Here is a 72,089-nt window from a genome sequence, read left to right on the forward strand (position 1 = left end):
CTCAGATCAGGGACCTATGCACCCTTCTGCACAGTTTTGAAATGGCGACGAAGATGTTTAGTGCTGACGATGCCATTATCAGCATGACTATTCCGGTGATATACATGCTGGAGCACATGTTAAACAGAATTCGGAGTCAGGTGGTGGCACAAGAGGAGGTGGAGGAAGTAGAGGAGGAGGAGTTGTATGCGGAAGGGCTAACATCTGCAAGGTCCAGACGGTCGGCAGCACCAAGGCGGCAGGCATGTGAGGGTGTGGGAGATGGTTTTACCAGGGCGCATGGTAGCAGCCAAACTAGTGAGGAAGGTGCAGGAGCCCAGGAAGAAGTGGAGGGAGACCTTGATCACATTTCTGTTGTGCGAGGTTGGGGGGAGAGGACAGAGGAAGGAAGCATGATTGTTACCTCGCCACCAACACAACAGGGACTTGGTGCTCCTGTATGCGCAACACACATGAGTGCCTTCTTGCTGCACTACCTGCAACATGACCCTCAAATTGTGAGAATTAGAAATAATCCTGACTACTGGGTTGCCACACTGTTAGATCCCCGGTACAAAAGTAAATTTGCAGAAATTATTCCTGCCATAGAAAGGGATGCATGCATGCAGGAGTATCAGCAGAGACTGTTGCAGAATCTTACATGTGCTTTTCCACAAAACACCAGTGGTGCACGTAGTGAATCTCACAGTTCCAACTTGCCAACCGTGGGACCGTCAAGTGTTCAGCACTCAAACCATAACAGAACCACAGTATCTGCTGGTAACATCAATTTTGAGCAATCATTTCACACCTTTTTTAGCACATCCTTTGCAAGGCCACAGGAGACAAGAAGTCTGACACATAGTCAATGCCTAGAGACGATGGTACAGGAGTATCTCCAAGTAAACATTGAAGCCATGACTGTGTCACTGGACCCTTGCTCTTTTTGGGCTTCCAATCTGGATAAATGGCCGGAGCTAGCCACTTACGCCTTGGAGATCTTGTCATGCCCCGCAGCCAGCGTTCCGTCTGAACGTGTGTTCAGCGCTGCTGGTGGTGTGCTGACAGATAAGCGCACGCGGCTCTCCACTGATAATGTAGACAGACTCACGTTCATAAAGATGAACAAATCATGGATCCGAAACGACTTTTCTACCCCTGTGTCATCCTGGGGAGAGTAAAAGATGGATGATTGGTTAAAATCACCCTACCAACCGTTTTAAGCTTTCAAATTACTAATCATGTTTATCTGTATCTTGGCTGGAAAATAATTTGGGCTTTGTAGCAGTGTGCAGCACTGATTCTATTAGGCCATCTATAATAAGCTCCACCAGATTTAAAATTACTAATCATGTTTAGCTGTATCTTGGCTGGAAAATAATTAGGGCTTTGTAGCAGTGTGCAGCACTGATCCTATTAGGCTATCTATACTAAGCTCCACCAGATTTAAAATTAATAATAATTTTTAGCTGCATCTAGCCCGGAAAATAATTTTGGGGCTCCGAGATGCGCAAGACACATAAGTGCCTTCTTGCTGCACTACCTGCAACATGACCCTCATATTGTCAGAATTCGAAGTAATCATGACTACTGGGTTGCCACACTCTTAGATCCCCCAAACTTTTCGATCAACCTTTTCATTTTAATAAAGACCAAAAAAATGGTCATTTTTGAAATTATAAGCATTAGCAGGTTATTAGAAACTGAAATCAAACAGTTTTCAACTCAAAACTTTATTCTAGGTGATGTTACATTTTCACATAGGACCCCTTGTTCGAAAGGAGCTTCTGAACTCTCTCGTCCATTGAATTTGTCAGGTTTTGGATGGTTTCTGCTTCAATTGTTTTGCATGAGGACAGAATACCCTCCCAGAGCTGTTGCTTAGATGTGAACTGCCTCCCGCCATCATAGACACTCCTTTTGATGATGCTCCAGAGGTTCTGAATGGGGTAGAGGTCAGGGAAGCATGGGGGTCACACCATAAGTTTGTCCCCTTTTATGCCCATATCAGCCAGAGATGCAGATGTTTTATGTGCAGCATGAGATGGTGCATTATCATGCAAAAAAATGATCTTGCTGTGAAATACACAGTTCTTCTTCTTGAACCATGGCAGGAAGTGCTGTTTGAGAAAATCCACATACATTATGGAGTTCATCTTTAGCGCCTTCAGGGATCCTAAAGGGGCCGACAATCTCTCTCCCCATGATTCCAGCCCAAAACATTACTCCACCTCCTCCTTGTTGGCGCTGTAGCCGTGTTTGCGTGGGGTGTCCATCAACCAGCCATCCTCCACTCCATCCATCTGGACCATCGAGCGCTGCACGGTACTCATCCGTGAACAAAACAGTTTTGAAATCAGTCTTCATGTAATGTTTGGCCCACTGGAGCCGTTTCTGCTTGTGTGAAGTGGATAGAGGAGGTCGACAGGATGGCGTATGCACAGCTGCAAACCTCTGAAGGACCCTGCATCTTGTTGTTCGGGGGACGTTGGAGGCACCAGCAGCTTCAAAAACTTGTCTGCTGCTATGACAAGGCTTTTTGCCGCTGCTCTTTTAACCTGACGTAATTGCCTGTAGGAAAGAGCCCTCAATTTGCCCTTATCAGCACGCACACGTGTTTACTGTGCATCAGCTACATACTTCTTGATTGCCAAGACACTTCATCCTGATCATCGCACAATGTTGATTGTAGTCATGCCTTGACCTAAACACTCCACAATTTGTTGCTTCTCAGCAGCCGAAACATCCTTTTTCTTTCCCATTTTGGCAGAAAATGTAGGCTGCTTAATAATGTGAGACAGCCTTCTTAAGTAGTCTTGCCTTTCATTGGACACACCTGCCAAACTAATTAGCACAGGTGTCTGCAATTGCTTACAGTGATATAAAGAGCCCTGACACACATCACCATCAATGAGTTTAACTGACAAACAAACAAATTCTTCCCTTATCACTCCTAAACACTTTTTGCATAATAATTTGGAACACAGTGTACATGTGCTTTTCCACAAAACACCAGTGGTTCACGTAGTGAATCTTACAGTTCTAACTTGCCAACCGTGGTCTGTATGGAGTTGTTCAATAAAGGGCCCAAAATTAAGATAACATAGATGGGAGAGGTCTCCATGAATAGGAATTCCTAAGTATTTGATACCCTGTGAGGGCCAGGCAAAGGGAAAGTTGGACTGGATGGAATCCTATATGGATTTGGGGAGGGAGACATCGAGGGCCTCAGACTTCGCTGCATTGATTTTAAAATTTGACCATGTAACAAAGTGATCTATTTCAGCCATAACAGCATGGATGGATATATGTGATTGAGTGATATATACTAGGACATCATCAGCAAATAGAGAGCACTTGTACTCGGTGCCTCCCACCTCAATTCACCTAATATTGGGGTTATGGCGAATTGATGAGAGCAGGGGCTCCGTCACTAGGATGTATAAGAGAGGGGACAGAGAACATCCCTGCCTTGTCCCATTGGTGATTGTGAAAGGTGATGAAAATGTTCTGACGCGCCCCCTGGGCCTTGGGACACCCGGAGCCAGACCCTTTTTGGTGGATGCTGGTGGTTGTAGTCTCCGTGGCGGCGACCCGGTTCCGTGGCTCAGGGCGGTCAAACCAGTGGCGGAACTATTTATGTGGTTTTGATGTTTAAATGTCCGACTACGCCAACCGTGGATTGCGGTCAGAGTGAACCGCCGCTCCAGGGCAGACCGCTGAGGCTGGTGTTGTGGGTGCAGCAGAGCGTAGCATAACTCCCCACGGGAGGAGTATAGCCTCAGGGCAGTGTATGCGGAGGATGGGGGTGATGGTGCAGGGCAGCAGCAGTAACGACACGGAGTCAGTGATGCAGTCCAGGGTCTTTACTCACAGTTCTTATTATCCAGACCACGTCTGCAGGTAACGGCTGCCCACGTCGTACTGTGCTCACCAGGTGAGGGGCTCAGACAACTCCCAGATAACTTTGGAGCGCTTCACAGGACCCCCTTTGTGTGTCCTTTGTCTGGCCTTTCTTACAAACCCTTCTGTCCGGCTGCCTCGGGCCTCCTCTTGGTAAACTTGGCGCCAGTTTCCCTGACCCTATGTGGTGCCTTCCTAGCGGGTGTAGCTAGGGGCTGCGCCACATAAAATGTCACAGCCTCCTGTTTCTAGCTGAGGGTCGTTTCCTGCCTCCACTATTTTCGGGGACCGGTCTCCCCCTTTGGCCTGACCCCTCCACGCAGGTGGATTCGGGCGTGCGGTGGCGACTCGCCCGTCCGCACCCCTGGGATCCCTTCGTTCCTCGTTCCTGGAGCCTTCTCCGCTCCTCTTCCTTCCTTCTCCCTCTTCCAGGCCTGGGCCTCTGTTACTAGGCCCGCCTCCGGAGCAGAGCTCATGCAGAGCCCCTGCTCCCTGCCACTTCTGCTCAGACTTCTCTGCACTGAACTAAGATGGTGCCCACCTTTATATTCCCTTCTCAATGCACCCAGGAACTGCTTCCTCCCTGCTCCTGCACTACAGGGTTCCCCTTCCTCAGTGTTCCCTCCCCCCACTCCAGCCAGGGACAGGGACTGTCGTGCCCATCTCAGGGGCATATTGGTCGCCCTGCCCCATGGCAATGTGGTGTAATGCATGCAGGTGTCGGGTCCTGATCCACACTCCATCCTTACCTGAGAGTGAGATATCACACCTCTGGGTGAGGTGCAATACCTCTGTAGCAACCGAGCCCTCAGGGTGCTACAGTTCCATTTATCTTCAGCCTAGGTGACGTATTGCGATACAGGGCCGTGATTTTGGCTATAAAAGGGTCCCCTAGACCCCTACCCCAAGCTTTTTAAGACAATCATATATGGCGTGCCAGGAGACTCTATGGAATGCTTTCTCAGCATCCAACGAGAGTATCTAATTACAAATTTTTAACTGCATCTAGCCCAGGAAATACTTTGTGCCTAGTAGCAGTGTCTGCTAGTCAGCGGATTATCCCGGCTGTTAAGCAAGCTACACCACCTGTAGCTTTGACACTTAATTTTTTCAAAGGAAATGCTTCAGGACCACGGGATACTCAGTGAAGAGCATCAGGAGGCACCCCAAGGCATAGGGGCTGGGATTGGCAGTAGGATGCCTTGTGGTGGACAGCCGAGCTCGATCCTTATAAAAGCTTTTTAACTGCAACAGCTTTAGTGGACGCTACTGGAGCTGGAATTACGCGGCTGCTGGCATGAGACTTGCCCTCCAATAGATCCTTGTAAATGGATTTAAAGTGTATTCATTCAAATTAGAGAGACAATTTAAATTAAAAAGCTTAGAGCTGCCTCCACCACAGGGGGGCTCGCTCGACCCACCAGCGGACAGGCACCAGTATTGGGAGAGGGGGGCTGGCCGTCAGGGTTCACCGCGGCTCTGGCACAAACCCGGCGACACGGAGGTGGCACGGGCAGGAGCGGACTGAACGTGTCGGCTTCTCACTTTTTGGATTTTAGAAGGGCATGACATGCCTATATCTGTGTCTCCCCCTCCTTTTACTCCTCCACCTCTTTTCTTTTCGCATGACTATATGAACTTGTCACTTTTCCATGTGTTAGTTGTGTCTTCAGAGCAGTTTGTCAGCTTTTGGACACCTTTGAAGGTGTTTTCTATGTGTTTCTATGTGTTTTTGTTTGCCTGCCATTGGTTTTAACGGTGTTCGAAGGTGTTCGACGAACAGTTCGACGAACAGTTCGGCGAACACACGGGTGTTCGACGAACCGAACCGAACTCGAACACTACGGGGGTGGCTCAACACTACTGCTCACCCGCATATTACAAGAAAGAGGAGAAAACTAACTTCCACATTTAAATATCAAACTTAAATATCGTATTTTTCGAACTATAAGACAAACTTTTTTCCTTTCTCACCTTTTCTTGCCCTACAACGCCCTACAACGCCCTTTATCCCCCTACAACGCACTTTCTCGCCCTACAACGCCCTTTCTCAACCTTTCTCGCCCTTTCTCACCCTACAACGCACTTTCTCGCCCTTTCTCCCCCTACAACGCCCTTTCTCGCCCTACAACGCCCTTTCTCGCCCTTTCTCACCCTACAACGCCCTTTCTCGCCCTACAACGCCCTTTCTCGCCCTACAACACCCTACAATGCCCTTTCTCACCCTATCTCGCCCTACAATGCCCTACAATGCCCTTTCTTGCCCTACAATGCCCTACAACGCCCTACAACGCCCTTTCTCGCCCTACAACGCCCTTTCTCGCCCTTTCTCGCCCTACAATGCCCTTTCTCGCCCTTTCTCACCCTACAACGCCCTACAATGCCCTCCAATGCCCTTTCTCTCCCTACAATGCCCTTTCTCACCCTTTCTCACCCTACAATGACTTTTATCGCCCTACAACGCCCTTTCTCACCCTACAACGCCCTGCAACACCCTTTCTCACCCTTTCTCGCCCTTTCTTGCCCTTTCTCACCCTACAACGCCCTACAATGCCCTACAACGCCCTTTCTCACCCTACAACACCCTTTCTCGCCCTACAACACCCTTTCTCACCCTACAATGCCCTACAATGCCGTTTCTCGCCCTACAACGCCCTTTCTCACCCTTTCTCGCCCTACAACGCCCTACAAAGCCCTTTCTCGCCCTACAACACCCTTTCTCGCCTTTTCTCGCCCTACAATGCCCTTTCTCGCCCTGCAACGCCCTTTCTCGCCCTACAACACCCTACAACGCCCTTTTACATAGTTACATATAGTTACATAGTTTATAAGGCCGAAAAAAGACAAGCGTCCATCCAGTTCAGCCTATTTCTTGTGCACTGCAGCTATTCCGCAGCGTTGATCCAGGGGAAGGCAACAAAAAACCATGAGGTATAGGCCAATTTACATCACTGAGGAAAAATTCACTTCCCGACACCAATCTGGCAGTAAGATTAAATCCCTGGATTAATTAACTAAGCATAAGATGTAATTTTATTGTTCTCAAGAAAGGCGTCCAGGCCTCTCTTGAACTCTTTAAGTGAGTTGGACATCACCACTTCCTGTCCCAGAGAGTTCCAGAGTCTCACGGCTCTGACCGTAAAGAATCCCCTTCTATGCTGGTGCAGGAACCTCCTTTCCTCCAGACGCATAGTGTGCCCCCTCATCTTTGTCACCATCCTTGGTATAAACAGGTCATGGGAGAGATCTCTGTACTGCCCCTGATGTATTTATACATGTTTATGAGGTCTCCCCTAAGCCTTCTCTTTTCCAATGTAAATAGGCCTAATTTTGACAACCTCTCTGGGTATTCTAGTCCCTCCATTCCCTTTATTATCTTAGTCGCCCTCCTTTGTACCCTCTCTAGCTCCAATATGTCTTTCCTGAGCACCGGAGCCCAGAACTGTGCACAATATTCTAAGTGCGGCCTTACCAGCGCTTTATACAGAGGAAGAACAATGTTCTCATCATATGCCCCTATTCCTCTTCTGATGCACGCCCTTTCTCGCCCTACAATGCCCTTTCTCGCCCTTTCTCGCCCCACAATGCCCTATAACGCCCTTTCTCGCCCTACAACGCCCTTTCTCGCCCTGCAATGCCCTACAACGCCATTTCTCGCCCTACAATGCCCTACAACGCCCTACAAAGCCCTACAATGCCCTTTCTTGCCCTGCAACGCCCTTTCTCGCCGTACAGCGCCCTTTCTCGCCCTACAGCGCCCTTTCTCGCCCTACAATGCCCTACATCGCCCTTTCTCACCCTACAACGCCCTTTCTCGCCCTTTCTCACCCTACAACGCCCTTTCTCGCCCTACAACACCCTACAACGCCCTTTCTCACCCTACAACGCCCTACAATGCCCTTTCTTGCCCTACAACGCCCTTTCTCGCCGTACAACGCCCTTTCTCGCCCTTTCTCGCCCTACAACGCCCTTTCTCGCCCTACAGCGCCCTTTCTCGCCCTACAACGCCCTTTCTCGCCCTACAACGCCCTTTCTCGCCCTTTCTCGCCCTTTCTCGTCCTACAGCGCCCTACAACGCCCTTTCTCGCCCTACAACGCCCTACAATGCCCTTTTTATATATATATATGTATATATATACAGTATATACTGTGCTGGGGGGAGCAGTTGCGGCGGAAGTGTGGGGCACAGGAGGAAGCAGCCACCTGCTGCAGACTACACTGTCCCCGCTGCTAAAGAAAATTAATATTCACTTCTCCCTATGCCCATAGGCGTGGGGAGCACTAAATATTCATGCTCCTTAATAGCGGCACACAGTGTATCAGCAGCGCGGCTCCTGCTGCTGCCGGGCGATCGCGTGTGCCCGCTATTAAAGGGCATGAATATTCATCCCCTCTCCATGCCCATGGGAGTGGGGAGGGGGTGAATATTCATGCCCTTTAATAGCAGGTACATGTGATTGCCCGGCAGCAGCAGGAGCCGCGCTGCAACTACGCTGTGTGCTGGCTATTAAGGAGCATGAAGTCACTGTTCCCCGCGCACACAGTCCCGGTGGGAGCAGTGACTTCCGGCAGCTGATCTCTCCTTGTGAGCCGTGCATGGCAGTGACGTCATGCGCGGCTCACATGTAGAGATCAGTGCGGGCAGACAGGATGCAGCGCTGGAGGAGAGAGAAGAAACGTGAGTAGGAGTGTTTATTTTTTTATCTGCAGCCTGATGGGGATTAGGGGGACCATGCATACTAGGATAAAGATGAGGGGGCCATACATACCAGGGTAAGGATGAGGGGTGCCATGCATGCCAGGATAAGGATGAGAGGGCAATGCATACCAGGTTAAGGATGAAGGGTGCCATGCATATCAGGATAAGGATGAGGGGTGCCATGCATACCAGGATAGGAATGAGGGGTGCCATGCATACCAGGATAAAGATAAGGGGTGCCATGCATACCAGGATAGGGACGATGGGTGCCATGCATACCAGGATAAGGATGAGGGGGCCATGCATATCAGGATAAGGATGAGGGGTGCCATGCATACCAGGATAGGGATGAGGGGTGCCATGCATACCAGGATAGGGATGAGGGGTGCCATGCATATCAGGATAGGGATGAGGGGTGCCATGCATACCAGGATAGGGATGAGGGGTGCCATGCATATCAGGATAGGGATGAGGGGTGCCATGCATACTAGTATAAGGATGAGAGGTGCCATGCATACCAGGATAAGGATGAGGGGTGGCATACTTACTAGGATAAGGATGAGGGGTGCCATGCATACCAGGATAAGGATGCGGGGTACCATGCATATCAGGATGGAGGGAGGGGTGCCATGCATATCTGGATTTGAATGGGAGGCTCGTACAATAGGAATATCTACCAGGATGGGGGATATTATCAGAATTGGGGGACATTACCCCTATTCCAGTGTCAGCAGCAAACTCGCTTCCCCACATTTTTTGCTTACATTTTTTTTTCTATTTTCCTCCTCTAAAACCTAGGTGCGTCTTATGGTCCGGTGCATTTTTAGTCTGAAAAATACGGTACTTTAATAGAGGTTCAGTAATTGGGAGAGGAGTATACACACATACAGAAAGGAGCACACATTCCATAATAACAGTGTCAATCATGCTATATGTATATAATAGGGAGTAGCACAGAAAGTCTATGCACAATGGCAGACCCAGCAATGTGATCTCAATCTATTCCAATGGCAGTATGCTGCGCTCTATATGAAATTGTGACCCATAACATCAGTACATGGGTAAACATAGTTGAACAGTTCAGTACCTGGATACAGTGCAATATGGACTCCCTCTGGAATGGCATCCATGTTATGGGTCACACTGTTATACAGAACGCAGCATACTGCCATTGGGACATACCTTCTGCATGCTTTATTTATTGCCATATTGACTCATCTCTTTGCAATAGCACTTCTCACAGTATGTACCTGTACTGGGAATGGTAAACACCTTTGGGTAATTAGAGTAATTTCTATATGTCCTCAATTATTTTTTATAATAAATTATTGAGGATTGTCCCACCTTGATAATAGATTATTAAATTAATTTCATATTTAGGGACAGCTCAGGGGACAGTCTTTTAGGAGAGGGTGGCACCATTGTCATATTTTTTAGGGTGCTAACCTTCGTGGACAGGCAGGGAAGAAATTAAAGGGGTATTCCCATCTCCAAGATCCTATCCCAATATGTAGTAGGTGTACTGATAATAATATTAGCAAATATCTCCAATTAGGAATATAGTATAGTTTTTTTGATTCAATATGCCGCTTTCCTCATGTGCAGGCATTGCAGGACCTTAGGTATCCATGGTTATGACCACTAGCAACTAGCTAACTACAGTTGCTTCTCACTAAATTAGAATATCATCAAAACGTTAATTTATTTCAGTTCTTCAATACAAAAACTGAAACTCATATATTATATAGAGTCATTGCAGAGTGATCTATTTCAAGTGTTTATTTCTGTTAATGTTGATGATTATGGCTTACAGCCAATGAAAATACAAGTCATTATCTCAGTAAATTAGAATACTTGATAACAATAGCTTGAAAAATGTTTTTAAAATCCAAAATGTTGGCCTACTGAAATGTATGTTCAGTAAATGCACTCAATACTTGCTCGAGGCTTCTTTTGCATAAATTACTGCATCAATGCGGCGTGGCATGGAGGCGATCAGCCTGTGGCACTGCTCAGGTGTTATGGAAGCCCAGGTTGCTTTGATAGCAGCCTTCAGCTCATCTGCATTGTTGGGTCTGGTGTCTCTCATCTTCCTCTTGAAAATACCCCATAGCTTCTCTATAGGGTTAAGGTCAAACTAGTGGTTTGTTGCTTTTAAACCAGGTATTGGTACTTTTGGCAGTGTGGACAGGTGACAAGTCCTGCTGGAGAATGAAATTTCAATCTCCAAAAAGCATGAAATGCCCTAAAATTTCCTGCAATACAGCTGCACTGACTTTGGTCTTGATAAAACACAGTTGACCTACACCAGAGGATGACATGGCTCCCAAACCATCACTGATTGTGGAAACTTCACGCTAGACCTCAAGCAGCTTGGATTGTGTGCCTCTCCACTCTTCCTACAGACTCTGGGACCTTGATTTTCAAATGAAAATTGGAACTCTGGGACCTTGTGGAGTGTGTCAATGACTGCCTTCTGGACATCTGTGAAGTCAGCAGTCTTCCCCATGATTGTGGAGCCTACTGACACAGACTAAGGGACCTTTTAAATGCTTAGGAAGCCTTTGCAGGTGTTTTTTGTTAATTATTTTAATTTACTGAGATAATGACTTTTGTGTTTTCATTGGCTGTAAGCCATAATCATCAACGTTAACAGAAATAAACACTTGAAATAGATCACTCTGTTTGTAATGACTCTATGTAGTTTACAAGTTTCACTTTTTGTATTGAAGAACTGAAATAAATTAACTTTTTGATGATATTCTAATTTAGTGAGATGCACCTGTAGTTGTCACTATATCAGTGGTCGTAACTACAGATACCTAAGATGCTGCAATGCCTGCAGTACACCTACTACATATTGGAATAGGATCTTGGAGATGGGAATGCCCCTTTAAGAGTAACTGCAAGCCCCAATTCTTCCCCCTAAAATACATGTAGACCTAATGCAGTTTAATTCCTTCTTCTGTGCCTTGACATACTTTTTTTGGCGTTTCAGATAGGATAACTATAAACATATACAAGGTGTAGTTCCTTTAAAAATTAATGATTAAAAAAGAATTTGAATTTTAGCATGATTCTTTGGGTTTAGTTGTGTTTCACTGTGACCCCCTATAGTTTCCATATATATGCTCTTTTTGGTTTCCTTTGCTGGAAGACATACAGCAACCATAATAGAAAGGACTATAAAAACATTTTTTATTAATAACTATTAAAATATCAAAAAGCTTGAAACGCGTAAGCTTAGTGTGTTTATTTATATTTTTTACCTTTTGATAGTTATTCATAAATAATGTTTTAATAGTCCTTTCCATTGCGGTTGCTGGATGTCTTCCTGCCTTCTACCTGATCATTTATTCCTCGAGTATCTTATTGGGACATTGCAATCATTCTTAACTAGTTGATGTGTCATCCTTTTGAACCTCTGGATGTGGCTGTTTTGAAATTTCTCTCTTCGAAGACTCTATTTTTGGTTACAGTCACATCAGAGAGGAGAATCAGCGACATTCAAGCTCTTTCATGCCAAGAACCCTAAAGATTATGGGAGATTGTAATCCTGAGAACCATGCTGGGATTTCTATCTAAGGTCTCCTGTACACTTAACATCCATCAAGAAATTGCTTTAACTATGTTTCCTTTAGACAATGAGAATGATCTTTTACATCTACTTGACATCAATCGATCCTTTCTTACCTAACTTATTCGAATGCGTTATTCCTTCAATATCAAGTAATAAATAAAAGTGTCAAGGCTAGCAAAACCTCTCTCTCTCTAATTGGATAAAATCCATTATCAAATTCTGTTATAACACTCATGGTCTGGATTCCCTTTACAGGTTAAGGCCCATTTTTTAGGTTCCAAACAAATTACAATAAAGGAATATAAAATCCAGCATAAGGATATAAAACACTCTCTCTTTATTTCCAATTTAGTACTTAAAATAGTTAAAATTCATCACTTTTTCACATAGTCACTTTTAGGCTACGGTCACACTATCAGTATTTGGTCAGTATTTCACATCAGTATTTGTAAGCAAAACTAGTGTTGGGTAGAAAATACAGAAGTGGTGACGTGTTTCTATTATACTTTCTCTCTGATTGTTCCTCACCCGTTTTTGGCTTACAAATACTGATACAAAATACTGACCACATACTGATAGTGTGACCGTAGCCTTACTTGGATGCTCTGCATGAAAGATATTAAAGGTCCACCTCTTTAATATAATAATCTAATTAAAAAGTTCTTCCCGATCCCTCTGTTCTCTCTAGCAGCTCTATTTGTTTTATTTTTTTTTACTTCAGGTTTGGTGACATTTCGTTTGAGAATATTCTGTTTTCTGGGATGCTCAAACAAGACGTCATCAGGGGCAGAGACTGTGGTCACTGAACCGAAGTGTCAACAGTGACATACATTTCAGGGGCTAGGCTAGTCCCTGCTCTATTGAGCTTATGTCGGTGGTGATTTCCAACCTAAGCTCAGTACAAGCTCCTTTGTCACAGTGCAATATTCTTTTCAATGCACAGTGACAGTGCGCTCCCTTACTGGCTTTAATGAGAAGTGACAGGGCATCATGGTGGCTCAGTGATTAGCACTGCTGCTTTGCAGCGCTGGGGTCCAGGGTTCAAATCCCACCAAGGACAACATTTGCAAGGAGTTTGTATGTTCTCTCCATGTTTGTGTGGGTTTTCTCTGGGTTCTCCTGTTTCCTCCCACACTCCAAACACATACTGATAGGGAATTTAAATTGTGGGCCCCATTGGTGATAATGATGATAATGTCTGTAAAATGCTGTGGAAAACAATGGTGCTATTTAAGCAATGCCTAATGAATACATAAGTGACAATCCAGCAACAAAGAACACTGTCAGTGTGCACTATAAGGAGTGAATAGGGAGAACAGAGACCAACCCTTCCCCTAAAAAAGTGACTCTGTTTCCGGGGCGGGAATTATCTCTGCTTTTCCTGCCTATTTTGAACTGTGGATCTATGTTATCAACTGTGTATAGGGGTTTTATTGTCATTGTAATCTTGCCTGTTATGATAATGAAAATCCTGAAAACTCTTCCTGGCGGGACCGGAGTCTGAAAATGCCCCAGTGGCCAGTGTAAAAATTGCAACATTTTTAATTTTGCTTTTTAATATAGATTGTTATATAAAAAAATATTGCCAAAAGTTAAAAAAAATTGTCTTAACATAAAAATCTGATTTAAACAATAGGTCATTTTCTTTAAATACATTCTGTGGTAGATCGCTCACTCGGCTGCACACGGAGGTAGACACAAGTACGTCGTCTCTTTAAATCTTTGATTTGTTTATTATAATATAGCATAAACCAACCTTCAGTCCATGAAAATAAACACAGCCCGCTGGACAAAACAGGAAAACAACGCAAAAATGGTAACATAAAGAACACAGTTCTTGTAGTAGCAGGGATTCACCTGCTAGGAGTTCACCAACTCCCCATGGTTCAGGAACAAACACAAGCTCCCTTCTTGAGCTTACTTCTCCAGACATTGAACTCCCAATGCTTCAGCTGGCCAAGTATTTAAATTCCCCCCAGAAAACACCCTGAGGTGGAGATATGGTGAATGACCTCCCAGCCTTCACAATGGTCATTCACAAAAACCACTCCCTTTTACAAATGGACTTAACCCTGCTCAGCAAATAACATGCAGGTGGAAACTTAATGGTTTTAGTTCACTAAGGCTAACAGCCTCAGGGAAATATATCTCCCCTCCAGCACCTTACCAGAGACTTTGTCACATGTCCCCCTCCCCTGCCCAAAGCAGGGGTTTTGGCACCTTCACTAGCTATACGGGGAAGTCTGGACAGGACATCTGCGTTTCCATGCAGTTTCCCGTGCCTGTGCTCTACATGAAAATGAAAGTCTTGGAGTGCTAGAAACCACCTAGCAAATCCCTTGACAAATCCCCGGGCCTGGATGGGATACACCCGCGAGTACTGCAGGAATTTAGTAAAGTCATAGATAGACCATTATTTTTAATCTTTAAAGATTCCATAATAACAGTGTCTGTACCACAGGACTGGCGTATAGCAAATGTGGTGCCAATATTCAAAAAGGGGACAAAAACTGAACTTGGAAATTATAGACCAGTAAGCTTAACCTCTACTGTGGGCAGGGTTGGACTGGGGTGCCTAGGGCCCACCAGGGGATCTGACTCTAGGGGCCCACACTACAGCCCACCATAAACTGTTTTATTACTTGTTATGTTTTTCAATAATGTACTATAATTACATGATTGGCCGCGCTGTGGAGCACCAAGCGGCAGGACTTTGTTCGAACAGTGATTTCGTACTGCCAGAGTCCCTTTAATAGTAACTTGTCACCTTGAAAAATGCTATTTATCTGCATACATATGGGTAATCGGCAGGTAAATAGGGTTTAAATTACGTTTCATTCTCCCTGCCGCCACTCGCTTCCTATTATAGGGTCAGTGCAAGGAGGGAGACATTACAGTCACCGCTAAGTACAAAAATAATAATAAAAATGTGCTGCAATAACGTCTGGCACCTTGATTGTGACATCTTCCATGGAGCCCAAACTCAGGCTGAGCTTCACTGAATGACTAACATGGCAGTAACACATGGCAACTAGTGATGAGTGAACGTGGTCGGATAAGGTGTTATCCCAACATGCTCGGGTGTTATCCGAGTATCTTGCAGTGCTCTGCTAATAGTCCCTGCGGTAGCATGATTTGTGGTGGTAGACAGACGCAACACATGCAGGAATTGCCTGTTTGATAGGTAATCCCTGCAAGTGTTGCTTCTGTCTACCGCCGCAAAACATGCTACCCCAGGGACTGGATCATATTAGCAGAGCACTACAAGATACTCGGATAAAAATCCAAGCATGCTGAGATAACACCTTATCCGACCACGCTCACTCAGCACTACTGGCAACGCATCAGCAACCTGCAACTGCATCACAGGGGGCTGAAGGGAGCCGGTGACTTCATGCACTGGCCATCATGCTATCTAAATGCCGATGTCAGTGATTGACAAGGGCATTTAAATACTCAAAACAGCAGCAATCAAAGCAAACTCTGATCACTGCTGTTACAGGGAGATGCCAGCTATGTAACACAGCCAACATCTGCCCAGTATGGAGAAGGCTCAGCTCCTGAACCCGCTCCATACAAGCACATCCCTATGGTGACAGTTATGTCAGGGTTAGCAAATTTCACTTGTCTGTTCCCAAATGTTGAAAGACAAATGGAATTCCCTAACACTTGTTAAAGAGTCCTAATAGATTTAGTAAATGTGCGCCGAGCATATGAATGTTATTACACACCACAATGCACCATTACATACACGCATCTTGCAAACATATATACAAAATTACATACGTGTGGCACCCCGGCGGGTCCAGTTGCCACAGAGGTACTGCATCTCACCCAGAGGTCATAGAATCATAGAATGGTAGAGTTGGAATGGACCTCCTGGGTCATCTGGTCCAACCCCCTGCTCAAAGCAGGATTCGCTAAATCATCTCAGACAGATGTCTGTCCAGCCTCTGTTTGAAGACGTCTATTGAAGGAGAACTCACCACCTCTCGTGGCAGCCTGTTCCCCTCATTGATCACCCTAACTGTCAAAAAGTATTTTCTAATATCTAATCTGTGTCTCCTCCCATTCAGTTTCATCCCATTGCTTCTAGTCTTTCCTTGTGCAAATGAGAATAAAGATGATCCTTCTACAATGTGATAGGCTTTGAGATATTTGTAGACAGCTATTAAGTCTCCTCTCAGTCTTCTTTTTTGCAAGCTAAACATTCCCAAATCCTGTAACCGTTCCTCATAGGACACCATTCTGGTCGCTCTTCTCTGAACTTGCTCCAGTTTGTTTGTCTTTTTAAAAATGTGGTGCCTAAAACTGGACACAGTATTCCAGATGAGGTCTGACCAAAGAAGAGTAAAGTGCAATAATGACTTCACGTGATCTAGACTGTATGCTTCTGTTAATACATCCCAGAATTGTATTTGCCTTTTATGCTGCTGCATCACATTGTTGACTCATGTTCAGTCTATGATCTATTAGTATGCCTATGTCTTTTTCACATGTACTGTTGCTTAGCTCTATTCCTCCCATTCTGTATATGCTTTTTTTCATTTTTATTGCCCAGATGTAGTAATTTGCATTTTTCCCTGTTAAAAACATTCTGTTAGTTGCTTCCCACTGCTCCAGTTTATTTAGGTCTCTTTGAAGCCTCTCTCTCTCTTCTCTAGTGTTAGCTATCCCTCCTAGCTTTGTGTCATCAACAAATTTAATCAGTTTACCCTCAATTCCTTCATCTAAATCATTGATAAAGATGTTGAACAATACAGGTCCCAGGACAGATCCCTGTGGTACTCCACTGGAGACATTCATCCAACTGGATGTGAAGCCATTTACGACCACTCTTTGAGTCCGATCACTAAGCCAGTTATGAATCCATCTAACAGTTGCCTTGTCCATTCCATACTTGGTCATTTTCTCAATAAGGATGGTGTGAGATACTTTGTCAAATGCTTTTCTGAAGTCAAGATATACTATATCTACAGCATTTCTCTGATCCACCCAGTCAGTGATTCTGTCATAGACGGAAATTAAGTTTGTCTGACATGACTTGTTAGTTACAAACCCATGCTGACTCTGGTTAATCACTTCATTCTTATCCAGGTACTTACATACATGTTGTTTAATAATTTGTTCAAAGATCTTTCCTGATATAGAAGTCAGACTCAGCGGGCTATAGTTCCCTGGGTCCACCTTCTTCCCCTTTTTGAAGATAGGAACAACATTTGCTCTTCTGGGACTTTTACTTTTCTCTAAGAATTTTGAAAGATTATGGAGAATGGTTTTAAAATTACTTCTACGATCTCCTTCAGTACTCTGGGGTGTAATTCATCTGGACCTGGAGACTTGAACTCATTTATGTTAGCTAAATATTCCCTCACAGTCTTTCTGTTTACAGATAACCTGGATTCTTCTATTCCTTTAATAGGACAGTGAAGATCAGTTGATGTTACATTTTCTTTCTGAGGGAAAACTGATGCAAAATAGGAATTAAAAAGTTCGGCCTTCTCAACATCCTTTCTTACCATTTCACCATTTTCATCCTGTAAAAATCCTATAGCATCTTTGACTTTTCTTTTAATTTTGACATACCCCCAAAATCCTTTTTTATTGCTTTTGACATTTCTTGCAAGCCTTAATTCATTGTCAGCTTTAGCTAACCTGATATGTGCCCTACAGGTTCTGCAGACTGCATTATAATCTTCTTTAGATATGCCTCCCTCTTTCCATTTGATAACCATTTCTTTCTTTTTAGCATGTGTTTAAGTTCTGTGTTCATCCATCCTGGTTTCCTTAAATGCTTCCCATTCTTCCTACTTTTTGGGATTGTTAACGATTGTGCTTTGAGAATCTCATTTTTAAAAATTTCCCATCCTTCCTGGACATTTTAGCCCTTAAGGACATCCAGCTATTGGATCCCTCCTATTCTCTTTCTGAGTCGCTTAAAATCTGCCTTTCTGAAATCTAACCTTGAAGTTTGAGTCTTCACATGTCTTCCTCCTCTAGTTATCCAAAATTCTATAATAGCACGATCGCTGCCTCCTAGGGTCCCAGCCACTTTTACCTCCTCAACCATTTCCTCCTTGTTTATAAGGATTAGATCCAAAGTAGCAGATCCCCTTGTTTTCTCCCCTACTTGTTTTACTCCCACTCTCAGGTAAGGAGGGAGTACTACCTGGGACCCACCCACCTACATCCAACACTACACCACTCCAGACCAGCAGGCGGGGAAAGATGCACTTGTTCACTGCTGAGCCCTGTCCTTGGCTGGAAGGGGGGGAACCAAGAGAGGGGGAACCATGTAGTGGGTGTGGGTAGAGGAAGAAGCTCAGTGGAGCATAGACAGAAAGGGTATAAAAGACAGAGAGAAACATCTAGAAGGGTCCAGTCCAGTCCAGTCCTGCTCAGGAGAGCAGTGCAGAAGGGTCCATGCTCCTGGCTCCAGTGCTTGGAGCAGGAGTTCAGTAGAGTGAGGGGAGTCGGGTCTAGAGAGAGAGGCCCAGGAGGAGAGTGAGGAGAGGAGAGACAAGCAGCGAGGAGGGCTCCAGGAAGACAGAAGGGATCCCAGGGGCACGGCGAGTGCAGAGGCCACCTGTGCGCCCAAATTCACGCTAACATGGAGGGATCAGGCCGCAGAAGGGAACCGGCCCCAAAACTATTGGAGAACAACCAGGCTCAGCTAGCCAACCGGAGGCTGCAGCATTTTCAAGGTGTTGCAGCCAAAATCCATAATTACATCACCAAAAAGGTGGCAGTATAGCGTCCAGGGGACTGAGAGCACGTCGCCCGACAAGGCCCGAGGCCACTGGCTTGGGACACTAATTGTGAGGTGCAGGGCAGGAGGGTGAGAGCCAGCGCAGTGAGACGACCGGGAAAGGTACATAGAACGGGGTCCCGTTTAAGTGCTCCTGAGGTACCTGAGAGATTGCTGGATCCCTACCCCAGAAGACACAGGACAACGTGGGCAGTTACACACCGGTAACTGTAACCTGGAGTCTTGAACAACTGTGAGTAAAACCTGAAGACTGCACCCCACTGTGTCCTTGAATAATTGCTGCGCCATCACCTGCCCTGCACTACACTGCACCGACATCTACCTCCTCATAAAATCATAATGTACTGCCCTGGAGCTTAGCTCTACCTGTGGAGAGCTGAACCAACTCTGCTGCCTCACCATCAGCTCCAGTGGATCTGCACCGCAGCGGCGGCCCCATATAGCCACATACCACAGGTGGTATCAAGAACATTATCTCTAAAAACTTTATTCCCCTTTTACTTTCCCTTTAATTGACCGCCCTGGGTCACGGACCAGGTCACTGCCACCGTGACATCCCCAGCACCGACCAGCCCAGCTACCGAGTACCCCACGGCCCAGGGGGTGCGTCATACGCAAACACGCAGACACGCACAAACACATCAGTACATGAATACATCATCTGAACCATCATCAATTGTAATGTCAGGTCAGCCCCATATATCTTTGTATCGCATGAACCTACCACTCCCAGTATGTAATTAACAAGAGTTGTTGTTACCAGTCATCATTACTGTGGACCATACAGGAAACACAGTACTGATGAGACACAGGCAGTATCACAAATGAACATTTACATCCAGGTACCTTACCTGAGATGTCTTCTCTGATTAGAGTCGTTCTCTTTCTTTTCGTCTCCATCTTGTCCAGACCCCTTGAGGACTTTTCTCATCCACAGCTCGTCTCTGCAGACTTCCATCTTCTCCGGTCTTCTGCAGCACATCCCAGCATGATATCCTTAAAGATAGCAGTGTCATTATAATGCTCCAGAATAAAAATATCTGGCCTACAATGAGCCCATGAATAAACTTAACTCTTACAATGCTCCCTGCACAAAATATGACATACATGCTACCCCTCTTATGGTACATGCCCTCCACACAGCCCCCTCCTTTCCATACTGGGTCTTCTCTTCACACTGTCCTCTAATATGGTGTCCCCCCTATACTGCCCAGTCTCTATACTGTGCTCCTTCATCACACTCCCCCTCCTAAGCATACTTTTCCCTCCTTGCTGTCCCTCACACTGTTCCCCCCATACTGCCACATCTCTATACCTTCCCCCACACTACCTAGTCTCTGTGATGTGTCACCTCACACTTTTCTCCCTCCATACTGTCTCCTCACACCATTCCCCCACTCTCCATACTGTTTCCTTATACACCCCTTTTCCCCATTCTTTTCCCGCACCCATTCCCACCCCTCCTCTAGTTCACCATACTCTTTCTTCACACATCTCTCCATTCTGTCTCCTAAAATTTCTCTCCCATCTCTCCCCAAATATACTAAATCTTCAGAAGACCACACAGACATGCACAGAGACACACATGAAAACAAACGCACACACAGACATATACTAAGGGCTCTTTCACAAGTCAGTACGTGCGGTGACAGTTTCCACACGTACCAGAGACACTGACACACGTAGACTCATTCAAATGAATGGGTCTGTGCATGTCAGTGTATTTCCACTTTCCACAGACCATGTGTCCGTGGGCAAGACACGCTGACATGTCTGTTTTTTACCTGCTGCACAGGTCACAAAATGTCCCTCACACTGATGACGGTTAGTGCTCTTCCCAAGAGCCGGGTGCTGAACACTGCTCTCATCATAGTTCCCTGCCGGCGCTGCAGTCAGCAGCAGCGTCAATGATGAGAGTAGTAGTCTACTCCCTCCGTGTCCAACTGTAAAAATAAAAATTAAATAAAAAAATCCTTATACTCACCTCTTCTAAGTGTCCCCCACTGTAATCCGTGCAAGTGCTCATGCTGAGGAGAATGACTCCTGCAGCGAGCGGGCCTCGGAGCTGCCTTCAGTGAATGACAGGACACCGCTTGTTGAGCACAGCTCTGGGGCCCACTGGCTGCAGGAGTCATTCTCCTCGGCGTGAGCGCTCGCACGCATTACAGTGGGGGACACTTAGAAGAGGTGAGTATTAGGATTTTTTAATCTTATTTTTACAGTTGAACACAGCAGTAGACTACTACTCTCATCATTGACCCTGCTGCTGCTGCTGATCACAGCTACAGATAAGTGGCTATCATAGTGAAATTTGGGATAAATTGCCGATAATACCCCACAATTCCCAGAAAGGCACAAACTTGCTTCTTGGAGTTTGGTTGCAACCATTTTGCAACCATTTTTGGATAGCCTCCACCTTCTTTACTTGCAGCTTTATTTTCCCCCTTCCGACAATGTAGCCCAAGTATTTTGTCTCTTCCTTCCTGATGGCGCACTTCTTTGGGTTTATCGTAAGCTCTGCTTTCCTTAGCGCATACAGTACCGACTGGACCTTCTGTAAATGACTTCCCCTATTCGGGCTGAATATTACGATGTCATCCAGGTAAGCTGCAGCCTACTTCTTATGAGAGGCAAGGATCCGGTCCATGGCCCTCTGGAAGGTAGTTGGGGCTCCCTGCAGACAGAACGGCATACTGGTGTACTGAAAGCACCCGATAGGAGTAGAGAAGGCTGTCTTCTTCTTGGCACTTGGGGACAAGAGAATCTGCCAGCACCCTTTCATTAGGTCCAGTGTGGTGATATATCTGGCTGTCCTGCGAGACAGTGCAGGAAACACAGGCTCTGATCACAGTAATTGCATTACTGCGATCAGAGCGCTGTGGCAGGTGACCCTGCAGTAAATAGCTTACCACGGGTCATAGGCGCCGGCTGATGGTACTACTATCACCATCAGCCGCCTCCTGCCATAGGAAACAGCGGGCACAGGTGCCGCTGGATGGGAGCAGTACTCTCCCATCCGCCAGCATGTATGCTCTGCTGAGTGTAAAAAAGAAATGTTAAAATTAATAAAAAAATAATAAAATAAAAATAAAACACATTATACTCACCTACACCTTGTCCCCGATGTTTTCCGTACCTGCAAAAAATAAAAAAACACCATATACTCACCTTACAGCTAATCCCCAAAGCCCTTGATCACCTGTAATAAAAGTAAAATAATAAACCAACCTCATCCTTACCTTTCGGAAGCAGTCCAAATAACGTGTGTCCCACGAAGATACCTTGAACAGAGCGGCCACACTGTATGTGACTGCTCTCTTCATTCGCCGGCAATACACTGACTAAGTGTATTGCCAGCAAATGAGACTGCACATGTGCAGTGAGTATTCTCCCATGCATTAATGGGGTTAATAATGGGGGCGTCTTATAGACGCCTCTCTATTACTAATCTGGGCTTGATGTTAGCTGGCATTATAAGCTGACATCAACCCCAATCCTATAACCCCACTGCCACTGCTACAAGGCAGAGGGCAGAGAGAAGCCATGTGCCAGAATTGGCGCATCATATGGATGTGCCATTTCTGGGGCGCCTTAGGACTCCTATTTCTAGCCTCAGAGGGGGCCAATATTCATGGCCACTTCCTAGGCTATTAATATCAGCCCCCAGCTGTCTGCATAGCCTTTGCTAGCTGTTAAAATAGGGGGACCCACATCATTTTTTTTTGTTAGCCAGTAAAGGCTATGTATACAGCTGGGGACTGATATTAGTAGCCTGAGAAGCTCCATGGGTGTCACCCCCTTCTTAAGCTAAAAACATCTGCCCCAGCTGTCTGCTTTCCCTCTGCTGGTTTATAAAATTACGGGGGATCCCACGCCATTTTTTTCCCAGAAATGTACTAATTTTTTAATAAATTACATGAACAGTAAGGTACACACACAAAGCACTGATTATACAGTATATATCACAAATCTATATCTATCTGTATACCTATCTATTATCTATCTGTTATTTATATATCTAGCTATCCATATATCTATCTATCTATCTATCTATCTATCTATCTATCTATCTATCTATCTATCTATTATCTATCCATATATCTATAGATATATTGATATATAGATAGATAACAGATCGATAGATAAATACAGTACAGACCAAAAGTTTGGACACACCTGATCATTTAAAGATTTTTCTGCATTTTCATGACTATGGAAAGATAGATAGTTAGATATATAGAAAGATAATAGATCGATAGATGCATATTTGGATAGATACAGGTTAGTGTTGAGCGAGCACTAAAATGCTCGGGTGCTCGAAGCTCGGGCCGAGCTCACTGTGATACTCGGGTGCTCGACCCGAGCAACGAGCCCAATGTTAGTCTATGGGAGACCCAAACATTTTTGCGGCGGCTCCCCCGGCAGTCTGTAGAAAGCCTAAAAAATGCCCAAAACGATAGTGACAGTGCTCAAATGACATGGGGACAGCATGGGGATCGCTCCTGGAAGCATTTCTGACCCCCAGGTCACTGCTGTCAACAACGTGGTCAGAGGTATTAAGCCACTTTTACAGGCTCACAATAAAACGTTCAAAAATGAAAGTGAAAGTGCTTTCCTGTGAAATATGTTTACCCCTTAACGACCATGGGTCTTTCTGTTTTTGTGTTTTCCTTTTTTGCTCCCCTTCTTCCCAGAGCCAGAACTTTTTTAATTTTCGTTCAATATGGCCATGTGAGGGCTTATTTTTTGCGGGACGAGTTGTACTTTTAAACACCATCACTGGTTTTACCATATCGTGTGCTGGAAAATGGGAAAAAAATTTGCAGTGAAACTGCAAAAAAAATGCAATTCCACAGTTGTTTTTTGGGTCCTTTTCTTACCACGTTCACAGATTGCTAAAACTGACCTGCCATCATTATTTTCCAGGTCGTTATGAGTTCATAGACACCAAACATGTATAGGTTCTTTTTTATTTAAGTGGTGAAAAAAAAATCCAAAGCTTGCTAAAAAAAACAAAAAAAATGATGCCATTTTCTGAGACCCTTAGCTTCTCCATTTTTCGGGATCTGGGGCCAGGTGAGGGCTTATTTTTTGCGTGCCGGGCTGACGTTTTTATTGATACCATTTTGGGGTAGATCCGATGTTTTGATCGCCCGTTATTGCATTTTACTGCAAAGTTGTTGCGACCAAAAAAACTTAATTCTGGCGTTTAAATTTTTTTTCTCGTTACGCCGTTTACTGATTGTATTAATTCTTCTTTTATATTGATAGATCGGGCGATTCTGAACGCGGCGATACCAAATATGTGTATGTGGTTTTTTTTATATATATATATATTTTATTTTGAATGGGGCGAAAGGGGGGTGACTTAAACTTTTATATATTTTTTATTTTTTTAATTTTTTTTAATTTTTTTAAACCTTTTTTTTTACACTTTCTGCTTGCTTCTATAGTCTCCAGAGGAGACTAGAAGCAGCAGTTGTCTGATTGCTTCTACTGCATACAGCCGCGGGTGGATTGCGATTCCAATAATCAGCTGACATGTGCTCGCTTCAGTGCGGGCTCACAGCCGGAGCCCCCGCTGAACCGGCCTTCCCGACCTGGTGCGTACTATTACTGACCAGGTCGGAAAGGGGTTAAGGAACATCCTTTCCAGGGTAAAGACTTGTGTATAAGGTAAAATATATAACCAAAAACAAAAATACTCCTCCACACCTTGGGCTATGTTCACAAGTAGCATTTTTTATGCGTTTTTGCACGTTTGTATTGCTTTCAACCGTGACAAATGCATTCACCGGGAAATGTCATTTTAACATTTTACAACCTTATCCGGCCATGTGCTGTGTGACACATGCATACAGTGCTAAAAAGACATGGGGACAGCATGGGGAAGACCCTTGGAAGCATCTCTGACACCCAGGTCACTGCCTAAAAGTGTGCCCATCAGAAGTGATCCTTGCCGCATCAGAAGATGCAGACTTGCAACTATCCCCGTGCAAGTCCTTGTCCCAGGGCAGTGTTCAATTGTACCTCCCCCATAACTTGCAATACAAGCGCAAGTATGCAGCCTGCCACCCACCCATCCCCAGGCTGCAATACCATACTGCTAGCTTGCTTGCACTTGAAATTGGGCCTTTTAGGCATGTGGAGGTGGAATCTGGCCACCACGTCATGGCTGCGTCGGTAGCCTGGTATTGATACTCAGTCCCCAGCCGCCCGGCGGCCGGGTGTCCACGCTTGGTCCCCAGCCGCCAGGGGGCGGCCGGGTGTCCATACTCAGTCCCCAGCCGCCCCGCGGCCGGGTGCCCACACACAGTCCCCAGCCGCGTGGGGGTGGCCGGGTGTCCATAAACGGTCCACAGCCGCCCCTATTTGTCCCGGTGCGCCTTATACACAAGCGCGCATACCAAAACATTACCTCTGCCCTCCCCAGTGCATTTAGTGGGAAGGACAGCCTAACCACAAACACGTGGACAAGTGAATGTGGCCAGTAATGGTCCATCTCACTGACGCCTTCACACTGGGTTAATATTGTGGAAGCCGGGACACCGTTGGACACTGGGATGCAACACGTCCTCCAGACATAGAGGATTGCGGGTCCTTGGTCAATCAGGCTTCAACACAAAGTTCAGAAGGTAGACAGCAGCAGTGGTCGGCCTCCTACACAGCGAGTAAATTATTCATGATCATGAGGCCATCCACCTCCTTAGCTTTCTGTTCCTTGGAATGCAAGCGCATGTATGTAGTAGCAGCTAGGCCTGAGGTGGTCAGCGTTTTGGCGCATATTCTACCTCCTTCAAGGATTGCTGGATGTTTTCCTGCTACTATCCCAGTTCTATGACTCCCGTTAAAACAAAGCTTCAGGTGATGAATGATGGATGAGGTGGTGGCAAAGGAGAAAGAGCAGGAGGAACAGGGACCATTCACATCAATATCAGGCCAGCCAACCACACATGTCTTGTAGGATATGTTTCTGTACCAAAAGGAGCGGTTCAGCTACACAGTTATAAGGCATACAGTGAATGCAATGCCTACAAAAAATTTCGAGCCACTCCAATGCCCCTTGGAAGTGACATGGAGGTCAGAGGGCCTTAACTAAACCGTTTTTTCCATTTATAGCAACTGGGTCTCCTGTACACTGTTGGCCTAAGCAGGGAATGGAAGGCTTTCCAAAAATTATTAGGCACTGCAATGCCCCTTGAAACAGACGTGGATTACAGCGTATTAAAAACCTTCTACCCATTATTGGGGAGTGGGTCTCCCTTAGTGTTCGCCTATGCATTGAAAAGCAAAAGCTGACAAAAATTAGGAGGAAATGCAATGCTCGTTGCAAGAGTCGTGGAGGTTAGAGGTAATTAAAAACAACATGTCAATGCCCCTTGGAAGAGCTGTGGAGTTCAGAGTGGTTTAACAAGACGGTTTTAATGCCCCTTAGAAGAGACGTGGAGTTCAGAGTGGTTTAACAAGACAGTTTTAATGCCCCTTGGAAGAGATGTGGAGGTCACAGTAGCTTAACAAGATGGTTTTAATGCCACTTGGAAGAGACGTGGAGTTCAGATTGGTTTAACAAGACAGTTTTAATGCCCCTTGGAAGAGTGGTGGAGGTTACAGTGGAATAAAAAGACAATATCAATGCCCCGTGGAAGAGACGTGGAGGTCACAGTAGCTTAACAAGACGGTTTTAATGTCCCTTGGAAGAGTGGTGGAGGTCGCAGTGGAATAAAAAGACAATATCAATGCCCCTTGGAAGAGTGGTGGAGGTTACAGTAGAATAAAAAGACAATATCAACGCCCTGTGGAAGAGACGTGGAGGTCACAGTAGCTTAACAAGACGCTTTTAATGCCCCTTGGAAGAGTGGAGGAGGTCGCAGTGGAATAAAAAGACAATATTAACGACCCTTGGAAGAGACGTGGAGGTCACAGTAGCTTAACAAGACGATTTTAATGCCCCTTACAAGAGCCATGTAGTACAGCATATTAAAAACATTATTCCCATTATTGGGGAGTGGGTCTCCCATAGTCTTTGCCTATGCCTTCCAAGCAAAAGCTGCCAAAAATTAGGAAGGGGGAACGTGCAATGTCCCTTACAAGAGCCATGCAGTACAGCATATTAAAAACATTATTCCCATTATTGGGGAGTGGGTCTCCCATAGTCTTTGCCTATGCCTTCCAAGCAAAAGCTGCCAAAAATTAGGACAGAGGAACTTGCAATGCTGGCAACATGGACCATGGTCACCCTGGTGGTATAGTGGTTGTGAAGGCTGAGGATAAGGAGAAGAGCAAAAAACAGCCGAAATGAGGAACCGTATACCCATGTGTGGGTGTGAAGCGATGCATGGGAATACACCTCCCGAAATAACACAGTGGATTTGACTTTATGTTACTCTGCTGTCATTTGGTGGTGATGAGAAGTCTGGCCCAATCCAGCCCTTGTTCATTTTGATAAGGGTCAGCTTGTCAGCATTGTCAGTTGACAGGCGAGTGCGCTTATCAGTTATAATTCCCCCAGCGGCACTAAAAACACGCTCTGATAACACGCTAGCGGCAGGGCAGGCCAGGACCTCCAAGGCATACAGAGTGAGTTCATTCCAAGTGTCCAGCTTGGATACCCAATAATTAAAAGGCACAGAGGAATTACGGAGGACGCTGGTACTCCCTCACCATCTTTTGAAACTTTCCACTCCTTGTGAGAGTACCCTGCGCCTCAGGGCCTGTAAGCTGGGCAGGTCTCAGAAAACTGTGCAAGAACATTGACAGTGTTCCCCTGCCTCTGCTGGATTGGAGTTGCGTCTCTCTCGCCTGTATGCCTTAGTTGGGCAGCGAACTGTGACCTCTGCTGCTCCCGTGTTCAGATGGGAATTTTTTTAATAGTTCTGCAGCAAGGGCCTTCTGGTACTGCCCCATTTTTGTAGACCTCTCCAACTCAGGAATCAGAGAGTGAAAGTTCTCCTTGTAGAGGGGGTCTAAAAGTGTCATCAACCAGTAATGACTGTCACCCAACATTTTGACAACGCGAGGGTCACGGTTAAGGCAGCGTAACATAAAGTCAGCCATGGGTGCCAGACTGGTAACGGGCAAGACTTCCGTGTCCTCACCAAGATGACGACTGATAGTGTTGAGCGATCACTAAAATGCTCGGGTGCTCGAAGCTCGGGCCGAGCTTACCGTGATACTCGGGTGCTCGACCCGAGCAACAAGCCCAATGTTAGTCTATGAGAGACCAGAGCATTTTTGTGGCAGCACCCCCGGCAGTCTGTAGAAAGCCTAAATAGTGCCCAAAACGATAGTGACAGTGCTCAAAAGACATGGGGGCAGCATGGGGATCGCCCCTGGAAGCATTTCTGACCCCCAGGTCACTGCTGTCAACAACGTGGTCAGAAGTATTAAGCCACTTTTGCGGGCTCACAATAAAATGTTCAAAAACTAAACTGAAACGGTTTTCCTGTGAAATATGGTAAGGAATTTCCTTTCCAGGGTAAAAACTTGTGTATAAGTTAAAATAAATAACCAAAAACAAAAAACACCTCTACACCTTGGGCTATGTTCACAAGTAGCATTTTTCATGCGTTTTTGCACTTTTGTATTGCTTTCAACCGTGACAAATGCGTTCACCGGGAAATGTCATTTTAACATTTTACAACCTTATCTGGCCATGTGCTGTGTGACACATGCATACAGTGCTGAAAAGAGAAGGGATCAGCATGGGGAAGACCCCTGGAAGCATCTCTGACCCCCAGGTCACTGTCTAAAAGTGTGCCCATCAGAAGTGATCCTTGCCGCATCAGAAGATGCAGACTTGCAACTATCCCCGTGCAAGTCCTTGTCCCAGGGCAGTGTTCAATTGTACCTCCCCCATTCCTTGCAATGCAAGCGAAAATATGCAGCCAACCACCCACCCACCCGCAGGCTGCAATACCATACTGCTAGCTTTCACTTGAAATGGGGCCTTTTAGTTTGGAGGAGGCCGAAGCTGGCCACTACCTCATGGCCGCTTCGGCAGCAAGGTATCCATACTCTGTCCCCAGCCGCCCGGCGGCCGGGAGTCCACGCTCGGTCCCCAGCCGCCACGTGGCGGCCAGGTGTCCATACCTGGTCCCCAGCCGCCCTGATTTCTCCTGTCACCTTCCCCCACACTTTTCTTAGCCGGGCCTGCTTTAGGGCAGCATTGGACGAGCCCACCAGAGAACCAGACTCCTCCGGTGGGCCCTGGCTTCTCCATCAGGGGAGTTGAGAGTGCCTAAGTGAGGAGCATGATGATGATGATAGAAGTTAGCATCTGCTTTGTTTTCTTGGAATGCAAGCGCATGTATGTAGTAGCGGCTAGGCCTGAGGTGGTCCGCGTTTTGGCGCATATCCTACCTCCTTCAAGGATTGCTGGATGTTTTCCTGCTACTATCCCAGTTCTATGACTCCCGTTAAAACAAAGCTTCAGGTGATAAATGATGGATGAGGTGGTGGCAAAGGAGAAAGAGCAGGAGGAACAGGGACCATTCACATCAATATCAGGCCAGTCAACCAGATATGTCTTGTAGGATATGTTTCTGTAACAAAAGGAGCGGTTCGGCTACACAGTTATAGGGCATACAGTGAGTGCAATGCCTACCAAAAATTTCGAGCCACTCCAATGCCCCTTGGAAATGACATGGAGGTCGAAGGGCGTTAACTAAACCTTTTTTTCGATTTATAGCAACTGGGTCTCCCGTGCACTGTTGGCCTAAGCAGTGAATGGAAGGCTTTCTAAAAATTATGAGGAACTGCAATGCCCCTTACAAGAGCCATGTGTGGCACCCCAGGAATCTGGTCACCACAGTAATAGAGATATTACGTCGGAGAGCAAGTGGGAGGTTTCCTGGTCAGGATCCCTTAAACATTCAACATCCTCCTGCACCAGTCCTGGGAGGGGAGAATTCTGCCCTTATAAACTGGATCTGGGGCGGGGTTGAGTGAGTCAGAGAACAGTCAGAGTCAGAGTGAGAGCAAGGGAAAGTAACAGCAAGGAGCTCTGTAGGAGCTAGGAGCTAAAGACCAGGGGCTGGAAGCTGAGCAGAGCTCGCCCTGGCAGAAGACAATAGGAACCGGACACAGGAGTCCGAAGCTGTGAGGACTTATATATCCAGCAGCAGAAACCAGCCGGCAGGGGATTTCAGGTCCTCTGGCCATAGAAGCCCGGAGGCTCAGTCACAAGCAAGGGACCAGCACCGCCGTCGTAGAGCGGAGGCTAACAGAAGGCCCCAAGTCACAATCCATACGGGTGAGCACTACACGGTACACTCAGGGACGTGGGCTACTTCTACCCGCTTACAGCAAGGTGGCCAGGAAGAGTGCAGACAGACGGGGAGGCCTACAACTCCACCTGGCCAGGGGGACTCCTGCTTACTCACAGACTGACCAGGCCTCTTATGCTAGCCAGTACTCCCGGGAGGGTCTACCTTATAATCATCAGTAAAGACCCTGAACTGCACTGCAAAGACTCTGAGTCGTTCCTGCTGCGCTCGTGCACCATCACCCCCATCATCCACACTCACTGCCCTGAGGCTATACTCCTCCTGAGTTATCCCATTCTATGCTGCGCACACAACACCAGCCTCAGCGGTCAGCCTCGCAGCGGTGGTACTCCCTGACCGCAATCCACGGGTGGCGCAGTCGGACAATTAACCTCAAAACCTAAGAAAGACTGCCACTGGTTTGACCAGCCTGAGCCACGGGACGGGGTCACCGCCACGGAGACTACAGACCCCAGAGACCGGCACCGGGTATCCCACACACGTGTACACACGGCCCAGGGGGCGCGTCACATGCAGTACAGCATATTACAAACATAAGTCCCATTATTGGGGAGTAGGTGTCCCATAGTATTTGCTTATGCCTTGCAAGCAAAAGCTGCCAAAAATTAGGACGGAGCAACTTGCAATGCCCCTTACAAGAGCCATGCAGTACAGCATATTACAAACATAAGTCCCATTATTGGGGAGTGGGTGTCCCATAGTATTTGCTTATGCCTTGCAAGCAAAAGCTGCCAAAAATTAGGACGGAGCAACTTGCAATGCCCCTTACAAGAGCCATGCAGTACAGCATATTACAAACATAAGTCCCATTATTGGGGAGTGGGTGTCCCATAGTATTTGCTTATGCCTTGCAAGCAAAACTTGCCAAAAATTAGGACGGAGCAACTTGCAATGCCCCTTACAAGAGCTATGCAGTACAGCATATTACAAACATAAGTCCCATTATTGGGGAGTGGGTGTACCATGATATTTGCTTATGCTTTCCCAGCAAAAGCTGCCAAAATTAGGACGGAGCAACTTGCAATTCCCCTTACAAGAGCCATGCAGTACAGCATATTACAAACATAAGTCCCATTATTTGGGAGTGGGTCTCCCATAGTATTTGCTTATGCTTTCCCAGCAAAAGCTGCCAAAAATTAGGACGGAGCAACTTCAATGCCCCTTACAAGAGCCATGCAGTACAGCATACTACAAACATAAGTCCCATTATTGGGGAGTGGGTGTCCCATAGTATTTGCTTATGCCTTGCAAGCAAAAGCTGCCAAAAATTAGGACGGAGCAACTTGAAATGCCCCTTACAAGAGCCATGCAGTACAGCATATTACAAACATAAGTCCCATTATTGGGGAGTGGGTGTCCCATAGTATTTGCTTATGCCTTGCAAGCAAAAGCTGCCAAAAATTAGGACAGAGCAACTTGAAATGCCCCTTACAAGAGCCATGCAGTACAGCATATTACAAACATAAGTCCCATTATTGGGGAGTGGGTGTCCCATGGTATTTGCTTATGCTTTCCCAGCAAAAGCTGCCAAAAATTAGGACGGAGGAACTTGCAATGCTGGCACCCTGGTGCTATAGTGGTGGTGGAGGCTGAGGATAAGGGGAAGAAGATTAAACAGCCGAAACGAGGAAGAGTATACCCATGTGTGGGTGTGAAGCGGTGCATGTGAATACACCTCCCGAAATAACACAGTGGATTTGACTTTATGTTACTCTGCTGTCATTTGGTGGTGATGAGAAGTCTGGCCCAATCCAGCCCTTGTTCATTTTGATAAGGGTCAGCTTGTCAGCATTGTCAGTTGACAGGCGAGTGCGCTTATCAGTTATAATTCCCCCAGCGGCACTAAAAACACGCTCCGATAACACGCTAGCGGCAGGGCAGGCCAGGACCTCCAAGGCGTACAGAGCGAGTTCATTCCAAGTGTCCAGCTTGGATACCCAATAATTAAAAGGCACAGAGGAATCACGGAGGATGCTGGTACGATCTGCAAGGTACTCCCTCACCATCTTTTGAAACTTTCCACTCCTTGTGAGAGTACCCCGCGCCTCAGGGCCTGTAAGCTGGGCGGGTGTCAGAAAACTGTCCCAGAACGTTGACAGTGTTCCCCTGCCTCTGCTGGATTGGAGTTGCATCTCTCTCGCCTGTACGCCTTGGTTGGGCAATGAACTGTGACCTCTGCCGCTAGCGTGTTCAGATGGGAATTTTTTTAAGAGTTCTGCAGCAAGGGCCTTCTGGTATTGCCCCATTTTTGTAGACCTCTCCACCTCAGGAATAAGAGAGTGAAAGTTCTCCTTGTAGCGGGGGTCTACAAGTGTCACCAACCAGTAATGACTGTCACCCAACATTTTGACAACGCGAGGGTCACGGTTAAGGCAGCGTAACATAAAGTCAGCCATGCGTGCCAGACTGGTAACGGGCAAGATTTCCGTGTCCTCACCAAGATGACGACTGACCATGCTCTCCTCCTCCTCCTCCTCTTCCTCCTCCCCCCTGTCCTCAGGCCACCCACGCTGAACCGACGGTATGACACTTGTACAGGTACTACCGTCTACAACGCATGATAGCAGCTCCTGTTCTTCCTCCTCCTCCTCTCCCTCATTGTCCCCCAATGCACGTTGGGATGAGATGAGGCTGGGCTGTGTGTAATCGCCCGCTACGGCTTCTTGATCCATCTCATCATACTCTGGCTGCAATGCCTCCTCTTTAATTCTCTGCAGAGAGCGTTGCAAAAGACAGACAAGTGGGATCCTGACACTAATGATGGCGTCATCGCCACTCACCATCTTGGTGGCCTCCTCAAAGTTTGTCAGGATGGTACATATGTCAGACATCCAGGTCCACTCCTGAGGTCTTATGTGTGGAGTCTGACCTGAATATCGACGGCCTTGTTGCAGCTGGTACTCCACAACTGCTCTCTTCTGCTCACAAATCCTTTGCAACATGTGGAGGGTAGAGTTCCAACGTGTGGGGACATCACACACCAGTCGGTGTGCCGGAATCTGCAAACGCTGCTGCAACACAGCAAGGGCGGCGGAAGCTGTAGCCGACTTGCGAAAATGAGCTGACAGGCGGCGTACTTTCACGAGCAGATCTGGCAACTCGGGGTACGATTTAAGAAACCGCTGAACCACGAGGTTAAGCACATGAGCCAGGCATGGTACGTGTGTGATCTCACCTCGCCTCAGAGCCGCCACCAGGTTACGGCCATTGTCACACACGACCATGCCGGGATGTAGGTTCAGCGGTCTCAGCCACAGATCTGCCTGCTCTTTCACAGCTGTCCACAACTCACAAGCAGTGTGAGGTTTATCACCTAAGCTTATGAGTTTCAGCACAGCCTGTTGCCGCTTGGCGGAGGCAGTACTGCAATGCTTCCAGCTTGTAACTGATGTTGTGATATCTGAGATGGAGGCTGAACATGAGGAGGAGGAGGAGGATGCGCAGGAGCTGTACACTGTGGGGGCAACTCTGACTGACATAGGGCCCGCAATCCTCGGTGTGGGGAGGATGTGTTCCGCCCCAAGGTCCGACTGGGTCCTGGCTTCCACTATGTTTACCCAGTGTGCTGTCAGAGAGATGTACCGTCCCTGGCCACAAGCACTTGTCCACGTGTCCGTTGTCAGGTGGACTCTCCCAGTAACTGCGTTGTTGAGGGCACGGCAGATGCTTTGGGACACGTGCTTGTGTAGTGCGGGGATGGCAAACCGGGCAAAATAGTGTCGGCTGGGGACCGAGTACCGAGGGACGGCCACCACCATAAGATTGCGGAAGGATTCCGTCTCCACCAGCCTAAAAGGCAGCATTTCCAATGCAAGCAGTCGTGAAATGTGCGAATTTAGGACTGAGGCCTGTGGGGCGTTAGCTGCGAATTTCCGCTTTCGTTCAAAGGTCTGGGATATGGTCAATTGAACGCTGCGGTGGGACGTGGATGTGGACGTTGATGCTGTTTCTTGAGAAACTGCCATAACAAGTGAAGACTGAGAGGAGGGGGCATCTTTACATGCAGTATGGACAGGGGATTGCCTTGCACACACAACAGGGGGTTCTATTGCACGCACAACAGTGGAAGAAGAAGTGGTGACACCTGCTGACACTGGTCGTGGACCCTGGGTTTCGCCCCACAAAGTCGGGTGCTTTGCTGCCATGTGCCTGATCATGCTGGTGGTGGTCAGGCTGGTAGTTTTGTCACCCCTGCTGATGCTGGCATGGCAGATGGAACATATGGCCTTTTTGGGTTATCAGCAGAGTCTTTAAAAAAATTCCAGACTCTGGAAGACCTACCGCTTGTACTGGCAACGTCCCTCGTGTTGGTGTTACGGGGAACGGTTGCCTGCCTTCTGTCTGCGGCCACCACACTGCTTCTTCCTGCCTGTTGGGGTACTCTGCCTCCCTCCCCCTGTGTGCTGCTGGCCTCACTCTGCATGTCCTCCTTCCACGTTGGGTAAGTTACTAGATCATCCACCAACTCCTCCTCTTCCACTTGCGCACCACGATCCTCCTCCTCACTTCCTGGCAATTGTGTCTCGTCATCGTCCACCTCTTGTGACAGATTGCCAACGTCGACTTCCTGTGGCCGTGGCTGTTCAAATATTTGGGCATCGCAACATGGGATCTCCTCTTCCACCACTTCAAGCGTATCAGGCGAGGGGCCCAAATATGGAAATGGACCAGTGAACAGCTCTTCAGAGTGTCCAAGTGTGGGATCACTTGCTGTCTGACGACACTCGGCATGGTGGGAGGAAGGAGCATCAGGGTGAGGAGGAGTATGCGGTCGAGACTCACGGCTACTAAGAGTTGACCGTGTGGAAGACAGACCGGAGGTGGTGGTGCCCAGGTAACTGGAAATATTGCCTGCTATCCAATTAATAACCTGTTCACACTGATCAGTTCTCAATACTGGTGTTGTTCTGTGCTTCCCTAGTAATTCGGTCAAGAAGTGGGAGCGAGAAGATGTGGCTGTTGGCTGTGGCACATTTTCACCTTGGCCACGGCCCCGTCCTCTGCACGAACCATCACCAGAACGTCCACTTCCACGTCCCTTGCCACGCGCCTTGCCCATTGTAAATGAAGTAAAATAGCTTACACTTGCACTATCAATGGAAAAAGGGTAATAAAGAGTAGATTAGAACCGTGGAAGAGGAAAACCACAGTTATTGTTTACTGGGGTATACCACACTTTTTTAAATAGAGATATTTGCGGCTGAACAGTGAGCGACACACTCAAACTGATTTTTTTTTAGATACCAAAGGCCCAAAACTGGATAGTACAGTGATTTGACCCGTGGAACTGCGAAACCACACTGGGATGCCGGGCCTACACAAGACTATTTTCAACAGATATATTTTTGTGTCACAACAGTCAGGAGACACTACTGTTTTTCTTTACGGAAAAAACTACCAAAACCTGAATAATAGAGATGTTTTACCGTGGAACATCAAAACCACAGTAATAATTTACTGGTGTATACCAGGCTTTTTAAAATATATATATATTTGCGGCTGAACAGTGAGCGACACACTCAAACAGTTTTTTTAGATACAAATGGCCCAAAAGTGGATAATACAGAGGTTTGTACCTTGGAACTGAAAAACCACACTTGTATTTCTCGGGCCTACACCAGACTATTTTCAACAGATATATTTGTGTCTGAAAAATCAGGGAGACAGTATTTTTTTTTTTCTTTACAGCAAAAAATGCAAAAAGCAGGATAATAGAGATTTTTTACTGTGGAACAGCAAAAGCACACTTCTGTCTCTCTGGCCTACACCAGACTATTTTCAACAGATATATTTGTGTCTGAAAAATCAGGGAGACACTATTATTATTTTTATACAGCAAAAAATGCCAAAAACAGGATAATAGAGATGATTTACCGTGGAACATCAAAACCACAGTAATAATTTACTGGTGTATACCAGGCTTTTTAAAATATATATATATTTGCAGCTGAACAGTGAGCGACACACTCAAACTGTTTTTTTTAGATACAAATGGCCCAAAAGTGGATAATACAGAGGTTTGTACCGTGGAACTGCAAAACCACACTTGTATTTCTCGGGCCTATACCAGACTATTTTCAACAGATATATTTGTGTCTGAAAAATCAGGGAGACACTATTTTTTTTTTTTTACAGCAAAAAATGCAAAAAGCAGGATAATAGAGATTTTTTTACCATGGAACAGCAAAAGCACACTTCTGTCTCTCTGGCCTACACCAGACTATTTTCAACAGTTATATTTGTGTCTGAAAAATCAGGGAGACACTTATTATTTTTATACAGCAAGAAATGCCAAAACAGGATAATAGAGATGTTTTACCGTGGAACATCAAAACCACAGTAATAATTTGCTGGTGTATACCAGGCTTTTTAAAATATATATATATTTGCGGCTGAGTGTAAGCGACACACTCAAACTGTTTTTTTTAGATACAAATGACCCATAGAACTGCAAAACCACACTTCTATTTCTCTGGCCTACACGAGACTATTTTCAACAGATATATTTGTGTCTGAAAAATCAGAGGCACACTTTTTTTTTTTGGGGGGGGGGGCACCAAAAGGTTAATAAGATGGGTATTTGTACATTGTGAAGGAGGAAAAAAAAAGAGGATTTAGATTGAAAAAAAGGATTTTTCCTGGCCCCCGGGACCTGGAGCTAAGTCCAGCAATTTCAGCAACAGGAGCAGCACACAGGACTGTAATGCAGCGTTTGCTGGTATAACCACTGCGTCTCCTATACAGCCTGCCTGCCTGCCTGATATACCTGGGATGGATATTAGTCCTGAGAAGGACTGTTTGTTTGATCTGGCAGCCTTTACAGACCCTACACTAACTATTTTGCAGGATATATCTCTCCCTAAATCAGCAGCGCTGTCCCTACACTGTCTGATCCGGAGCGACTGTGTCCAAGATGGCGGCGCCCGGTTTTAAATACTCGAGGTGACGCTGTGCGGCCAGCCAATCACTGTAATGCCCACAACCAACATGACTGCAGCTTTACAGTGACTGGCTGGCAATCCCTGCATGTTCATTGGCTCTGTAAAGAGCGCCAAACATGCAGGGCGGAGACCCGAGCTCCCGCCCGAGTAACCCGGAAATGCTCGGTGCTCGCCGAACATCCCGAGTAGCGTGATGCTTGGGCGAGTACCGAGCAGTGTCGAGCATGTTCGCTCAACACTAATACAGGTGCATCTCACTAAATTAGCATATCATTAAAAAGTTAATTTATTTCAGGTCTTCAGTACAAAAAGTGAAACTCATATATTATATAGAGTCATTACAAACAGAGTGATCTATTTCAAGTGTTTATTTCTGTTAATGTTGATGATTATGGCTTACACCAATTACCGCGATCAGAGCCCGTGTTTCCTGAGCTGTCACACAAGTGACAGTGTGGGAAACTAGGTCACTGTCACAGCTGTGTTATCATGCTGACACCTGTCAGCATGATGTCACAGCGCTCTGACCACGGTAATGCAATTACCGGGATCAGAGCCTGTGTTTCCTGCACTGTCACGCAAGTGACGGGGTGGGAACCGAACCCAAACCTGAACAGTAACACCAACTTCTGGAGGAAGTCCGTGTTCGGGGGCCGGGACCGAACAGTAGATGTTCGGTACGGACGCCGAACTTTACTGTTTGGGTTCACCCAACACTAGTCCCTATAAAATAACCACCGTCATTAATCCAGCAGCGTTTCGTCTTGAGCTTCCTCAGACCCTTAAGATCCACAATGTTTTCATCAGGTCCTTATTTAAGAAATATGTGGAACCTCTTGAGCCCTCACCCCTACCACTGCAATCAGTAATGGTTGATGGTAATCTGGAATTTCAGATTTAGAGGATTGTAGGTTTTCGTCTTCAACTTCGTTCCATACAATACATGGTGCACTGGAAGGGTTATGGTCCAGAAGAGAGGATGTGGGTGTCAGCATCAGAGGTGAACGCTCACAGATTAGTTCTCTCAATCCACACCTCTTATCCTGAGAAACCTGGTCCTGAGTGTCCGGAGGCCACTCGTAGAGGGCGGGTACTGTCACAGGTGTGTCAGAAGTGACAGTCGCTCTGCAGTTTGTTGCAGAAGATCTCTTCGTTTGGCATTACAGACACCTTCTTAGCTGTCTCACGCTAGGACCCAGCGGCTACCTCCCTCCAGCTAATTGACACCCAGGCAGGGTGTTTAAATACTGGCTGTTGCGAGAGGGAGGTGCCGGTGATATTCACATGACACCTTGTGAAGGCTTGGGGCAAGTGCAGTTTTTACTTCCTCTCTGGTGTTAAGAGGACATGTGTGCCATCTCTCTGAAGTCGACTCAAGCTAAGCTATTTCCCCCGTGTCTGTCTCCCCTTGCTGTCTTTAGTTGTCAGTGGGGATCGACTAACGTTCATTCCCCACTTCCCTATCCAGGTCCAAGCGCTAAGGAAATATAGGGATAGGTTCCTGTGCAGCGATTGGTGAGGAGCCAATATAGAGACGATAGGGGAGACAGGGTGATTGCAGATCAGCTTATGAGGTCTCCACTTCCCCCTTATCCCTAGTGTCTGGGCTCCCTTCCCCTCATCCCTTCATGTCGCACTTTGTCTTTCCTACACTGTGTGTGACAAAAATGCCTCCACATCATCACCTGAGGTCATTTTTTTCATTGCTCACCTTACCGCTTTGCGGACGCTCGAGTCATCACCTGGAGTTGGGGGGGGGGGGGCTCAAGCAATTCCATCTGCTGCTGCTGTGTCAAAGCTGGCCCTGTTGGTTCTGTTGCTGTTGGTGGATCTGCTGCAATAGTAGCTTGCTTGTCTCCTGCTGGGCTAGTACCAGATGCTTGACCAGGTCCTCCATACTATCTGTCTTCGTTTTCTAGCTTATGGCCGTGACTCGCCCCCTGGACCGTGGGGCACTCGGAGCCAGGCAACAGGGCAATAATGGGGGTAGTAGTGGCAACCCGGTCCATGGCTCAGGGTGGTCAGACCAAATGTTGTGGCAGTCTATTTGTAGGGTTTTAAATGTCCGACTACGCCACCCGTGGATTGCGGTCAGGATTAACCGCCGCTGCAGTGCAGACCGCTGGGGCAGATGTAAATGTGCAGCACTGAATAGTACAACTCCCCACGGGAGGAGTGTGGCTCCAGGGCAGTATATAGATGTACGATGGAGGGGATGATTCTGACCGCAATAGCCAGGAAACGGAGGCCTCTTAAACAGTTCAGGGTCTTTATTAGAACAGGTGAGATGACCCAAAAACAGTCCCGGCTAGGAAGGGGCCTGGATGTTTGAGAACAAGTGGGAAGCAGGCCCTGGTCAGGGTGAGGGTGAAGGCCTACCGTACTCTCTGCACTCTTTCTGGCTATTTCCCTCCTTGTGGTGTAACAGCCCACGTACCTGAGCTCACCGTGTCTTCTCGCCCGTATGGCTTGCAACTTGGGTCCCTTTCTACTCTTGGCTTGGTGCAGCTCTGCTGGTCCCTTCTGCTGTGGCGGAACCTCCGGGCTTCTTAGGCCAAGGAACATACAATCCCCTGTGGACTGGTTATTTGCTGTAGGACTTGGAATCCTAACAGCCTCGGACACCAAAGTCCGGTAGTTCAGTTTCTCTCTCAGCCAGGACAGGCTTCCCTCACCTTCCGTCCCTGGCTCGTGGTTCCTCTACTGCCACTCGTCCTCCTCAGACTCAGCTGAACTGGCTCTCCCTTCTCTGGGACGCCTCTCACTTCAAAGACAGGTCGTCCTGCTCTCTCTAACCCTGCCCCCAGTTCCAGCTTTTATAGGGGCAGCCTGCTCCCCCTACTGGCCTGGGACAGGAGGTGCTGCATGCTAATGGTCCCTGACCTGAGAACCTCCCCCTTGCTCTCAGACACAGCTTTATTATACATTTGTGGCATCCAGGCCAGGGTGACACAGCCGCCTTTACCCAGGACATGCAGTTTGTCCTCAGCTGTTATACGTGCCTCCTGGGGATCTTGCCAGCACTTCTACCGCCACCTGTGGTGGATCGCTTACTCAGGAGGTAGACACAGGTACACCGTCTCTTTAAATCTTTGGTTGGTTTTTTATAATATAGCATAAACCAACCTTTAGTCCATGAAAATAAACACAGCCTGCTGGGCAAAAAAGGAAAACAAAGCAAAAATGGTAACACAAAGAACACAGTCCTTGTAGTAGCAGTGATTTGCCTGCTGGGAGTTCAGTAACTCCCCATGGTTCAGGAACAAACACAAGCTCCCTTCTGGAGCTTACTAGTGATGAGCGAGCATGTTCACTACTGCTCGGTGCTCGGTTGAGCATCTCACTACTCACAATATTCTCATATATTTTTCCGGGGTTGCTCGGCTGGAGCTCGGGTCTCCTCCCTGCATGTTTGGTACTCTTTAGAGCGCAAATGAACATGCAGGGATTGCCTGCCACTCACTGTAATGCCGAAGCCATGTTGGTTGTGGCATTACAGTGATTGGCTGGCCGCACAGTGTCATCAGGTCTATATCAGACCTGGCGCCACCATGCTCGTCACAGTCACTCCGGAATCAGACAGTGTAGGGAGAGGTGCTGCTGAGCTAGGGAGAAATTTGCTTGTTTTTAGTTAGTGTAGGTGTACCAAACTATATTAGAGAAACATATCCATCTCAACAAACAGTCCTTCTGAGGACCAATCCATCTGCAGAGATATCAGGCAGGCAGTGTATATAGGCAGGCAGGCAGGGTATATAGCAGACTGCAGTGCATATAGCACAATATGCTGCATTGCAGTTCTGTCTGCTGCTGCTGTTAGATATTTCTAGAAAAAGGCCCAGGTCTCAGGGGCCAGGAATATTTTTTTTTGGGGATCTTAATCCTCATTATTTGCTTAAAAAACAATCCAGAGAACACAGTTTTTCTGCGCCATTTGCATATTGGCACTGCAGAATACAGCCAGGTCCTTTCCATATTACAGCGCTAAAAATCCAGCTATTTAAAACTGTGGTTTGTCCGTCACACGGATCACATATTATTGCGCTGAAAATATTGACATTTCTAGCCTCCATTAAAATTTGTTTCAGTGTGTCGGTGAAGCAATTGACATCATATTGCTGTTCAAAATAGTTACCTACAGGCCAGGTATTTAAAACTGTGTGTTCTCCGTCACATGGATCACATATACGTTTTCAGAAAATACTGCCATTTCTGACCTCCATTAAAAATTTGTTTCAGTGTGTCAGAGTAGCAATTGACACCAGATTGCTGTTCAAAATATTTACCTACAGGCTAGGTATTTAAAATTGTGTTTTCTCCGTCACACGGATCACAAATACGTTTTCAGAAAATACTCCCATTTCTGACCTCTATTAAAAATTTGCTTCAGTGTGTAAGTGAAGCAATTGACACCAGATTGCTGTTCAAAATAGCTACCTACAGGCCATGTATTTAAAACTATGTTTACTCTGTCACACGGATCACATATACGTTTTCAGAAAATACTGCCATTTCTGATCTCCATTAAAAAAAATTTCAGTGTGTCAGTGAAACAATTGACACCAGATTTCTTTTCAAAATAGTTACCTACAGGCCAGGTATTTAAAACTGTGTTTTCTCCATCACACGGATCACATATATGTTTTCAGAAAATACCGCCATTTCTGACCTCCATTAAAAATTTGTTTCAGTGTGTCAGTGAAGCAATTGACATCAGTTTGCTGTTCAAAATAGTTACCTACAGGCTAGGTATTTAAAACTGTGGTTTGTCCGTCACACGGATCACATATAAGTTTGCTCCAAATTCAGTCATTTGTAGTGAGCGTGGAAGATATTGTCCTCCATTTAAAATGGGCAAGGCATGTGGCAAGGGACCGGGAACTGGACGTGATGGTGATGATGGTGCATGCAGAGGCCGAGGCCTTGGGCAAGCTGAAATTGTGCCACAACAAACACCCACGTCTTCTCGCTCGACCTTCCTGTCCCAATTAATAGGGGACCGCAGAACACCACTGTTGAACACAGAGCAGTGTGAAAAGGTTATTGGTTGGATAGCAGATAATGCTTCAGGTCACTTAGCCACCACCACCACCTTATCTTCCACATGTTCAAGTCTCAGTAGCTGTGAGTCTGAACCGCATATTCCTCACCCTGAACCTCCTTCCTCCCACCATGCCGAGTGCCCAGAGACAACTGATCCCACACTTGGACACTCCGAAAAGCTGTTTACTTTTCCATTTATAGATTCGGGTCTCTCGCCCGATCCACTTGATGCGGGGCAAGAAGGGATCGCATGTACCGATGCCCAAATATTTGAGCAGCCACAGTCACAAGAAGGCGACGGTGGGAAAGTGTCACAAGAGGTGGACGATGATGAGACACAATTGCCAGAAAGTCAGGAGGAGGACCAGAGTGCAGAAGTGGAAGACGAGGTGGTGGATGATATAGTAACTGACCCAACCTGGCAGGAGGACATGCAGAGCGAGGGCAGCAGCACACAGGGGGAGGGACACAGAGCACCACAACAGGCAGGAAGAAGGAGTGTGATGGCCGCAGAAAGAAGGCAGGCAACCATTCCCCGTAACACCAACACAAAGGAAGTTGCCAGTACAACTGTTAGGTCTTCTCGAGTCTGGTTGTTTTTTGAAGACTTTGCCGATATACCCCAAAAAGGCCATTTGCACCACGTGCCAGGCCAGCATCAGTAGGGGTGGCAAAACGAACAGCCTGACCACAACCAGCATGATCAGGCACATGGCAGCAAAGCACCCGACTTTGTGGGCTGAACCCCAGGGTCCAGGAATAGTGTCTGCTGGTGGCACCATTGCTTCTTCCACTGTTGTGCATGCAAGCCAATCCCCTGTCCATGGTGCATGCGAAGATGCCTCCTGCTCTGCACATGTCATTGCACACTCTCAAGTAGCAGCATCAGAAAGCACGTCCACGTCCTTGTCCCAGAGCAGCGCTCAGTTGTCCATACTCCAGTCCTTGGAACATAAGCGCAAATACGCAGCCAACGCCCCACCGGCTACAGTACTAAATTCCCACATTTCACGACTGCTTGGGCTCAAAATGTTGCCTTTTAGGCTCGTGGAGATGGAAGCATTCCGCAACTTGATGGCAGAGGCCGTCCATCTGTACTCGGTCCCCAGCCACCACTATTTCTCCCAGTGTGCCGTCCCAACATTACGCAATCACGTGTACCAAAACATTAGCCGTGCCCTCAACAACGCAGTTACTGGGAAAGACCACCTAACCACGGACACATGGACAAGTACCTGTGGGCAGGGATGGTACATCTCGCTGACGGCACACTGGGTTAACATAGTGGAAGCCGGGACCCAGTCGGACCTTGGGGCGGAACACGTCCTCCCGACGCCAAGGATTGTGGGCCGTCGGTCAATCAGGGTTTCCCCCACAGTTTACAGCTCCTGCACCTCATCCTCCTCAGCCTCCTCCTCCTCTTCAACCTCCATCTCTGAAATGACCACATCAGTCACAAGCTGGAAGCACTGCAGCACTGCCTCGGCCAAGAAGCAACAGGCTGTGCTGAAGCTAATATGCTTAGGTGACAAGCGGCATAATGCTGAAGAATTATGGACAGCTCTGAAAGAGCAGGCAGATCTGTGGCTCACACCACTGAACTCACAGCCAGGCATGGTCGTGTGTGACAATGGCCGGAACCTGGTGGCGCCTCTGAGGCGAGGCGAGCTCACACACGTACCATGCCTGGCCCATGTGCTTAACATCATGGTTCAGTGGTTTCTCCAATCCTACCCGGAACTGCCGGATCCGCTTGTTAAAGTAAGCCGCCTGTGTGCCCATATTTTAAAGTCACCTACTGCTTCCGCCGCCCTTTCCGTGTTTCAGCAGCGATTGCAGCTTCCGGCTCACAGACTGGTATGTGATGTCCCCACACATTGGAACTCTACACTGCAGATGTTGGGAAGGATTTGGGAGCAGAAGAGGGCAGTTGTTGAGTACCAGCATCAACAAGGCCGTCGGTATTCAGTTCAGACTCCACACATAAGACTTCAGGAGTGGACATGGATGTCAGACATATGTACCATCCTCCAAAACTTTGAGGACTACACCAAGATGGTGAGCGGCGATGACACCATAATTAGTGTCACCATCCCGCTTCTCTGTCTTCTGAAACGCTCTCTGCTCACAATCAAAGAGGATGCATTGCAGGCGGAGCACAATGAGATGGAGCAAGGAACCATACAGGGTGATTACACACAGCCTAGCCTCATCTCATCCCAATGTGGATTGGGTGACAATGAGGAAGAGGAGAAGGAGGAAGAACAGGAACTAGTTTCATGCACTATAGACGGTACTACCTGCACAACTGTCATACCGTCTGTTCAGCGTGGAGGGCCAGAGGACAGAGAGGAGGAGGAAGAGGAGGAGGATGAGAAGAAGAGCATGGTCAGTCGTCCTCTTGGTGAGGACACGGAAGTCTTGCCTCTTTGCAGTTTGGCACACATGTCTGGGTTTATGTTACGCTGCTATTCCCGTGATCCTCACATTCTCAAAATTTTGGTTGACAGTCATTACTGGTTGGTGACACTTCAAGCAACACGCTACAAGGAGAACTTTATATGTCTTATTCCTGAGGCGCACAGGTCAACAAAAATGGGACAATACCAGAAGGCCCTTGTTGCGGAACTATTACAAAAATTCCCATCTGAAAACGCTGGCGGCAGAGGTCACAGTTTGTTGGACAACCAAGGAGTACAGGCGAGAGAGACACAAATGCAATCCAGCAGAGGCAGGGGAACACTGTCAAAGTTCTGGGACAGTTTTCTCACACCCTGCCATCACACAGGCCCTGACTTGTGGGGTGTTCTCACAAGGAGTGCAAAATTTGGAAAGATGCTGAGAGAGTATCTTGCCGACCGTACCAACGTCCTCCATGATTCCTCTGTGCCTTATAATTATTGGGTATCCAAGCTGGAAACGTGGAATGAACTGGCTCTCTATGCCTTAGAGGTCCTGGGCTGCCCTGCCCCTAGCGTTTTATAAGAGCGGGTTTTTAGTGCTGCTGGTGGAATTATAACTGATAAGCGCATCCGCCGGTCAACTGAAAATGCTGACAGGCTAACTCTTATAAAAATGAACAAGGGCTGGATTGGGCCAGACTTCTCAACACCACCGAATGATAGCAGTGTAACAATCTCAAATCCAGTATCTTTTTTTGGGAGGTGTATTCCCATGCACCTCTTCACACCCACACATGGGTATATGCTTTCTGATTTTGGCTATTTGCTCTTGCCCTCCTCCTTCTCCTCATCCTCATCCTCCACCACCATATCACCAGGGTGACCGTGGTCAAAGATGCAACACCCACATAATTTTTTAAAGGGTGTTTATGATGCCCGTAAAAAAAAATTATACAGTATGTTCATGTATACCCCTCAGGGGTAAATGTTTGTCTAATGTGAACATTTTTTTATGAGGTTCTCTAAGTCTCTTCCAAGGGGCATTGGAGTGCCTCTAAATTTTTGGCAGCCCTTGCATTCACTGCATAGGCCAACACAATGGGAGACCCTATCCTTTCTAATTAGAATTTGTCGTTACTGTGGCCCTGCTGTATGTGTCTTTAAATTCTTAGTAGGGTTTTTCCTAAATTTGGTCAGCCGTTGGACTCACTGCATACCCTATAACTGTATAGCAGACCCTTTCCTTTCTAATGGTAACATGTCGTACTTGTTACTGTGGCCCTGCTCTATGTGTCTTTAAATTCTTAGTGGGGTTTTTCCTAAATTTGGTCAGCCGTTGGACTCACTGCATACCCTATAACTGTATAGCAGACTCAGTCCTTTCTAATGGGAATTTGTTGTTTCTGTGGCCCTGCTCTATGTTTCTTTAAATTCTTAGTGGGGTTTTTCCTAAATTTGGACTCAATGCATACTCTATAACTAAATAAAAAACCTGGGAGTCTGAACTGAAACGTAAATTGATGTGCATGCAAAATGTAAATGCATGTTCAGATAAGGCCACTAGACAGAGAAAAACCAAAAACAAGCAAAATACCCAAATAACTGGAAGTAAATGGATAAATCGCACAGTGCAAAAATAATGATAAATAATAATGTGCTTTAGTGTGTTTTAGTGCACATAAGGGTGTGGCCGCCCTTTGTCTGACCAAAAGGTTCATTCTGCCCATCAGGTCTATGCTTCTTCTACGGGTTCAGTCTCTCTGCCCTTATCCATATGTATGTCACTTGACAAATGGTAAGGTTTTAATATTACAGTTAGGACTGTCCCATAAGGGTTACCGTGACGCGGTGGGATGGCTTTTACATTATTTTGATCAAAATTATGTTAACTAAATACCCTTTATTATTTATCATTATTTTTGCACTCTGCAATTTATCCATTTACTTCCAGTTATTTGGGTATTTTGCTTGTTTTTGTTTTTTTCTGTCTAGTGGCCTTATGTGAACATGCATTTACATTTTGCATGCACATCAATTTACATTTCAGTCCAGACTACCAGGTTTTTTTCTTTACAGTTTAGTGTGCTTTAGTGCATATAAGGGTGTGGCTGCCCTTTGTCTGAGCTAAAAGGTTCATTCTGCCCCTCAGGTCTATGCTTCTACTACGGTTTCAGTCTCTCTGCCCTTATCCATATGTATGTCACTTGACAAATGGTAAGGTTTTAATATTAGAGTTAGGACTGTCCCATAAGGGTTACCGTGATGTGGTGGGATGGCTTTTACATTATTTTGATCAAAATTATGTTAACTAAATACCCTTTATTATTTATCATTATTTTTGCACTGTGCGATTTATCCATTTACTTCCAGCTATGTGCATACCCTATAACTGTATTGCAGACTCTCTCCTTTCTAATGGGAATTTGTCATTGCTGTGGCCCTGCTCTATGTGTCTTTAAATTCTTAGAGGGTTTTTTCCTAAATATGGTCAGCCGTTGGACTTCCTGCATACCTTATAACTGTGTAGCAGACTCTCTCCTTTCTAATGGGAATTTGTCATTGCTGTGGCCCTGCTCTATGTGTCTGTAAATTCTTAGTGGGGTTTTTCCTAAAATTGGTCAGCCGTTGGACTCACTGCATACTCTATAACTGTATAGCAGACCTTTCCTCTCTAATGGGAACATGTCATACTTGTTACTGTGGCCCTGCTCTATGTGTCTTTAAATTCATAGTGGGGTTTTTCCTAATATTGGTCAGCCGTTGGACTCACTGCGTACCCTATAACTGTATAGCAGACCCTCTCCTTTCTAATGGGAACATGAAGTACTTGTTACTGTGGCCCTTCTGTATGTGTCTTTAAATTCTTAGTGGGGTTTTTCCTAAATTTGGTCAACCGTTGGATTAAATGCATACCCTAAAACTGTATAGCAGACCCCTCCTTTCTAATGGGAACATGTCGTACTTGTTACTGTGGCCTTGCTCTATGTGTCTTTAAATTCATAATGGGATTTTTCCTAAAATTGGTCAGCCGTTGCACTCACTGCATACCCTATAACTGTATAGCAGACTCTCTCATTTCTAATGGGAATTTGTTGTTTCTGTGGCCCTGCTCCATGTGTCTTTAAATTCTTAGTGGGGTTTTTCCTAAAATTGGTCAGCCGTTGGACTCACTGCATACCCTTTGACTGGATAGCAGACCCTTTCCTTTCTAATGGGAACATGTCATACTTGTTATTGTGGCCCTGCTCTGTGTGCCTTTAAATTCTTATAGGGGTTTTTCCTAAATTTAGTCAGCCGTTGGACTCACTGCATACCCTATAACTGTATAGCAGACTCTCTCCTTTCTAATGCGAATTTGTCGTTACTGTGGCCCTGCTCTATGTTTCTTTCAATTCTTAGTGGGGTTTTTCTAAATTTGGTCAGCCGTTGGACTCACTGCATACCCTATAACTGTATAGCAGACTCTCTCCTTTCTAATGGGAATTTGTCATTACTGTGGCCCTGCTCTATGTGTCTTTAAATTCTTAGTGGGGTTTTTCCTAAATTTGGTCAGCCATTGGACTCTCTGCATACCCTATAACTGTATAGCAGACTCTCTCCTTTCTAATGGGAATTTGTCGTTACTGTGGCCCTGCTCTATGTGTCTTTAAATTCTTAGTGGGGTTTTTCCTAAATTTGGTCAGCCGTTGGACTCTCTGCATACCCTATAACTGTATAGCAGACTCTCTCCTTTCTAATGGGAATTTGTCGTTACTGTGGCCCTGCTCTATGTGTCTTTAAATTCTTAGTGGGGTTTTTCACAAATTTTGGCAGCCCTTGCAGTCACAGCATGGGCATTACCATTATAGGAGACCCGCTCTTTTATAATGGGAACATTTTTTTTACTGAGACCCTCCTCTATGTCTCTTCAAAGGGGTATTGGGTTGCGTCTAAATTTTTAGCAGCCCTTGCAGTCACTGCACATGCAATAACAGTATAGGAGACCCACTCATTAATAATGGGAACAACAAAGCATAGCCGGCTGATGGCTCTCTAACAATAGCGAGGGCCGATTGCTGGCCTCTTAAGAATAGTAAGGGCCGCCGCCTGATGGCCCTATAAAAATAGGCTTTGTGACTTTCAGAGTCCCTCCATCATAAATGAAACAGGTTGTGTCTCATGATGTGTCACACACCACATTGCAAGAAAAGTTTGTAAAATGTTAATATGACATTTCCCGGTGAATGCATTTGTCTTAAAAAATAATGTAAAAAAAAACAAACAGTAGGATCTTTCTTTAGTATAAAAAACAGAGTCGCCAATGTAACCTCAATGTAATCACATTGTTCAGCTCATGCACCTCCTCCTCCATCTCTGAAATGACTACATCAGTCACAAGCTGAAAGCACTGCAGCACTGCCTTGGCCAAGCGGCAACAGGCTGTGCTGATGATAACATGATTAATGCTTAAGTGACAAACCGCCCAGCACTGCAGAGTTGTTGAAAGCTGTAACACAGCAGCCTGATCTGCGGCTCTCACCGCTGAACATACAGCCAGGCATGGTCGTGTGTGACAATAGGCGGAACCTGGTGACGGAGAAATGACAGCCGGAGTAGATATGGTTTTTCTCTATGCCAGTCCTTTCACCGAGCTAAAGAATATGGCTGTGGTGAAATACAACTCCCACTGAGAAGCTGTTTCAGATTGAAAAACAGCAACTGCAAAGTTAGCGCTATCATGAACTCTCCTGATGTAGAAGCCAGGGCACACCAGATGATTCTCTGGTGGGACCGTCCAACCCTGCCAAGAAGCTGTCCTTGCTAAGAAAAGTGTGGGGGAAGGTTCCCGGACACTCTATGGCTGCTTTTTTACTGAGATGGAAACATACGCAAACACGGGGAGAACATACAAAGTCCTTGCAGATGTTGTCCTTGCTGGGATTTGAACCCAGGATCCCAGCCCTGCAAGGCTTCAGTGCTAACCACTGATCCAATGTGCTGCCGTTCACCCTCTAATATCTAACAGGCTAGAGAAACTTGCACCTACTTCCACTCTATCTTCAGCTCCTTTGTGAGAAGCTAATGTATTTGGGCAGCCACTCAGTCTACCAAATTTAATTCCTGAGAAGGAAATTGGAGATGGCTTCGCTACTGGTACTGGGGGCAGTGCTAATACCATGGCGTCGTACCATAGTTTACAGGAAATATTCCAGGCTGGTAGGAGGGAAGCAAATTCCCACAGAAAAGTACCAGCAGTAATGTTCAGAGACCCGCGCTTGTAGAAGGTGGAGACAACATCGGGAGAAATAGTGACAGCTGGGGACTGAGTATGGACACGGGGCATGAGGCATGAGGTAGTGAAAAGCTTCCACCTCCACAAGCCTAAAAGGCCACATTTCAAGTGCAAGCAGCTGCCCAGAAATCTGGCAGTTTAGTATTGCGGCAAATTTTGGTCCCCATGAGATCTCTCAAAGATGCTTTTGGAAGAAATTTTGTCATACGTCAACATCTCAATTGTTCCTCTAGAAGGGGAATATATTGCCTGGAGTGTACTTGTGGACTGAAATATGTAGGGAAGACCGTTAAAGACTTGAAAGCTTGAGTGAGGGAACACATTAGGAGTATTATTAATTATGACAAAGATGAATATACAAGTCAAGAACAAAGAAAAGTCTTCACACCTACCCCTATCGTGAGACATTTTAAAAACAAACACGACCTGCGGTGGAAAGAACTTAAGGGGTGGGCTATCTATCAACAGAAAATGGACATCAGAGGTGGAGACCTGGACTCAATCCTTTTAAAAAAGTAAAGCAAATGGATTTTCAGACTGAATTCGGTCAGTCCTCACGGACTAAATGAGAATTTTAATTTTGGTTGTTTTCTTTGAAATCTCATGTGGGACTTAAGAATCTTTAGGTCCAATGATGGACTGTAATGGCATTATGTGACCGACCCTAATGGACTAGGATTGGGTATTCTTTAAATAGCGTAGGTCCTTGGTCATATAAGAACTTGAATATATTCTTCTAATAAAATTTATCTCTCTGGATAATGTCCTTTGATTATGTAAAATATGTATCAGGTGTTTGGAGCTTACTCTAGCAATATTATAAGAACTCTATACTATGTTGCCGCTTGTATAGTTTACTCTTGTATAATATTCCCCTTGGGGTATTTTTTCAGCGTGGCTGCTGATGCACTTGTTAATAAAACGTCATTGTGAGAGACAACAATTTTATGAAACCAATAAGACTGTCATGACAGGTGTTAGTTATCAATCTATTTGATTTGTGGGGTTGCAGTGTGCGGATTAATTATTTCAGGCATTCTAATGCCGGCAATTTTGTCATCTGCTCACTGTATTCCCTAACTCAATTATCTGTGTATTGTCTACATCTAGAGTAATGATTGGCTGCCATACCCGTCAATCTTGACGGAGTGTATAAATAGTCTGAAGAGGCGGCCGACTTCCCCCTTAGAAAAAGCGGTAGCCCCGACGAAACGCGCGTCAGGGACGAATGGTCCTGTGGAAACATATGTGACAGCACAACTAGGTGTTCTTAGTCCTGTCCCTCTGTGCCTCTCATGCCTCTGATACATCAGCTGACATGACAAGCGGAACGCGATAGCGTCTCCCCAAAGCCGTGCTGTCTCCTGCCACATAGACCGCGTGCGCACCACGTGCACACAATCGGTCTGGGAGACCGCACTGCTCCCTGTCAGATGGTAAGGTGTGGATGGATGGTAATTCACCTAAGTGTTCAGGTCAAATAACCTGACCTGTGTGATCACGGTGGTGATCTAGATCTTAACTCCGCACCTTTGACATATATGATCGCACACCATACAGGGGCGACCTTTAATTATTATATGACAACCTCTGACATATCGGCATATCCAACAGTGACTCTGCATGTTAGCGATCCATGGGGAATCTGACCTGTGTATAGGATTGCAGCAGGTGCTAAAGATACACAGCACTCTGCGGAAAACACGGTAGATGTCACGAATTAGAGTATACATACACTTGGGATAGGTACATTTAGAACCCTAGTTTGATATATCACCCAACCATCTAATTTAAGGGACCCTGGTTGTAGAAATATATAACTTTGTGCTGTCCTATATTTTCCAGGATTTACAGGGTCACAGCAATTCAATCTCCATCTTTAGCTGTGACCCTATATACATCCTTACAGGATGTATGGTTTTTGTCACATTTTATGATATTTTATAACAAATCAATAAAGGTTAATTTTTATTCACACCCCCTCCTTTCCCCTTCTTCCCTTTTCCCATTTTGTTGGCAGTGCAATTGGTGGTGTCCACCTGTGTGAATATTGTCCTATCTAAATCGGACTTTATCTATTTTGATCTATATGGTGTTCTGGTTGGACATTTCTTTGTCCGATTTTTGGATTTTATATAATTTGTGGCCAACCCGTATGACAGTCGATATAGAGACTGGTACAATAGGAACATAGTATGGCTACATCCAAGATCTCCAGTTAGCTAAAATCTAGATCAGCACGTCAAAAGAAGAACATGCCAACGATATTTCATGAAGATTCCTCTAATGATAGGGAAATATTTACAGAAAGCCTGGAAGTGGATGATCTTCTAAAAAAATTTAGAGATATCCAAATTAAACATATGCTGGCAACATGGACTAAAATGAGCCTTGAGCAATATCTAAAACAAGGGCTGATCTCGAGAGGTCTACGTGTGTCCATTTTTCCCTCCTATGATCTTACTAAACCAAACCAAATTTGAAGGATAGATGGGAGTCGATTCTTACCGAATGCTCTCGTGAATTAATGAAACTTCTCGTTGAAGATGAGATATATATCATAGAGAAGTTAGAGAAGGATCTGGATGAAATCTCCCCTAAAATGGACAAGTTAGAGGGAAAAGCCGAATTTGAAGAGGGCTTTAAACAGACGTTAGAATATGTTGATCAGGTGGAAAATAAAATAAAGATACGTAAAAGAAAGAAATATTTGAGGGATAAAATGGACCACCCTAAAGGTGAGGTTTATAATTGGGGCAAAAATTTATCCCAACGTGTTAAGAAAAATACATTGAAGAAAAATGAGTACTTGAGACGTGAATTTTCTGGGACCGATGCAGAAAGCAGTAATGTGTCTGAATCTGACTCTGAACAATCCTCTCATGGGGATGTGCGGACTGACTCAGGTAGTAATCCGAACTCCACAGGGCCATTTTTACGGGACAGAGGCAGATGGGGATTCAGGGGTTCCACCAAAAAGAGGAACAGAAGAAAGTAACAGGTCCAGCTAAGGTTGAATCCAATTCCCTTAGAATGATTAACTTATCCAAACATACTATCACCGGGTCTCAAGCTAATGTTCTGAAAAAGGGTCTTAATTTTTGTGTGGCGCCCCTGAGGGTTCAGTCGCCACAGGGGTACTGCACCTCAGCCCGAGGTGTTGTATCTCTTCTCCCAGGAAAGGATGGAGCATCTCTCAGGACCCCACTTCACCATTCAACACTACACCACTCCCGTCCTGAAGGGGGCCTAAATGCACCAGGGTGCTGCCTCGGCCCTGGATAGAGGAGATGGGGGGAACCAAAAGATAGGGGGAACCATTTAGTGGGTGAGGGTGGAGGACACACTTTTAGGCAACACTTAATAATTCATATATAATCTACAGCCATCTTAAGTTCAAGGTCTTTGATTGTGATCTTCATCCCTGATTGCGATCTTCGTCTCTGATTGTGGTAGTCTGCCAGAGCCCATCAAAAGGCTGCATCCGACTGAAGATACATGGTCCTCGTTCTCTGGCCTTGAGACGAGGAGCGGGTTAGACCACTTTCTCTACCCGGTCAAGGTCCTTACCTAAGAAGGCCTGGAGGGGAGCAGAGGAGATAGGCTCCACAGGCAAAAGGATCCCAGGGGGATACGGACGGAGCGGCTTGCGCCACCTGTATTCTTTATTCTGGCCTAGTCAGAGGGACTCCTGCTGCAAGAGAGGTGATCGGCCCCCGAGATCTGACTTTGATACTTCGCGTCTCAGTCAGAAAAGCCCGGAGGCTTAGTGGTTCCCAGGGGGGGATACGGACGCAGCGGCCTACGCCACCTGTATCTCTCTACCTGCGTTTATCCAGTGGGACCCGGCCTTACACCTTGTTCTAGCCACACATACAGTCAGGAGAAGACTTAGTGGGAGAACTGACCAAGGAGAGGAACACACACCAGAGGGGTCTCGACAGGTGCTCCTGATCTCCCAGGGAATTGCTGGACCCCCGTCCCTGTGGCCACAGTAAGCCGTGAGGAGCAGAGGGAAGCTTTGCGGCTGAAAGTTCATCAAGTGAGTAAAAACCCTGGATGACTTCACACATCGCCTCAGCTTGTTATTTCCCACGCGGCACTGCACCCACCAATCCTTCTCACTCTGCCCTGAGGCCTGCTCCGCCTGCGGGGAGCCGTCCCATCTTAGCTGACTGTAACAACGGCCTCAGTGGACTGAAGCAGCGCTGGTGCCCATCACCGGAAACCGCGGGTGGCGTAGTCGAAATACCACTCAACCCTGAAAGCCCATTAAATCTTTTATGTGACCGCCCTGGGCACCGACTGGGTCCGGGCCACGACTGCATCCCCCGTAACACCTACACTGACCCGGCTCCGAGTAACCCCATTTCCCAGGGAGGCCTAAGAGCGTCACATTTTTCTCCCAACTCACCTCAATAAATTTAACATCATTAAGGATCTACATCTTTTTGGGAGAAAATTAATTTTTAAAAAAATGTTCTCAAGAGAGAATGAAATCTCTTTACAAGAAATTGGGATGACTTCCAATTTTACCAGTCAGGATTTACAAATCTTGGAAATTTTGGAGGAACTGGATACTGACAATCGAGTGGAAGGGGTGGAAGTTGATGGTAGAGTCGGATTTAATTGGAAAAAGAAAATTCTGAAGCCCAAATGTGCAAACATGCCCTCATTTCAAACTTGCCCAGCTGTTTTTATTGATGTGGTCACCAGAGATATACTAGCCTTACCAGATGTAATACAGGGATTACACCTTGACCTTGGGGACAAACAGGCTGTTGACGAATTGAAACACTTGGAGGATGTTGTATTCAAGCCCAGTGACCAGGGCAGTAATATTGTCATCTGGCCACAAGATAAATACATTCAGGAGGCCAAGAGACAGCTTACTAATAGGGAGTGCTATAAGCCGCTGTGGAGTGATCCTACCAATCAATTTTTGGATGAGAACAAAAATCTTATATTACAGGGATGGGAGAGTGGAGCAATTACTAAAAATGAGAGAGACTTTCTTGGGGTTAAAAATCCCAAGATAGCTACATTCTACATGCTACCCAAGGTCCACAATTACCTCAATAATCCACCAGGGAGACCCATAGTCTCTGGTATAGGAAACCTGACTGAAAAAGCCAATCAGTGGATTGATCAGGAATTAAGAGGATATGTGTACGATCTTCCCTCCTATACCAGAGACACTATGCAGGTTCTGCAGGAATTGCAAGGTAATAAATTGGATCAGCTAGAATTACTAGCAACCTGTGATGTCGAAAGTCTATACACTAGTATAAATCAAGACATGGGATGTAGAGTTGAAGACTTCTTCCTATCTAAGGATCAGGATTATAACCCAATACGTAAAAACTTTCTTCTTGGCCTCCTTAGATTTATTTTGAAGAGGAACTATTTTGTCTTTGATGGCTGCTTTTACCTCCAAACGCAGGGTACCGCGATGGGGGCGGCAGTTGCACCTACCTTTGCAAATCTCTATCTAGGTTGGTGGAAGGAGGAAGTGGTATTTGCAGAGGACATGTCTATTCATGTAGATTAGATTGTAATGTGGAAACGTTACATAGACGATGTCCTGATCATCTGAAGAGGCACGGGAGATACTTTAAGAATTTTTTTTGATACTCTCAATGATAACCAGCTGAACTTAAAGCTAACAATCTCATTCCACAAGAACAACATCCCATTCCTGGATATCAAGATTAGTGTTGAGCCACCCCCGTAGTGTTCGAGTTCGGTTCGGTTCGTCGAACACCCGTATGTTCGCCGCACTGTTCGTCGAACTGTTCGTCGAACACCTTCGAACACCGTTAAAACCAATGGCAGGCAAACAAAAACACATAGAAACACATAGAAAACACCTTCAAAGGTGTCCAAAACCTGACAAACTGCTCAGAAGACACAACTAACACATGGAAAAGTGACAAGTACATATAGTCATGCGAAAAGAAAAGAGGTGGAGGAGTAAAAGGAGGGGGAGACACAGATATAGGCATGTGACGCCACCTGTGGTAACTGGTGAGAAGCACCAGCGCTGCAGCAGTCCACTGAGGCCGGTGATAAGGCAGCTCGATGGTATAGCTCCCCACAGGTGGAGCTAGGTCTCAGGGCAGCGTATTTTGGGGGAATGCAGGACAGGCGAAACCCAGCAGGGTCAGAGCAAGAACGGGAACGGACACGGTAGTCACTTAAGTACCTTTTACTGGTGGAAATTCAGGCACATCCCGGAGCACTGTATGGTGAAGGGTGCATATCAGGATCCTCCCCAATGAGCGGGTGTAGGGCCTCCTGTTTCTTGCCTCTGCGTAGTAAGTTTCTGACCAGCCTGGAGCTAGGCCTAACTTTGTCTCTGTCCTGCGCTGGCTGACCTTGTGGTAGGGCCTTCTCTTGGAGTTCACGCTCCCAGTATGCGGGGCCTAAGCGTCTCCTGGGTCTGTTACGTATCAGCACCTTAGCAGATCCTGGGACATGTAGTTCTCCAGGGATTCCGGTTATGCCTTACTGGGTCATAGAGATCCCGGTAAGCTCGGATCCGGTGTCCGGTAAATGCTTCGGGGTGAGCTGGTTAAGCTCCTCTGCCCCCTATGTACTAATTCTCCACTCTCCTTCAGCCTACTCAGGCCCTCACTAGGCTATACACACTAACGGCAACTTGCTGCGCTTCACCGATCTTATGGCGTCGGCACACCTTAAGCTCTAACTGGGCTCCCTGAATCTAGCTAACAGGAGCCTCGTGCACCACTGCTTAACTATTAACTGAGTTCTCTAGACTAGACTGAGCTCCACTGCAGACTGACCTCTCTTAGGCTTCTCTACTGCAGGAACTCTTCAGAGGAACTGAACTGCCTAGCTCCACCTTCCCTATTTATATCCCTAACGGGCTCCCTCTGCTGGTCTGAGGTGGTAGGTGGAGATGTGTGAATGTTTATGGGGGCCTCTTGTGGAGGATTCCATCAATGCACTCTTCAAGGATCTGTGATACCAAGCGCAGCGGGGCGTCACAGATGCTATTGACGATGAGGTTAGGTTCCGCCTTCCTGGACAGAGACGGAGTACTGGAAGCCCGTCAACAACTGCATCCTCAACCACAACTCTGCCTCTGACCACAAGTCGTAGTGGCTCTTCAGGTCGCATGGGCTCTAAGCCTTGCATAGCCTGGGCATTTTTTCAGATCGATAAGGATGACCCAACTCGTGTTATCTGTAATATTTGTCACCAAAAGCTAAGTAGAGGCCAAAAAATACTTAGTTTGAGTACTTCATGCATGTACCGTCACATGGATATGAAGCATAAGTTGCAGTGGGAAGCTCACTGTGCTACAATGCGGCCTAGCAGGCCGGGCCAACCACCGTCTGCCCCATCTTGTGCATCCGCAGCCTCTTCATCCTCTGTGACTGGGGGGACAGCAGTCACACATGTTTTTGAACGCAGACCAGCCACCTCTTTACCCGCAACAGCCAGTGTGATTGGCAGGTCGTCAGTTCATTGGGAAGTGGAAACACCTGCTGGTGTTGAGTGCTCTCCGACATCGAGAGCACCACCTTTGGATCAAGGCAACGTAACATGTCCGCCTGCATCTTCCTCACAGACCCGCAGTTTGCCAGGGACACCCTACTCAACCCCGTCTAAGCACAACAGCCAGCCCTCGCAGGTATGCGTTCTAGGGTTAAGTGGTGTCTGTGTTACAATTTTGGGAAAAAATGGAGACTCTTTTTGGAGTCCCCTTGCTGTGTCTTACGTGACGTTGGCATCGTCAATTCGAGGTGGGTTGGGTCGCTCCCCCCCCCTTTTAACTGTAAGAAACTACATACACTATGGCTTGGGGTAACACAGATGGTTGAGTCTGAAGAGCTGTTTTCTCAGAGGTCTGCTCCAAAGCTTCAGTGTCTGGTAGTCAGCGTAGAATTTTTAACTGCATCTAGCCTAGGCAATACTTTGGGCGTAGTAGCCCAGCTGCGAAGCAAGCTGCACCGCCTGTGTATCTAATTAGAATTTTAAATGCATCTAGCCTAGGCAGATTCTGGGGACCCCCCACCAAACCCAGACGCTCAGCCCCCCTGCCGAACCCCTTTCCTTGACAATACAATTATGTAACTCTTACAACTGGATGGGTGAGGATCGGTCACAGCTTTATTAACTCTTTATACTCATTCCATTAGAAAGGCATTTTATTTCTAAAATAATTCAGCTTGTTGCAGCATGCCCTGGGTCTCCACTCCAGCAAGTTAGCCAACAAGAGTAACTCTCCAACATGTCCTTTCTATTTCCAGGCCACGGAGGATCCTGCGTACTCGTATGCAGGACTCTGACCCCCACCCATCACTCTTAACGCTTGTTCCACTCCGTCCTGGAGTCCTGACAGGAATATGTCCAGTCCAATATCCATTAAGTGAACACCGTCGGACCGTATGAGGCCTGCTTTATCTCCTTCCAGTTGTCGGAGTCGTATCACTACACCGCCTCTGTCTCTTCTAAATTTTGCCATCCAAATATTTATTACCCGCCTTGTCCGTTCGATGGCCGTGATGTCTCGCGCACCTTGCCATACCACTATCGGCACAATCTCTGACCATACTATAGCTAGTTTTGTGAAAAATTCTCTGAAGTGCTCAGTGTCTAGTTTCATTATTGCCATTAGTTATGCGCTCTTGTGATGACCTAGGTTGTTTCCCCCGGCCAGTATAACTAAGATGACCAGACCTCTTGCCTCTCTCCCTACCTTGATTACCTCCATTAGTACCTGTGGCCATAGCAAGCCTCTAATACCTCTCCAGTTGAAATATGTGTTATGAAACTCTAATTTCCTCCCGCCTGGGCGGACTTTCGCCCTTTTTTCTGCCCAATATATATACGAGTGGCCTATCACCCACACTGTTGGCTTAGCGTCACCTGTAAAAGAAACAAACCACGTTAGGATAACAAGTCCGGTCTTATATATCTCGCAAAACACGTGGATCGCCATCTCCCTATCCTCTGAACTTCCGTTTCTGACAGTCCTGCTCTTGCTGCTTCCGTGGCCTCACCTATGCGGAATGAGTGTGTCCTGTAATCTTTGGGGTGGTTCCCTGCCGATGTTATGCATTTATTAAATATAGCTTGGAACTGGTATCTGTTATGTTCTGCTACCAGAGCTAAGGAAAGAGAGGAGATCTGTCCCTACTATAGGACTCAGCTGAATCCCTACGATGTAACAGGGAACCTGATCCTGCGATCAGACCTGCTAAAGTCCTAAGCTAGTCTGTACGAAGACCTATAGATGTGGGGGAGGAATCCCTACAAGTACTAAGGACTGGGAGGAATATGGGACACCTCCTAACAGAAATAGTAGCAGACAGACGAACAAACAAAATATAAAGAACATAGAGGTCCGTAGACCAAGCAAACTAACAGAGCAAGACACAGAGCACAGGCTAGCTAGAAAGTAGATATACAATGAAGTCCAGCAAAGCCAGAAGGGCGGAGCAGGATTAAATAGGCCAACAAGGTCATGTGACCAGCAAAGGAAAAAAAACCTAACAGCAAGGTTCTAACAGTACCCCCCCTTCTAAGAGGATCCTCCGGATCCCCTAGGACCAGGCTTATCAGGAAATCTCCTGTGAAACGCTCTGATAAGTCTGGACGCGGAAACATCATCTGACCTCACCCAAGAGTTATCCTCGGGTCCGAAACCTTTCCAGGCCACAAGATACTGCAAACTACCTCTATACCGTCTAGAGTCAAGGATGCGAGAAATTTCATATTCCCCGTCCTCCACCACCGGAGGAACAGAGGCAGAGGCGTCACCATCCGACACAACAGCTTTTTTTAACAGAGAGACATGAAAGACCGGATTAATTCTCCAGGAGGTAGGAACCTCCAACCTAACAGCAGATTGGTTGACAACCTGAAGCACCTTAAAGGGCCCTACAAACTTGGGACCCAATTTCTTAGAAGGAATCCTCAACCGCAGATTCCTAGAGGACAACCAAACCATGTCACCAACAGCGAACAAAACCTCCTGTCGTTTCCTATCAAAGTAGTCTTTAGATTTTCTGTTGGCCTCCTGAAGATTACCACGCACATCCGTCCAAACTCTTTCCAAATCACCGGAAAAATTCTCCTCCTCAGGCACGGCAGATCCCAACTTGGAGAACGACCCAAACGACGGATGTCTCCCAGAACAACAAAAAAAAAGGCGAACAACCAGCAGAAGAAGATGTATGATTGTTCAGAGCAAATTCGGCAAGTGGCAGAAACTCAGACCACCCCTCTTGATTGTCTGCCACAAAACAACGCAAGAACTGCTCAACATCCTGGTTTTTCCTTTCTGTCTGGCCATTAGATTCAGGATGATATCCGGACGAAAACGACAAATGAATTCCCAACCTGTCACAAAAGGCACGCCAAAAACGAGCCACGAACTGAGGACCCCTATCAGAAACAATGTCAGTAGGAACGCCATGAAGTCTGACAATTTCCTTGACAAAGGCCTTAGCGAGAGTTTTAGCGCAGGGCAGTTTGATGAAGGGAACCAAGTGACACATCTTGCTAAAACGGTCCACGACCACCCAGATGACAGTAAAACCCTCAGAGGGGGGAAGGTCAGTTATAAAGTCCATAGCCAAATGTGTCCAAGGAGCACTGGGGACCTCCAAAGGACAAAGCAACCCCGCAGCAGGAGTATGTGAGGACTTAGATCTAGCACATACAGTACATTGGCGTACCCACTTAATGACTTCCTTCTGCCATCCAGGCCACCAAAAACTGCGACCCACCAGTCTCTTGGTCTCAGAGATTCCGGGATGACCTGCCAACCGAGATTCGTGACACTCAACAAACAAATCTCTCCTAAAGGTCCCAGGCACAAACAACCTCCCATGAGGAGTGTTAGATGGGGCATTCTCCTGAGCTTTAAGAATCTCATCTTCCAAAACGTAGTCTAAAGCAGCTATCACAACACCTTCTTGTAAAATGTTTTCCTCTTTCTCAGCACCGACTATGGGAGAAAAACTGCGAGACAAGGCATCAGCCTTAACATTCTTAGTACCAGGGATGTAAGTAACGGAGAAATTAAACCGCGAGAAAAACAGTGCCCACCTAGCCTGACGGGCATTCAGGCGCTTGGCAGCGTCAAGATATATCAGATTTTTATGATCCGTAAGAACCTGAACGGGAAATTCCGCACCTTCCAAGAAGTGGCGCCAGTGTTCAAATGCGAGTTTAATAGCCAATAATTCCCGATTACCAATATCGTAATTCAATTCAGTCTCCGAAATTTTTTTTGAAAAAAAGGCACAGGGATGTAATCCATCCCCGTTATCCTGAGACAATACTGCGCCAACCCCCACAGAGGAAGCATCAACCTCAACCAAAAACGGCCTAGTAACATCAGGCTGCATAAGGATGGGAGCAGAGGTGAACCTCTCCTTGAGATACACAAAAGCTTCAATGGCCTCAGAAGACCACTGAACCGCATCAGCACCTTTCCTGGTGAGATCAGTCAGAGGTTTGACAATACTAGAAAAATTTTTTATGAATTTTCTATAGTAATTGGCGAAACCCAAAAACCTCTGTATCGATTTCAAACCAATAGGCCTAGGCCATTCCTGCACAACCTGAACCTTAACCGGATCCATCTCAAAACCTTTGCTGGAGATAATGTAGCCCAAAAAACTAATTCTCTGTACAGCGAACTCACATTTCTCCAGCTTAGCAAAAAGCGAATTGTCCATTAATAACTGTAATACCTCACGCACGCTCCGCCAATGAGACTCCAGATCTGGCGAATAAATCAAAATGTCATCCAAATACACAACCACATTTTTACCGATCAAAGGTCTAAGGATGTCATTAATCAGATTCTGAAAAAATGCAGGAGCATTAGTAAGACCAAAAGGCATAACCAGATTCTCAAAATGACCCACAGGAGTGTTAAAAGCAGTCTTCCATTCATCACCCTCCTTCATGCGCAACAGATTGTATGCCCCCTTAAGGTCAATTTTAGAGAACCACTTGGCCCCCAATAACTGGTTAAACAGATCAGGAATCAATGGCAGTGGGTAAGGATTGCGTACCGTAATTTTGTTAATCTCACGAAAATCCAGACAAGGACGTAAACCGCCGTCCTTTTTTTTTACAAAAAAAAATCCAACCGCCACAGGAGACTTAGAGGGCCTAATGTGACCGGCGGCCAAACTTGTCTGTATGTATTCCTCCAAAGCCTTCCTCTCAGGAATAGTAAGGTTAAATAAACGACTTTTAGGAAGAGTCGCTCCAGGGACAAATTCAATAGAACAATCATAGTCTCTATGGGGAGGCAAAACCTGCGAATCTTTCTCAGAAAAAACTCTCCAAAAATCCTGAATAGGAACAGGTAATTCTCCCCTATCCAAAGCTGCAATACGCCCGTTACAACACTTGTCATAACATTTATGGCTCCAGGATTTAATTTCACTGGTAGACCAATCCAGTACAGGATTGTGAAATTTTAACCAGGGCAAACCCAATATTACTGGAGAAGGCAAGTTATTCAACACTACCAAATCCAATTTCTCATGGTGAACACCATTAATAGTGAGAGGAAATTCACAGACCTTGAGAGTAATATTCTTCAAAGGGGAACCATCCACAGAAACCACAGCAATGGGGGATGATAAAGGTTCAGGTTTTAAATTGAGTTTTTCCACGAATCCCCCATCAATTACATTCAGTGTAGACCCGCAATCAACAAACACCCGAAATTCCATTAATTTTTCCTGAGCAATCGTGGAAGCAGCTAAAAATACACCCTTGGAATTTAAACAGGCAATACGGGCGTGACTGACCATTTTTTTTTCTTTCTTCATACGAAGCTCACAGCCTTTAATCAAATGACCAGATTTTCCGCAATAGAAACACAAGCCTTTCGAAAAACGACGGTCTTTTTCTTGAGAGCGAGGTGCCACCTATCCAATCTCCATCGGTTCACCACTGTTAGTACACACATTCTCATAACCAGAAACTGACATAGCAGAGGATTTGCTCTCATTAACCCTAGCACGCAGTCTTCTATCCACCCGTATAGCTAATTGCATAGCCTGTTGCAAATCCTCAGGTGTAGGATAAGCAATTAGCAGGTCTTTAACCCTTTCACTGAGCCCAGCAAGAAATAGACTTTTCAGAGCAGAATCGTTCCACCCTGTTTGAGTGGACCAACGACGAAAATGTGTACAATATTTTTCGACATTACCTGATCCTTGTTTTAAACGTCTCAACTCAGTCTCAGCTGATGCGACACGGTCAGGATCATCATATAATAGTCCTAAAGCAGAAAAAAAACTATCCACTGATCTGAAGCATGTATCACTAGGTTGCAAAGAAAAGGCCCACTCCTGAGGCTCTTTGCGCAAAAGTGACATTATGAACCCTACGCGCTGCGATTCATCCCCAGAGGACTTGGGTCTCAAACGAAAATACAATAAGCAAGCATTTTTAAATGAAAAAAATTCTCGATGTTCACCAAAAAATAAATCCGGCAAACATACCTTAGGCTCCAAGAAATGTGCTCCAGAACAGTTACTCACGTGCTGACGGAGCTCGGCCACTTCCAGAGAGAGTCCCTGCAGGTGTTTAGCCAAATCCTGAACCGACACCATGATGGAACAAAAAAAAATCTTTCCTTAGAGAATTTGCTGGCTGGACTTACTGTTATGTTCTGCTACCAGAGCTAAGGAAAGAGAGGAGATCTGTCCCTACTATAGGACTCAGCTGAATCCCTACGATGTAACAGGAAACCTGATCCTGGGATCAGACCTGCTAAAGTCCTAAGCTAGTCTGTACGAAGACCTATAGATGTGGGGGAGGAATCCCTACAAGTACTAAGGACTGGGAGGAATATGGGACACCTCCTAACAGAAATAGTAGCAGACAGACGAACAAACAAAATATAAAGAACATAGAGGTCCGTAGACCAAGCAAACTAACAGAGCAAGACACAGAGCACAGGCTAGCTAGAATGTAGATATACAATGAAGTCCAGCAAAGCCAGAAGGGCGGAGCAGGATTAAATAGGCCAACAAGGTCATGTGACCAGCAAAGGAAAAAAAACCTAACAGCAAGGTTCTAACAGTATCTTCATAATGGCGTTTCATCAATGTGTGATAGGAAGAAATTACTTTGTGATCTGATTGTTAGATATGTTTTTACTATTGTTACCCGACTCAGTGTACCGTTTGTGGGTTGTAGAAGTACCCAAGTGCCCCTGCCCGCTGGACCCGTTTTCGATTGCCGTATGCTTAGACGTATTGCATTATTGGCTATGACTACGTCCTGGTGTAATAAGCCTCCACTGGTGGTAATTTTGGATTGAGGGACTAATTCGCTTATGCATAGCGCCCCGAAGAAGGCAATCACAAATGCAGTAGACAGTAGTGTTGCTTCAAATTGTGAGTGTCATGTTAATGGTGTTAGGGATATGATGTGAGAAATCAGTTTTAGTGACACGGGACGGGACGTCTACACTCCTGACTTGGCTGACCCCTTTTCCACCCTTTTATGGATTGTCTGATGATGAATCTTTGTCACATCTCCCCAATTCAGTAGTTGGAAGTGAAATGCTACTCCGGTCAGACACCGCTGCGCTGACGCCCCTGATATGCCCCTCATCATTAGCTGGTGGAGAAATTCTATGGTGACTTGTGATCTGGCTTGTTCACATTGGTCAACCAGTCTGCCTGCTACTAGTCGTGTCCACTCTTCCCATGCCTTACCGTATGCTTGCCACGTCGACGGGGCAACTGACGCTCTGATTAATGGCATCAACTATTCGCCACTAGATCCCATAGGGAGGGTGGGCAACTGTTGCCCAATGGGTGGGCGTTGGGGAAGAGCTCTGTGAAAATCTGCCAATTGAATTGTTATAAAGCGTTAGCAGCAACTTTAGACCCCTCAGCATAGTAGCTAGCGCGGACCCATACATTGTGTTTTAGGCACAGGAATGCTAGCCGGCGGAGTGGGCCTAGCACTGGGAGAGACGATGATGCCATCTTATTAATGCAATGCGCTAGGCTGGTGTTTTTTGTTATGAAGTATATATTTTTGTTAGCCAGGCGCGTGCCCCATATTTCTATTGCTACCACTATTGGGAAGAAAAATTATTTTCAGGGTTAGATGCAGCTAAAAATTATTATTAATTTCAAAGCTGGTGGAGCTTGGTATAGATGGCCTAATACAATGAGTACCACACACTGCTACAAGCCTAAATAGTTTTTCAGAGCTAGATGCAGAAAAAAATTATATTGAATTTGCAACCTGATGGAGGTTAGTATAGATGGACTAATAGAACAAGTCCCACACACTGCTAGAAGCCTAAATATTTTTTCAGAGCTAGATGAAGATAAAAATTATTTTTAATTTGCAACCTGGTGGAGGTTAGTATAGATGGACTAATAGACCAAGTCCCACACACTGCTAGAAGCCTAAATATTTTTTCAGAGCTAGATGCAGATAAAAATTATTTTTAATTTGCAACCTGGTGGAGGTTAGTATAGATGGACTAATAGACCAAGTCCCACTCACTGCTAGAAGCCTAAATATTTTTTCAGAGCTAGATGCAAAAAAAAATTATATTGAATTTGCAACCTGATGGAGGTCAGTATAGATGGACTAATAGAACAAGTCCCACACACTGCTAGAAGCCTAAAAAATTTTTCAGAGCTAGATGCAGATAAAAATTATTTTTAATTTGCAACCTGGTGGAGGTTAGTATAGATGGACTAATAGACCAAGTCCCACACACTGCTAGAAGCCTAAATATTTTTTCAGAGCTAGATGCAGATAAAAATTATTTTTAATTTGCAACCTGGTGGAGGCTAGAATAGATGGACTAATAGACCAAATCCCACACACTGCTAGAAGCCTAAATATTTTTTCAGAGCTAGATGCAGATAAAATTTAATTTTAATTTTCAACATGGTGGAGGTTAGTATAGATGAACTAATAGACCAAGTCCCACACACTGCTAGAAGCCTAAATATTTTTTCAGAGCTAGATGCAGATACAAATTATTTTTAATTTGCAACCTGGTGGAGGTTAGTATAGATGGACTAATAGACCAAGTCCCACACACTGCTAGAAGCCTAAATATTTTTTCAGAGCTAGATGCAGAAAAAAATTATATTGAATTTGCAACCTGATGGAGGTCAGTATAGATGGACTAATAGAACAAGTCCCACACACTGCTAGAAGCTGAAATATTTTTTCAGAGCTAGATGCAGAAAAAAATTATATTGAATTTGCAACCTGATGGAGATCAGTATAGATGGACTAATAGAACAAGTCCCACACACTGCTAGAAGCTGAAATATTTTTTCAGAGCTAGATGCAGAAAAAAATTATATTGAATTTGCAACCTGATGGAGGTCAGTATAGATGGACTAATAGACCAGGTCCCACACACTGCTAGAAGCCTAAATATTTTTTCAGAGCTAGACGCAGATAAAAATTATTTTTAATTTGCAACCTGGAGGAGGTTAGTATAAATGGACTAATAGACCAAGTCCCACACATTGCTAGAAGTCTAAATATATTTTCAGAGCTAGATACAGAAAAAAATTATATTGAATTTGCAACCTGATGGAGGTTAGTATAGATGGACTAATAGAACAAGTCCCACACACTGCTAGAAGCCTAAATATTTTTTCAGAGCTAGATGAAGATAAAAATTATTTTTAATTTGCAACCTAGTGGAGGTTAGTATAGATGGACTAATAGACCAAGTCCCACACACTGCTAGAAGCCTAAATATTTTTTCAGAGCTAGATGCAGATAAAAATTATTTTTAATTTGCAACCTGGTGGAGGTTAGTATAGATGGATTAATAGACCAAGTCCCACTCACTGCTAGAAGCCTAAATATTTTTTCAGAGCTAGATGCAGAAAAAAATTATATTGAATTTGCAACCTGATGGAGGTCAGTATAGATGGACTAATAGAACAAGTCCCACACACTGCTAGAAGCCTAAAAAAATTTTCAGAGCTAGATGCAGATAAAAATTATTTTTAATTTGCAACCTGGTGGAGGTTAGTATAGATGGACTAATAGACCAAGTCCCACACACTGCTGGAAGCCTAAATATATTTTCAGAGCTAGATGCAGACACAAATTATTTTTAATTTGCAACCTGGTGGAGGTTAGTATAGATGGACTAATAGACCAAATCCCACACACTGCTAGAAGCCTAAATATTTTTTCAGAGCTAGATGCAGATACAATTTATTTTTAATTTTCAACCTGGTGGAGGTTAGTATAGATGAACCAATAGACCAAGTCCCACACACTGCTAGAAGCCTAAATATTTTTTCAGAGCTAGATGCAGATAAAATTTATTTTTAATTTGCAACCTGGTGGAGGTTAGTATAGATGAACTGATAGACCAAGTCCCACACACTGCTAGAAGCCTAAATATATTTTCAGAGCTAGATGCAGACACAAATTATTTTTAATTTGCAACCTGGTGGAGGTTAGTATAGATGGACTAATAGACCAAGTCCCACACACTGCTAGAAGCCTAAATATTTTTTCAGAGCTAGATGCAGAAAAAAATTATATTGAATTTGCAACCTGATGGAGGTCAGTATAGATGGACTAATAGAACAAGTCCCACACACTGCTAGAAGCTGAAATATTTTTTCAGAGCTAGATGCAGAAAAAAATTATATTGAATTTGCTACCTGATGGAGATCAGTATAGGTGGACTAATAGAACAAGTCCCACACACTGCTAGAAGCTGAAATATTTTTTCAGAGCTAGATGCAGAAAAAAATTATATTGAATTTGCAACCTGATGGAGGTCAGTATAGATGGACTAATAGACCAAGTCCCACACACTGCTAGAAGCCTAAATATTTTTTCAGAGCTAGATGCAGATAAAAATAATTTTTAATTTGCAACCTGGAGGAGGTTAGTATAAATGGACTAATAGACCAAGTCCCACACACTGCTAGAAGTCTAAATATATTTTCAGAGCTAGATACAGAAAAAAATTATATTGAATTTGCAACCTGATGGAGATCAGTATAGATGGACTAATAGAACAAGTCCCACACACTGCTAGAAGCTGAAATATTTTTTCAGAGCTAGATGCAGAAAAAAATTATATTGAATTTGCAACCTGATGGAGGTCAGTATTAGTGTTGAGCCACCCCCGTAGTGTTCGAGTTCGGTTCGGTTCGTCGAACACCCGTGTGTTCGCCGAACTGTTCGTCGAACTGTTCGTCGAACACCTTCGAACACCGTTAAAACCAATGGCAGGCAAAAAAAAACACATAGAAACACATAGAAAACACCTTGAAAGGTGTCCAAAACCTGACAAACTGCTCAGAAGACACAACTAACACATGGAAAAGTGACAAGTACATATAGTCATGAGAAAAGAAAAGAGGTGGAGGAGTAAAAGGAGTGGGAGACACAGATATAGGCATGTCTTGCCCTTCTAAAATCCAAAAAGTGAGAAGCCGACACGGCCAGTCCGCTCCTGCCCGTGCCACCTCCGTGTCGCCGGGTTTGTGCCAGAGCCGCGTTGAACACTGACGGCCAGCCCCCCTCTCCCAATACTGGTGCCTTTCCGCTGGTGGCTCGAGCGAGCCCCCCTGTGGTGGAGTCAGCTCTAAGCTTTTTAATTTTAAATGTCTCTCTAATTTGAATGAATACACTTTAAATCCATTTACAAGGATCTATTGGAGGGCAAGTCTCATGCCAGCAGCCGCGTAATTCCAGCTCCAGTAGCGTCCACTAAAGCTGCTGCAGTTAAAAAGCTTTCATAAGGATCGAGCTCGGCTGTCCACCGCAAGGCATCCTACTGCCAGTCCCAGCCCCTATTCCTTGGGGTGCCTCCTGATGCTCTTCACTGAGTATCCGTGGTCCCGAAGCATTTCCTTTGAAAAAATTAAGTGTCCAAACTACAGGTGGTGTAGCTTGCTTAACAGCCGGGATAATCCGCTGACTAGCAGACACTGCTACGAGGCACAAAGTATTTCCTGGGCTAGATGCAGTTAAAAATTTGAAATTAGATACTCTCGTTGGATGCTGAGAAAGCACTCCATAGAGTCTCCTGGCACGCCATATATGATTCTCTTAAAAAGCTTGGGGTAGGGGTCTAGGGGACCCTTTTATAGCCAAAATCACGGACCTGTATCGCAATACGTCACCTAGGCGGAAGATAAATGGAACTGTAGCACCCTGAGGGCTCGGTTGCTACAGAGGTATTGCACCTCACCCAGAGGTGTGATATCTCACTCTCAGGTAAGCATGGAGTGTGGATCAGGACCCGACACCTGCATGCATTACACCACATTGCCATGGGGCAGGGCGACCAATATGCCCCTGAGATGGGCACGACAGTCCCTGTCCCTGGCTGGAGTGGGGGGAGGGAACACTGAGGAAGGGGAACCCTGTAGTGCAGGAGCAGGGAGGAAGCAGTTCCTGGGTGCATTGAGAAGGGAGTATAAAAGGTGGGCACCATCTTAGTTCAGTGCAGTGAAGTCTGAGCAGAAGTGACAGGGAGCAGGGGCTCTGCATGAGCTCTGCTCCGGAGGCGGGCCTAGTAACAGAGGCCCAGGCCTGGAAGAGGGAGAAGGAAGGAAGAGGAGCGGAGAAGGCTCCAGGAACGAGGAACGAAGGGATCCCAGTGGTGCGGACGGGCGAGTCGCCACCGCACGCCCGAATCCACCTGCGTGGAGGGGTCAGGCCAAAGGGGGAGACCGATCCCCGAAACTAGTGGAGGCAGGAAACGACCCTCAGGTAGAAACCGGAGGCTGTGACATTTTATGTGGCGCAGCCCCTCGCTACACCCGCTAGGAAGGCACCACATAGGGTCAGGGAAACTGGCGCCAAGTTTACCAAGAGGAGGCCCGAGGCAGCCGGACAGAAGGGTTGGTAAGAAAGGCCAGACAAAGGACACACAAAGGGGGACCTGTGAAGCGCTCCAAAGTTATCTGGGAGTTGTCTGAGCCCCTCACCTGGTGAGCACAGTACGACGTGGGCAGCCGTTACCTGCAGACGTGGTCTGGATAATAAGAACTGTGAGTAAAGGCCCTGGACTGCATCACTGACTCCGTGTCATTACTGCTGCTGCCCTGCACCATCACCCCATCCTCTGCATACACTGCCTTGAGGCTATACTCCTCCCGTGGGGAGTTATGCTACGCTCTGCTGCACCCACAACACCATCCTCAGCGGTCTGCCCTGCAGCGGCGGTTCACTCTGACCGCAATCCACAGGTGGCATAGTCGGACATTTAAACATCAAAACCACATAAATAGTTCCGCCACTGGTTTGACCGCCCTGAGCCACGGAACCGGGTCGCCGCCACGGAGACTACAACCACCAGCATCCACCAAAAAGGGTCCGGCTCCGGGTGTCCCAAGGCCCAGGGGGTGCATCAGAACATTTTCATCACCTTTCACAATCACCAATGGGACAAGGCAGGGATGTCCTCTGTCCCCTCTCTTATACATCCTAGTGACGGAGCACCTGCTCTCATCAATTCGCCATTACCCCAATATTAGGTGGATTGAGGTGGGAGGCACCGAGTACAAGTGCTCTCTATTTGCTGATGATGTCCTAGTATATATCACTCAATCACATATATCCATCCATGCTGTTATGGCTGAAATAGATCACTTTGTTACATGGTGAAATTTTAAAATCAATGCAGCGAAGTCTGAGGCCCTCGATGTCTCCCTCCCCTAATCCATACAGGATTCCATCCAGCTCAACTTTCCCTTTGCCTGGCCCTCACAGGGTATCAAATACTTAGGAATTCCTATTCATAGAGACCTCTCCCATCTATGTTATCTTAATTTTGGGCCCTTTATTGAACAACTCCATACAGACCACAGTTGGCAAGTTAGAACTGTAAGATTCACTACGTGAACCACTGGTGTTTTGTGGAAAAGCACATGTACACTGTGTTCCAAATTATTATGCAAAAAGTGTTTAGGAGTGATAAGGGAAGAATTTGTTTGTTTGTCAGTTAAACTCATTGATGGTGATGTGTGTCAGGGCTCTTTATATCACTGTAAGCAATTGCAGACACCTGTGCTAATTAGTTTGGCAGGTGTGTCCAATGAACGGCAAGACTACTTAAGAAGGCTGTCCCACATTATTAAGCAGCCAACATTTTCTGCCAAAATGGGAAAGAAAAAGGATGTGTCGGCTGCTGAGAAGCAACAAATTGTGGAGTGTTTAGGTCAAGGCATGACTACAATCAACATTGTGCGATGATCAGGATGAAGTGTCTTGGCAATCAAGAAGTATGTAGCTGATTCACAGTACACACGTGTGCGTGCTGATAAGGGCAAATTGAGGACTCTTTCCTACAGGCAATTACGTCAGGTTAAAAGAGCAGCGGCAAAAAAGCCTTGTCATAGCAGCAGACAAGTTTTTGAAGCTGCTGGTGCCTGCAACGTCCCCCGAACAACAAGATGCAGGGTCCTTCAGAGGTTTGCAGCTGTGCATACGCCATCCTGTCGACCTCCTCTATCCACTTCACACAAGCAGAAACGGCTCCAGTGGGCCAAACATTACATGAAGACTGATTTCAAAACTGTTTTGTTCACGAATGAGTGCCGTGCAACGCTCGATGGTACAGATGGATGGAGTGGAGAATGGCTGGTTGATGGACACCCCACGCAAACACGGCTACAGCGCCAACAAGGAGGAGGTGGAGTAATGTTTTGGGCTTGAATGATGGGGAGAGAGATTGTCGGCCCCTTTAGGATCCCTGAAGGGGTAAAGATGAACTCCATAATGTATGTGGAGTTTCTCAAACAGCACTTCCTGCCATGGTTCAAGAAGAATAACCGTGTATTCCACAGCAAGATCATTTTTATGCATGATAATGCACCATCTCATGCTGCACATAAAACATCTGCATCTCTGGCTGATATGGGCATAAAAGAGGACAAACTTATGGTGTGACCCCCATGCTCCCCTGACCTCTAACCCATTCAGAACCTCTGGAGCATCATCAAAAGGAGTGTCTATGATGGCGGGAGGCAGTTCACATCTAAGCAACAGCTCTGGGAGGGTATTCTGTCCTCATGCAAAACAATTGAAGCAGAAACCATCCAAAACCTGACAAATTCAATGGACGAGAGAGTTCAGAAGCTCCTTTCGAACAAGGGGTCCTATGTGAAAATGTAACATCACCTAGAATAAAGTTTTGAGTTGAAAACTGTTTGATTTCAGT

The sequence above is a fragment of the Phyllobates terribilis genome, unplaced genomic scaffold (assembly GCF_046119375.1).
Source record: "Phyllobates terribilis strain yellow unplaced genomic scaffold, ASM4611937v1 Scaffold_4__5_contigs__length_816908805, whole genome shotgun sequence".
Lineage (NCBI taxonomy): Eukaryota > Metazoa > Chordata > Amphibia > Anura > Dendrobatidae > Phyllobates > Phyllobates terribilis.